This window comes from Hordeum vulgare, chromosome 5H (genome assembly GCF_904849725.1).
Source record: "Hordeum vulgare subsp. vulgare chromosome 5H, MorexV3_pseudomolecules_assembly, whole genome shotgun sequence".
Taxonomy (NCBI): domain Eukaryota; kingdom Viridiplantae; phylum Streptophyta; class Magnoliopsida; order Poales; family Poaceae; genus Hordeum; species Hordeum vulgare.
In genome coordinates, this window is record NC_058522.1 from 28,217,083 (window position 1) to 28,289,171 (window position 72,089).

The 72,089-nt window shown below is 44.4% G+C and overlaps 2 protein-coding genes and 1 pseudogene across 2 annotated transcripts; all 3 read right to left on the minus strand.

Annotated features, from left to right (window-relative positions):
- Nucleotides 1-14,730: 14,730 nt before the first annotated feature.
- Nucleotides 14,731-18,434, minus strand: LOC123396248 (annotated as a pseudogene).
- A 35,624-nt stretch (nucleotides 18,435-54,058) lies between these two features.
- Nucleotides 54,059-54,978, minus strand: LOC123452286. The gene has a single exon (XM_045128919.1). It carries the CDS (start codon nucleotides 54,929-54,931, stop codon nucleotides 54,308-54,310), a length of 624 nt encoding a protein of 207 aa, XP_044984854.1. The 5' UTR covers nucleotides 54,932-54,978; the 3' UTR covers nucleotides 54,059-54,307.
- A 3,013-nt stretch (nucleotides 54,979-57,991) lies between these two features.
- LOC123452779 (WD repeat-containing protein 75) lies at nucleotides 57,992-64,699 on the minus strand. The gene is made up of 16 exons (XM_045129493.1): nucleotides 64,465-64,699; nucleotides 64,148-64,342; nucleotides 63,855-64,055; nucleotides 63,356-63,752; nucleotides 63,115-63,233; nucleotides 62,128-62,205; nucleotides 61,821-61,955; nucleotides 61,699-61,743; nucleotides 61,137-61,303; nucleotides 60,982-61,060; nucleotides 60,822-60,904; nucleotides 60,501-60,630; nucleotides 60,288-60,420; nucleotides 59,622-59,770; nucleotides 58,953-59,145; nucleotides 57,992-58,611 (listed from the first exon to the last, which is right to left on the minus strand). Exons 1-16 carry the CDS (start codon nucleotides 64,582-64,584, stop codon nucleotides 58,409-58,411), a joined length of 2,427 nt encoding a protein of 808 aa, XP_044985428.1. The 5' UTR covers nucleotides 64,585-64,699; the 3' UTR covers nucleotides 57,992-58,408.
- Nucleotides 64,700-72,089: the final 7,390 nt, after the last annotated feature.

The window sequence follows — 72,089 nt, forward strand, 5'->3', positions numbered from 1 at the left end:
CAGCAGGAGTTAAGCTTGGGGATGCTTGATACGTCTCCAACGTATCTATAATTTTTTATGGATTCATGCTATTATCTTGTCAAACTTTGGATGGTTTGCATGCCTTTTATTTATTTTCTGGGACTAACTTATTAACTCACTGCCAAGTGCGAGTTCCTGTTTTTCCATGTTTTTGACCCTTTTCAGAGAAGATTTTGAAACGGGGTCCAAACGGAAGAAAATCCACGAAAAGATTTTTTTTGGAACGGAAGAAGATCGAAGGACTTGGGACCCAAGCCAGAAGAGCCCCAGGGGCCCCACAAGCCCCCACCCCGCGACCAGGGGCGCGCCATCCAGGCTTGTGGGCCCCCTGGAGGTCCCCTGACCTAGATCTTGCGCCTATAAATTCCCAAATATACCCAAAAAATCAAGAGACGATCGCAATTACTTTTCAGCCGCCGCAAGCTTCTGTATCCGCAAGATCCCATCTGGGGCACTTCCTGATGCCCTGCCGGAGAGGGAATTCGGACACGGAGGGCTTCTTCATCAACACCATGACCTCTCCGATGATGCATGAGTAGTTCACCATAGACCTACGGGTCCATAGCTACTAACTAGATGGCTTCTTCTCTCTATTGGATCTTCAATACAAAGTTCTCCATGATCTTCATGGAGATCTATCCGATGTAATCTTCTTTTGCGGTGTGTTTGTCAAGATCCCATGAATTGTGGATTTGTGATGAGATTATCTATGAATCTTATTTGAGTTTCTTCTGATCTCTCTTATGCATGATTTCATATCCTTGTAATTCTCTTCGAGTTGTGGGTTTTGTTTGGCCAACTAGATCTATGATTCTTGCAATGGGAGAAGTGCTTGGTTTTGGATTCATACCATGCGGTGACCTCACCCAGTGACAGAAGGGGTAGCGAGGCACATATCGTGTTGTTGCCATCAAGGGTAAAAAGATGGGGTTTCCATCGTTGGTTTGAGATTATCCCTCTACATCATGTCATCTTGCTTAAAGAGTTACTCTTTTCTTCATGAACTCAATACACTAGATGCATGCTGGATAGCGGTCGATGTGTGGAGTAATAGTAGTAGATGCAGAAAGTATCGGTCTACTTGTCTCGGACGTGATGCCTATATGCTAGATCATTGCCTTAGATATCGTCATGACTTTGCGCAGTTCTATCAATTGCTCGACAGTAATTTGTTCACCCACCTTGATATTTGCTATTATGAGAGAAGCCTCTAGTGAACACTATGGCCCCCAGGGTCTACTCCACACCATATTTTCAGCCTTACACTTTTTACTTCGTTGCACTTTCTGCCTTCAGATCTCACTTTGCAAACAATCTTGAAGGGATTGACAACCCCTTTGAAGTGTTGGGTGCAAGCTTGTTTGTGTTTGCACACGTACTTTAGACTTGACGAGGCCCTCCTTCTGGATCGATACCTTGGTTCTCAAACTGAAGAAATACTTATTGCTCCTGTGCTGCATCACCCTTTCCTCTTCAAGGTAAAAACCAACGCAAACCAGAGAAGTAACAAGAAGAATTCCTACGCTCCAGGGAAGGACTTTTGTTGCCGCAGCAAGAGCCCAAATAAATAAGTAAATGAGAGAAATGAGAGAAAAAGAGAGAAGGGACAATGCTACTATCTTTTTCCACACTTGTGCTTCCTGTTAGCACCATGTTCTTCATGATTGAGCGCTTCTTGCTTTGTCACTACCATATGCTAGTGGGAATCTTCATTTTATAACTTGGCTTGTATATTCCAATGATGGGCTTCCTCAAAATTGCCCTAGGTCTTCGTGAGCAAGCAAGTTGGATGCACACCCACTAGTTTTCCTCTTGAGCTTTCACATACTTATAGCTCTAGTGCATCTCTTGTATGGCAATCCCTACTCATTCACATTGATATCTATTAATGGGCATCTTCATAGCCTATCTTCACAGCCTATTGATGTGGCTTTGAATGGTGCATTTTGAACAAAGAAAAACTATGGAGTTCAAATAAGTTCAAAAAATGAAATCCCTTTGTAACAGACGAGTTTCCGTATGAAACTCTGATACTTCGAAAGAGATTGTCCGTTTTGTACACGAAGTGAATCTAGTTTTTGCCGTAACCCTCTCAACTTTCTCGCACATGCTATGTGGGTGAAATGATGATACCATGCCAACTTGAAACCTTTTGAGAGTTCATTTCAAATGCTTTTCAATTTCATGGTCTTGTAGCTCAAAATAATCAGCAAATGCATGAAAAATAACAAATGAATTCAAAAAGGGTTGTAAATTGTTGATGTGGCTTTGAATGGTGCATTTTGAACACAGAAAAACTATGGAGTTCAAAAAGTTCAAAAAATGAAATCCCTTTGTAACACACGAGTTTCCGTATGAAACCCTGATACTTCGAAAGAGATTGTCCGTTTTGTACACGAAGTGCATCCAGTTTTTGTCGTAACCCTCTCAACTTTCTCGCACATGCTATGTGGGTGAAATGATGATACCATGCCAACTTGGAACCTTTTGAGAGTTCATTTCAAATGCTTTTCAATTTCATGGTCTTATAGCTCAAAATAATCAGTAAATGCATGAAAAATAACAAATTATGTCAGAAAGGGTTGTAAATTGTTGATGTGGCTTTGAATGGTGCATTTTGAACACAGAAAAACTATGGAGCTCAAATAAGTTCAAAAAAATGAAATCCCTTTGTAACAGGCGAGTTTCCGTATGAAACCCTAATACTTCCAAAGAGATTGTCCATTTTGTACACGAAGTGCATCCAGTTTTTGCCGTAACCCTCTCAACTTTCTTGCATATGCTATGTGGATGAAAAGATGATACCATGCCAAAATAAAAGAGAGGCGCAATGCTCACCTGCACATTGCTTAGCTTCATGCCAACGTGCAGGTGAGCACTGCGCTTCTCCCTTCATCGTCTCTACACTCAGGGCTTATAAACCGCTGCGAGTGCCTCTCGCTTGGCGAGGTGGGACTAAAAAACAGCTGCAGAAAGAATCAACTAAAAAACTCTTTTACCGGTTCATGCCACGAACCGGTACCAAAAGGTGCTCGTGGGGCCCCAGCCTTAAAACTTGTACCAAATAAAATGCCTTTGTAACAGCCTTAGAACTCGTACTAAAGGAATCAACTAAAAAGCTTTTATAAACCTCTAGTATTATTGAAACTAAAATTATATAGAATTTTGTTACAAACTTTAATAGCAAAAATAATTATCATAAAAGAAAATAAATAAGTAATTAGAATTTTGTTCAAAACATTAAAAGCAAAAAAGAATTATCATAAAAGAAAATAAATAAGTAATTAGAATTTTGTTACAAACTTTAATAGAAAAAAGAATTATCGTAAAAGAAAATAAATAAGTAATTACAAACAAAAAAGAAAGCAAAAAACAGGGAATAAAAGAAAGAAAAAGTGCCACCTACAAGGCCACCACGACCTGCATACGACTAGAAACCCATTACTAGGGCCAGGATGCAGGCCCGCAGTAGGCCCAATAGGCCCACAAGCACGGAGAGTGATTTTAGGCCCGTAAGCCTGCAGTAGAGAGGAGCTCAAAGTGGTTGGTTCGGCAGGGCTTATAAACCACTCCGAGCCCCTCTCGGCTAGCGAGGTGGGACTAAACATGACACCGCACCGCGCAAGGCCTTTGGTCCCGGTTGGTGGCACCAACCGAGACTAAAGGGAGGCATTGGTGACGGTTGGTGCAACCAACCGGGACCAAAGGCCTCTGCTTCCCGCCCTTTGGGCTGCTGAAAAGAAACCTTTGGTCCCGGTTTGTGCCACCAACCGGTACCAATGCCTCTGCTTCTCGCCCGTCGGGCTGCTGAAAAGAGACATTTGGTCCCGGTTGGTGCCACCAACCGGGACGAAAGGTGGAGCTATATAAGCGACAGTTTAGAAGTTTTGATCTCTCTCCCTCTCTCCATTCGATCCCGACGCCAGCAGGCTGCCCGTCTCGCCGCCTCGCCGTCGCCGTCGCCGCCCCGCGCCGTCCCGCGCCGCCCGGACGCCGTCCCGCGCCGCCCCGACGCCGTCGCCGCCCCCCGCCCCGCGCCCCGTGCCCCGCGATGTCGCCCTGCCCCGGCCCACGCCGCACCTCACTGTCGACCGTCGCCGCACCGCTCCGCCCCGCGCCGCACCTCGCCATCGCCGTCGCCGTCGCCGTCCCTGACACCGTCGCCGTGAGCAAAGAGTTTTTTTTCTGCTAAAAGATTTTTTGGTGATATTATTGTTAAATATGCATGTTTGTATGTTCATACTAGATCTTTGATGACGCGCGTTGCTGCGCCCGTGCTTTTATTAATATAGTATGGTAGCTTTAGATATTTGTGTAAAAACATGAGGTTATTTTATTTAGCAAAGTTCTTATTTTCTTTTCAAATGTGAGTGCAGACTGGAAGTTTAGTCATTTCCGCTCAGCTGGTTATGGGTCTTATTTGAAGACACTTGAGAAAACATGTATGGTTATAAAACATAAACAATACGAAAGTGATATATATAGTGCATATTTCCCAATCCAACAAATGATGTATCCAAATTAGCATACTATTATTTTTTATTCAAGGTATAATAAAACAAAATCATAAAACATAAATCAAACTAACAACAAATTAGCATAGGTACTTCCCCAAATCATCATAGCACTAAAATGAAATAGTTTACATAGGCCACTATCATTTCTTGATTCAAGCTATAATAAAACAAAATCACAAAACACAAATCAAAATTACAACAAATTAGCATTGGTGCTTATCGAAGTCATAGCACTAAACATTAAGAAGCAGCGTGGTATCCTCATTCGGCTACACATACAACTACATGCATCATCACCACTTCAATTGTGCATTATGGCTAACTTAGTCAGACAAAACACTTCCATCTATGTTGTATGTTCAAAGGGTAGCTCGCAGACAAGTTTGCACTTGACAAATAATGAAATGACAAGTATTGTTTCTTTGTTATTAACAAATCACAAGCATTTAGATTAGAAGTCTACAAGGGAGAAGTTTTGGATGGAAACGTTGTTTTCTTTAAATTTGAAAGAAATATGATATATGTAGTAGCCCAAAATACATGAACATAAAATATCCAAGACCATGCTAAATAAAATATTAACACTGGTAATGAGAGCGAAATTCTCTAGTGGAAATGTTAACTATAACACAAGATGTGATACCTGATTTTGAATTTATCGGTCTAGAAAGTGAATTTTACTTTAACGACATCAACACCCCATTCTAGTATCCCTGAAACAAACAAATAAAGAATATATTCTTTCTCTGATTATTGCATGAAATGTACTCCCTCCGTCCCATATTATAAGATGCTATTACATCCAATATACTCACATAGTGGATTTAATAACATTTTATATTCTGAGACGGAGGGAGTATATCACAAATGCAGGAGGAGGAAACAATATAAGACTCAGTAACTCACTCCATAAGGAGTATTGAGTCGGCACGAGCATCTAGTAAGCACTTCATCGTACCAGGTAGGACATTGTTCGTTGCTTGCAGCCATCAATTAACACCTATATGATCAATTTTACACACATAAGCACCAACACGTAAATCAATTATAATTTTTTGAGTAAATGCTTGAAATGTCATCACAGAAAATGTACACACCAATAAATAAAGTTGCATCTATAGACTACGCTGAACGAAGCTCCGTAAATGAAGACATCAAGAAGTAATGTTACATAAAAATAGCAAGAACAATTAAAATAGTATACACACATATTAAATCAAACCAATTTTTTCAGCTATTTCTTCAAACTATGGAAATGAAATTGCTAGGTCTCGATCCTCCTTTATGATGGGCTTGTTTGTAATTACAATTTATTTATTTCAAGGAAAGATATCTACGTAAAGCTTAGAATGGACATCAACAGTTGTGAACTTGCCGGAATGGTCACTCTGTGATGTCTCATTCTAGGAGGTGAGGGGGTTTTAGTGGTGTTTCTCGGGTTAGTGGATAACTGGAAACAAGTTTACCTAGTATCCATACACACATCCGGTGGATACGACAATAACATATGCACTCTAAAGCAAATCTAGTAATAAGGTTAAGTGTTCATATTAAAAACATATGTTCATTTAATCATATTTTACCATTGCTTCTTGGAGAATATATATATGCCACCTGGACAGGTGTGTATGCTCCTAACACACACAAAAAAAAGAACTACTACATGATATCATTAATCTAAGATAGAATGAAAAAACTGAATCCAGAAGTTAGGCAACATAAGTTAGTTACTACAGTTCATATGACAAACATTTCGGAAACAACATTTTCCAAATACATTTTTTGTTGCAGACTTTCTCTGTTTAAGCAAGGAACCATAAGATAAAAGCACTTAAGGATTTCAAGGTTGAATTTCATTACCCATTGGTTGGAAAAAATAACAAAAACATTGTAGTATTTGATTTCAATAACTTTGTGGCTCTTAAATTTTGCTTCCTTTGGAGTACCTTATCTGAAAAACATGAGAGTAATTATTAGCAAAATTTACCAACTGCATATCAGTATAGTTTCTTAATTCAAAACTTTGTGGAAATCGAGCACCAATATAACCTTCACCATAGTAAAATACCTTCTAATGGATATATTTTTGTGGCATAGATCTAATAATGTTATGCTATCTTTGCCATTTTCGTATATGGATGCATACACCAAAAGGAAGCCTCTGCCAAGATTAAACACCATCACAATTAGTACTTTAGCGGTGGTAATCATCTACCTTAACTTTAGCATGGAGCTGAATTAGATTCATAATACAGCAGATCAAATCAACCTGTAACCCAGCAGGTAATAAGTCGAAAAGAAATTCTGGCAACAATGATGATTGTTCCTCATGTTGATGCTCGTGAGGAGAAGGCAACGAAGCTCGCCTAGAGATGGGCGCCATGGTATCTGGAAAAAAATCTCAATTAAAAACATGAAGAACGGCGAACTTGTATGGAGAAGTCAGCAAGTAATCATAAACAGGAGAACTACACTAAGTTACTTCTAAGCCAACCACTACTGTGATATACTAAGTCATAGAGAAACAGTTAGCGCATCACAAATTTTGTAGACATCATTCACTAAAAAGAAATAGAATTTAGTCAAATAGTTCAGATTTGCACATATATGATCCTATGATGAGATAGAGATGGAATAAAACGTGAATTAGACAGCCAAGAATGATTCAGAGCCAAAATCGAACTGTTGAAGTTCCAGATTGCGTGAGAGGGTTGGGAACTTGTATGTTGGTGTTGTGCCATGATGGTCGTTGTTGTCATCTGAGCATGAGGTCACACCTGCCGGATCGGATGTCCTTGCAGCTCCGTGCGTGTGGATTGTGTCCAAAGCCTATCGACACACATTGACATTCGCCTCTGCTTCTCCAAGTGGTGATTTGACTCTAGAGCATGAAACATCAAGTACTATGTGAACGAATACAGGGATCGAACATAAAAGGCATGTGTGAATTACAAATCATCAAAAATCAAAATCTGAGTACCAACATGTTCACAAGATAAAGAAAAATGTTCTTCACCAAAATTTTGCTACGGCATGTTCCTTTTCTTTTCTTTTCCTTCACAAACCTGCACAATTATCTGAAGAAAATGATCTTTGATATATATTGACTGCAGATTAACACTGAAACACTACTGAAAGTGTGTTCTAGGAGAGAGGTTGGGGAGAGGCGGGGAGAAAAAAATCATGAACCACTTAGCATGTACTTGTTCCCCTGGAGAGATAGTGGCAGCAAGGGACATCGGAGTGCAGACACGATGAGGAGCTCGACGGAGTCCATTGAAGCGCTCAAATCCATGGTCGAGAGCTTCCTCCTCCTCATTGCCAGTCACCGTGGCCGCTATAAGTGCGCCGGTGCGGGGTGGCATCATCGAGGTTTGTGAAATCGCTACACGAGGAGCTGGGCGAGGATGCGGTGGGGGAGTCCGGCGGATGGTGACGAGGTGCAGGTGGCGTGGGTCAACGGGGAGGAGGCATCGCTGGATGTGTTAAAGGAGGATCGGAGGAGGGATACAAAGGGGAGCAGCCAGCGGAAGGTGACGAGGTGTATGAGGCCGTGGTAAAGGTCTCGGGGCGGCGTGGCAGCTAGGGTTCGCCAGATCGAGAGGGCAGAGGTCGGGGAAGATGTGGACAGACGCTTGCTCTCTTGGTCACGGGTTGGTGGATGGGGAAATTGTTTAATGGGTTGGTAATTCCGCGAATGAGCGGGCCCGAATTAACCACAGGCCTCCGAAAATGCTACGGGAGTAGCAGCCCAATAGGACAGTCGGTCCAGTTCGCGATCCAAACTTAGATCGGACGGCCATGTATGTATCGAACACGAAATCTAACGGCTTGCGGGTAAGGATGCGTGGGAGGCCAGGGAAATGGTACAGTTTTACTGTCCTAAATATATGCAAAGATCGAATATGTCAAAAGGAAAAAATAAGAAGAGAAAGTGTTTAATATAATTAGTTAGAAAAATAATAGAACTATAGTTAAACTAGTTTTGACATATTAGAGACATCCAATCTAGGCAGCGGCATTTTTGAAAGAGTTGATTTGGTGTATGAACGGCGAGAAGCAAACTTTGAATCTTATGATCTAGAGAAAGCGGCAATGTCCCTAGCTGCCCCAGACATGTTTGGTTAAACACAACGCCTGATATCATTAATGTAACAAACACTACTGTACAGAGTTTTGAATAAAGGTGGTGAATTCTAAATATAAAAAAACTCTGGTGCATGAGCCACGCGTTGCTCATTTGCGAGTAACCCATAACATCGTGCGCCACGGTTAACAATATGCATCGCTCTTTGCAAGCAATACTGAGATCAACACCCGCTACAACGCTATATTGGGTCGGCCAGTCTTATACGTGCGCTTGTATACGTGTGGGACCTGTCTTAGGAAGCTTATGGAACATTCCGCTCTGTTTTTGATAGGTTTCTTTTCTATATAGGTTATAGGTTTTCCTTTGCTTTATTTAACTATGTATGATGATGATTAATTAGTAGGACTTGTTGTTATATATGATGATGCATGATGCAAGCATGAAGAGTTATTATATATAGATGTTCAATTCTTTCGATATATATAGTGTGTCACGATTATATTGTTGTTTACACACATTTACCACACTAAAACAGGAAATGTCTGACGATGGATATTGCGAGTGTGAATATTGCGGCGACTCTTAGGATATGTGCGACATGCCTCACCTGCGAGACGATAGGTTCTTCAGCATGAAGATTGACGAGAACGGCGACATGTACCTCCCTTGCCATGCAAGAAGATATGTGTTGGAGAGGCTCGGTTTCGAAGACCGCGAGAGAATTAAGACGAGGAGCGCTAAGCTGAGGACTATACATGGTCACACATTTGTTATTTAAGTATTTAATTCAGTTTTCAAACAGAGTTTGAATGCCCAAAGTGGGAAGATCTTTGCAAGACATATGGATTTCAGAAGGGAATGGAAATCACTTTCGATCTTCGTCCTGAAGATAATACGCAGACAACATCGACATTTGGGTGGTTGTCTATGATATGCTTCCTGTTTTACCTCCATGTGAGTTTCTCAACCATATTTGTCAAGTAATTTGCATTTATATTTATAAATAGTTGGTGTAGTCAACCTGTTTTCCTCTCATAATTTACATGTCATGTGGTGTTCATCGTCTATTAAAACGTTGGCCACACGTTGCAGGTTCCTAGTTATTGGGCCATAGTTATAATTATATCATGTTACATGTTGTACAAACAACAACAACAACTCAAATTGTCCTTTGAATGATCGTAGCACATGTGATCGTTTTGAATGGTTTATATAATACCCACATCCTGTGGACAATTACAAAATTTCTAAGTATTTTAGAAACATTAAATTATTACAAAATTTGGGTGGTTAGCGATGATATGCTTTCTGTTTTACCTCCATGTGAAGTAATTTGCATTTATATTTAGAAATAGTTGGTGTTCATCTATATACTAAATTTGTTAAATTATAATTTACAACTTATTTCGTTGCTTCGACTGAATTACGAAAATTAATTGACACGACATACTACACGTATGGATCACATCTAACTTGGGAGGAGAAGGATCATCTTCTCCACTTTCTTGTTGCTGGTGTTCTGGCTTCTAGGGATACCTTCCCGTATCATTTTGGAATTGGCCAAAATTATTCATTTTACATGCCACTAGTGCATAGGTTGAGTCGAGATGACATTCGCCGAAATGTCTTGGTAAGAGTTTCCTAATTAAGTACGCTCCACTATTGCATAAATGGTGTTGATTACATTGCTAACTAGGTTATTATTATGTTCTTCAACAGCAACTGCCACATGATGTAGTGCCTCCGTTAATGGACCCAGAAGGTCAAATGAGAATTAGAAACCCGCTGAGGGCTGAGTTCTATGCTCCATACTTGATTAACTTCAAATCAAGATCAAAAAGACTCCAAATTGAAGCATGGAGAGAAATAAAGAAGGTTCGCGAGCCACAAGCTGGAGACCGTTGGATCTCTGTGATTCATCATGGAGCCATAGGTGTTATTCTGTTTTATGACATTATATCTAAGAGCGAGGACTAGGTCTTATAAGAGACAAGTTATTCTAGTTTATATTATTTCTTGACATGATCCATTAATTAGGATGCATGATGCATATGATGACTATATATATATTATGATGTTTCTCTGTTTTATTTTATGTGTATCATATGATAACTTGGTATATTATTAAGTTGATGATGAGTTGTTAGATGATCGATTAGAATACTATTGCGATCCAACGAAAATGATATGAAATAAAATAGTGTAAAAAAGATGTAAAAAAGAAAGCACGACGGATGACCAAGCACGGAGATATATAAGAGAGGACACTTTTCTCTATTAGCTAGCTAATAACAACCTAAATTACCCCCTAAACCAGCCCCTTTAAAAAAAACATCAGCTCCAGCCAGGTGCTGACGCGTGGATGCCTTTTGGTCCCGGTTGGTGTCATCAACCGGGACTAAAGGCCCCCCTGCCTGGCCTGGCCGCAGCGGCCACATGGAGGCCCATCTGTCCCGGTTCGTGTAAGAACCGAGACTAAAGGCAAAGGGCATTAGTAACGAGCTTTTTGTCCCGGTTCCAAAACCGGGACAGAAGGTCCTTATGAACTGGGACAAAAGGCCCTTTTTCTACTAGTGATTCATGAAGAACCGTGTCCTTACTCCATGAACAATCTTCTCTCTAGCACCTTCATGAAAGTGTTATCCCCGAGCATAACCGTGCATTAACAAGCTGCACAGTCGTGCCTCCTGCTGATATATATATATATATATATATATATATATATATATATATATATATATATATATATATGTATATCCTCACCCCCTCTATTTTCACATCAACACACTGTAATTTTACGTTTCTGAAATTTTAATCTTATCTTATACAAGATCGTAATAAAATACATAGTCACCGTAAAAAATATTTTATATCACGTAAAATTACAAACATAAAAACATAGTGTAAATTATTCATAAATATGATTTTTCTGGTCTTATGACCTATATTTTTGGTTTTCTTATGTCAAATTTTTTGTAATGAATCAATATAAACGTATCTATTTGCATTTCAAATTTAATTTATTTATGAAATGGTCGTAAAATTAGCTCGGGTGAGGAATAATTTAATCTGCACCTTGGGTGATGAATAGAGTTTCTCTCTCTCTCTCTCTCTCTCTCTCTCTCTCTCTCTCTATATATATATATATATATATATATATATATATATATATATATAAAGTCTATTCATCACCCAGGGTGCAGAATAGGTTATTCTTCACCCGAGGTAATCTTACGAGCTTTTCATGAATAAATTATATTTAAAATACAAATAGTTACATTCATATTGATCCACTATGTAAAATTTGGCATAAAAAAATTAAAAATATAGGCTGTAAGACAAGAAAATATGCATTTTATGTATCTTTTATACTATGTTTTTACGTTTGTAATTTTACGTAGCAAAATATTTTTTACGATGATTATATATTTTCTTACGGTCTGTTTTTACGTATGGAATAAGAAAAAGTTTACAGAACGTAAAATTACGATGCATTGATGTTAAAATGAAGAGGGTGAAGAATAACTATTTCTCATCCAGGGTGACGAATAGCACGACCCTATATATATATATATATATATATATATGTGTGTGTGTGTGTGTGTGTGTGTGTGTGTGTGTGTGTGTGTGTGTGTGTGTGTTTGGGGCATCTAGGTGCCCATGCACCTAGGTGCCTGTTATGGCAAGTGATACTCATGGTGCATGATGTACTATTCATGAAATATGACTTTCCAAATTTTGTTTGCATGCGCTCTGACCTTTAATAGGCAATTATTGCTTTCCAAAAAAGTATACTACTTCTATGCAATGATTTCTTCCAAATAAAAAGGGTATGTATATACACTCTGATTTTGTAAGGTATCATATGACAAAATAATATGAAACATTGTTGCAAATGTTCGTATGTATAATTACAATGTGTATTATGCATTTTCTGATGTTTTGTTTTTCAAGGTATCTAGTATTAAAAAATTAAGGCCGGCTACACTTTATAACAACGACTATTTCTATAGAAAATAAGGTGACCGGATAATATAAGATGTGATCCTAATTACCTTTTACTTTTTGGAATATATGATGCATGTTGATACCTATACATGATTTTTTCCTACGTACATATACCCACACACATTTTTTGTGTTTTAGAAATGTTTGTTGCAGATCAATACCCACACACTTTTTTCATACGTACATGAACCTAAGATACCGTGCTCACATACTCTTTTTAAATACATGCATGGTTTAGAGATATACACAAATTGGTATACTTTGAATGGAACATAACCCAAACAAATGATACATAATTTTTAAATACACGTAAATTATTTTGAGACATACTTGTAAATGATATTAAACATATATCCAGAAATAGTATAATTTTCATATATGCAAGATTGATTAGCTATATAAAAATGTTTGTACGTGACCAGGTATACGATTTTTATAGGTATATGAATTAGTACGTGACTAGGTATGTATAAATACGTAAGATATTGTACGCACAAACTCATTTCTTAATACGTCTATATGTCTTGAAGACATACCCAGCAAAAACTAAATAAAAATATATAACACATGAATAAATAGCACGTACCATGCATGAAGCATTAATAATTGATTTTCTCTTTCTTGTTTAAAGAGGGCATTAAGTGTCCATATCATGCAATGGTTCTTTCTTAATGAAAGGGTCAACATTAATTCATTGGTTCTAATAATAATACAAAACGGTCATCCTATATATATATACTAGAACTAGTTGAGCGCCCGTGCGTTGTCACGGGACAACAAACTTATGTTGCTCACCGTTATTTCTAGCCGTTGAGTCCGACCCAACCTTATCAGTTGTCTCGCATCAGTTGTCTTGCTGCCATCGTGATAAATTCCTTGTTCCTCATCGTCGTCACCAATGGAACATGGGTTCTATCACCCTAGCAACCCCTCCATTACAATCCCTCCACTGCAAGCGTCTATCACATAAAATACGCCACATACTTTCGTGTCCTATAGAGTGTATCACTAAAACAAAATACATGCGACTCATACTTAAATTTCAGTTGAACATAAGCAAGTCAATAATAATTTATACCGGTACGTTCTTGATCAGAACTCATACAAGTTCAAGTATATTGGCCCCCAAATAAATGCTCAACATTGTTGTGTAACTATAAATTTTGGCAGAGATGCACGTGCAACTCTATGAAACATCACAAAAAGCGTGTGTCATCTTCTCTACTCTTTATTCCTATCGTATTCTTGTGTCTAGATAAGAAGACAAAAACACTATAGTCGGTAGCAAAATTAGGAAGGTCATGTCCCAGAGAACAAGATTCAACATGACCTGCATGTACGATACAAGACCGCAGCTGCTTGTCACTACAGGTTAAGGAAGCCTCTCGTAGATGTTCATACTGTTGCATAGATTTCATGAATGGATTTGAATAGCCAAGAGACCCTGTAGTTTGTGAGAGGCACTGTGTTGCTTCTTGTGCACCTTTTCTTGTAGAACAGAAAACAAGTGCAGACTTCCAAATGTAGGTTCCTGATGAAGAAACAGAGTTAGCAGAAGAATCAAAGCAAGATAAGATAGAATTGCTATCATGCAAGTTTTGATTGTTCCTGTCAGTATAAGGTCAACTATTTTTGCTACTCACAGCTACATGTTCTCACGCGGTTTGGGAATATGCAAGAACGAGCAAGTTTACATGACACCAAACCATTCTAAGAAAATTCTGGTGAATTGGATAAAAAGTGCAAAAGCTTAGCAAGAAGAGGTGATGAGAGGAGACACATGAGCATGAGCGGAGGAACCATGGTAGTAGTAGAGGACGACATAGAGGGGCAGGGGGCTTTTCTCCATACTATAATTCAATCAAACCATGGCACAACCATAATAGTTTTTCCGCATGGAAAGCATGACATATTCGCTTACTTGAATTACTCCTATATTTTTCTTGTGCACAAACATTTCCCTTACAAATAGTTTTCATTCGATAACAATGTATACAATGCAGCTTCGTGTCTATATATTTTTTGGGTATTCCGTGGCAATATAAGATGGTAACTAAAAGTTGACTTTGAATTCAGTAATTGAGCTTTCATGCATTAGAGTCGACAAGCTACACAAAACAAGTAAACTCAATAACAAGGCAAACAACTCACCAGGCAGTTTGTTTCCACTTTTTCTATCAACACTTCGTTGATTGTTGTGGTTGTTGGCAAATAGCCGTGTATGATGGCGCTTCTGGACCACCACAAATGTAACGGGTGGCTGATAATTGGGCTCCAAGGATGCGCAGGCCTACGTTTATTAAACCAAAATGTTCAGGCCCCATGCAGATCCCATGTGAGAATGTTTAGAGAAATGAAATCTCACATTTCTAATCGCATCAAGCTCATACAACAGAACCTGATAGAACTGTCCTTCACTAACACCATTCCTGAAATTGGACAATTGTGTGAGGTTTAGAAAATAATGCCAATTGGACATGCTTAATCTAAGATTAATACCTGTAGAATATGATCCTCTGGGGATCTTGCCACACTTTAAAAAGATCTTGTATCAACTCCTGGCGACGGGTTTGTGCACTCACCAATCCAGCATACTTGGTGACCTCGGGCCAATCTTGAGAAGCAACAACCTGCATGAGCATGAAATCATCACAATATCATTGGACGACCAACCTGATGAACATAGCAACAGTATAACTGAAAAGTGGATGTTCAGCATAGAAAGAGCAAACTTTCACCACAAAATAATACATAAATAATGATTTAAGATTGACATGTTATGCACCCACAGCTGCGATGGAAGGGCTAGAATCTTCTCTAGGATGAGGATGGGTAACATCAGCACCAAATATAATGGTTGGTCTGTCTCTAACAAGGGGAATTCTCCTTGACAAAGCATCGACGAGTACAGTATTTCTTCCTCCCACCTAAAGAGTATAGAAATGTGAAAAGGAAGTATAGAAGGAAAAGATCTACAAAAACCAGGTTGGCAGTGGGCAGAAGCCACAGAACAGGACGAACCTTAACATTGATTTTAAGGGCGACATTTGCAAGATACTGCGGGCTCATCTTAAAAATATGTTTTGTCAAACAGCATTGAGAGACCATCCAAGATCTGTCTCACATATTCTTTTGAGATTACCTAAGGAATGATTAGAAGTTAAAAACAATACAACATCAAAAACTGATAAGAATAATAGTTAGTATTTGAATTAGATAATACACTACTCCCCTTCGTTCCATAATTCTTGTCGTGGTTTTAGTTCAACTAAACCACGGCAAGAATTGTGGAACCGAGGGAGTAGGTATCTTTTGAATTAAAAAAGCATACCATAAAGAGAACCATTATTGTCAGGCAAAATTGCAACAAGCAGGTCAAGCTCCCTGCCCAATGGTTTCAGAACATTCATGGCATCTTGATAGCGTGCCTTGAGTGCTCTTTCTACATGTTCAGGTCTCGCAGATAAAGGAGGAAGCAGAGGATCCACTGAGAAGTCCTATGGTGAGAGGATACGGAGCATGTGAGAAAGTGGACACTGGGAACTAAATTAACAAACTAAAAAAGAAATCTCCGGAGCACTGTTTAGATGACACAGACCTACCATCCCAGATGTTTGGCACATGCCAGCCAGTTCATGACAGAAATTCCCCGCGGCACTATCTTGGACATTCTGAGAAAAGTTGATGCATATCCAGTCCTTGACTCTTCCACCATTGTCCATTTTCTGGAACAAGCATATTACCAAGAAAACCAATTAATCATACACACTACGGCGGCTAGTGCGCGGGGGCGGGGGCGAGGGCGGGTGACCATACTACGACCGAGCGGCGCCGGGAGCGGCGGCTAGCGCGCAGGGGCGGGGGCGGGGCGGCATCGGGAACGGCGGCTAGCGCGCGGGGGCGGGGGCGGCATCGGGAACGGCGGCGGTTCCAGCCTAGGGAGGGTTAGCGAGGGGAGCGGTTCAGCCTAGGGAGGGTTAGCGGCTAGCGCGCGGGGGCGGGGTGAGGCCTATGGATCTGGTTTTCTTTATTGAGCCGTTTGGTTTTCGGAGGGTTGGAAAAAAAATCTGTGAGAGGAGAATGTAGGTGGGAGCGCTTGGATTGAGAGGTTGAACCATCGCTGGTCGAACAATCACGACGGCACATCCCCTTTAATAGTAGAGATAGTTAGTCTACATGTTTGTTCATATTCATGATGAAATATGTTATAAATTTGAGCTATGCACAAAAAAATCATGAACTTTTAGGACATTTACTGTTCACTATAAAAATCTATTTTTTTAGCTCACATCTTAACGTATTTCATCATGAAAATTTACAAACATGTAGAATATATCCCTATGTAAATGTTAGTTTTTCAGTTTTGTTTTTGAAACTTTAAACCTCGATTTTTCAAATATCAGGCTCCATGGAGCCCAATTTCCAGAACGCTGCACTCCTGGAAGATGTTGTGTTCTTGCTACCTTGATGAATCTCTGCATGTTAGGCCTTCCTGCGATGGTATTATAGTTCTTTATGTTGACGAAGAATACCTGGAATCCATCAACAAATGGTGCATATGCGATGTCCACCTGCTTCCAGCAAACAATCTTATTAGATCTTTAAATGGACAAATTCTAGCAAACATAAGGGACTGAGGATGGTCTGTGCAAAATTACCAAACTGAACTGTCCGAGGAAGAAAGGCCCATCATCAAATTTTGAAAGGGAGACTTCTATTTTGTCGAGAGCAGCTTCTATGGACCAGCAATGAATCACAGGTTAGTAATCAGCATGAATATATATTTATAGTTGAATTCCAACAAGTGTTCTTAGCTCTTGCCGGCATCAGCGGTCACTGTCCCCTTGGCTTTCAATGCCGACATCATTGCTTGATTGAAGGTGTCTGAATAAGCCAGCAGTTCTTCTGCAAACCCTTGCTTTTCAGGATCCTAAGGTCATCAATATTTTTTAAGAGAAGAATCATGAGGTCACCAGTGACCAATGGGGAATGCATTCAACCTTTAAAGACAAACTGAACTCACATCATGACTCAATTTGGGCCTTCGAAGTTGTTGTCCATGTACTTGATCAAATCCAAACTCTCACCTATCATTTTGTTGTTGTGCTCTAGGCAGGGTACCTTGCCAGGAAAAAGGAGCATCTTAACACTAAATAAGAGAGAATGTTAGTTGACGAGACAATCTAAATAGGAGACGGTGTGTATTTTAGCCTAGCCGCACCTGATTCTCGGGATAAATCTTACTGAACCACGCTGGCCTGTCCGCCATATCGATGGGGACAAGCAAGATCTTGTGCTGCAAATCCTGGTGCCGGAAACACATCGGATTCCAAAAATCACAGCATGGAGTGAACCTAACCAAAGAAGGCAACTCATGTGGAGGGGAAAAGAGCATCGATCATCGGAGGATGAACTCGGTTGGTACCTTGAAATTCTTCGTGATCCATGCTCGATGCGCATACGGGCAAACATACGTCATGTACAACCTGTAATCCCAGCTTCTCACACGTGAGCAAAGGTGATACGGCCGGAGATATATCAAGACTGAACATTGACATGAGTAAAGAAAGTTTCAGAGAACACAACAAAGGAACTTGGGGCAGACCAAAATGTGCAAACTGGAGTGCGGCAGAAGGCCTCTCGGTGCGCGCGCTTGGACGGGAGGAGTTGACGCGGCCGAGGTCGAGGCCGGAGACGATCCCCGACGGCGCGGCCTCGAGGGCCTCCCGGTGCGCGCGGTTGTGCGGGGCACGTGTGTCACTTACGGCGGCTACGGCAACGGCGGCGGCGGACTCCATGGTCGCGACGGACACGCGCGCCAAGGGGCAGCACTGGCGGCGGCCTTGGAGCGGCCGGACGCGTGCGCATCCGAGCAGTAGGGACGGCGGCGGAGCAGGAGATGGGGGCAGGGGCGGCGGAGCAGGAGATGGGGGCGGGGGCAGATGGAACCCTAGCCTAGGGGTCGGGACTCGGAGGAAGAGATGGAGGGGAGGGGGCACAGGTGGGTGGGATGCGAGGGGATCGCTCCAGCCGGCCTCGACCTAGTCGTCCTCGTCCTGCTGCAGCGGGAGTGAGCGGGCACCATCGGATGCGCTGGGTGGTCGCAGGAGAAGGGGGGCGACGGGGCATGTAGGGAAGAGAGATCTGGATGCAAACAGGAAGGTGGGGGAGGAGGTGGAGATCGTGCGAGCTGTTTAGTTTTTTTTCTTTTCTAACGTGGGGCTGTACGAGGGGAGGGGAGGTCGAACCATCCAGCTGGTTGAACCATCACGACGTTCGATCCTGCTTTAATAGTAGATATATATATATATAGAAACTCTATTCATCACCCAGGGTACAGAATAAATTATTCTTCACCCGAGGTAATTTTACGACCATTTCATAAATAAATTAAATTTGAAATGCATATAGATACATTTATATTGATTAACTACGAAAAATTTCACACAAGAAAGCAAAAAATATAGGTCATAAAATCAGAAAAATCGCATTTTATGTATAATTTACACTATATTTTATGTTTTAATTTTACGTGACATCAAATATTTTTTACGGTGACTATGTATTTTTTTACGGTCTCTTTTACGTTTGACATAAGATTAAAATTTAGTAAACGTAAAATTACGGTGTATTGATGTGAAAATAGAGGGGGTGAAGAATAACTATTCCTCACCCGGGGTGACGAATAGCGCGACCATATATATATATATATATATATATATATATGAATAACAATCTTTTGTATACTGTATTATTTTGAAAATATCTGCATATAACTATACGCTACATAAATATTTTACTTCACACACTATAAATAGCATCACCGCGACAGAAGACTGAAAATAACAACAAACTCCTCATCACGCTCTTTAAAGCTTATGAGCATCAAATTGTTTATTTCAATAGAGGATGCTTCAAGAAAATTACTGAAGTCTTCCTTTTTGAACACCATTCTACAACCCAAGCCAATAAAGTAGGAACAAGCGATGCTCACATCTATATCATCAACTTGAAAATTCAAAGTAACTTCAAAAGTTAAAGAACCAGTCCTAGGAATTGAAAAAAAAATCATTCAAACTCCTCACAACCATGCTGTGAATAACCCGACCAAAACATCAAGTTATATGGTGTTATGTTTAAAATTTAAAAGACTATATTACAGAAAATAACAAATAAATAAACAATAGCCAAAAACAAAGCTCGCCATATGTTGACCATTCACATTCATGGAAGTAATCCTATGAACAAAAGGAGAACACAATATGTAGTTGTCATGAAAGAGTTGTCGTGACATGAAATACATTTGCTAATAATTCACATTGACACCACAACTGTGAAAACAACTATCAACAAGTTTCTTCTTAGATTCACTCTGATCCTCAGGCGCTACAAAAAATTAAATTTCACAAATTCAGCAGAACGGCAATACATATCAGGTGAAACAAAATTTAAAATTCCTTAAAAACAAACATTACCAACACAGGGTAAAGAAAACAACATATCGCCACCTCGATGAAAATCAACACCAATCATAGTTCCATATTACTCAAGTCTAATAGTCATCATGTCAAGATAACAGAGACCATGATCATTCACCAATCCCTCCCACGAAGTACCATGGAATTGACAGCTAACCCGACCTTGGCTAAACAGAACACCATATAAGTCACCCTCACTGGTGTGAAAAGCAAGCTCCATATCATTGTCACCCCTTTGAATAGCTAAAGCTCTGCACTACTCAATGTACCGAGCAAGATGTGATCTAACACTGCATGGAACATACAAAAAAAATTGAAGCAACCATCATAATCATATAAATAAAGCATTAGAATACTTTACATCCAAAACAATATCAACCATATGCCACAATGAGATAAACAAGACATATAATCTTACAACACACCTCGAACAACGCCGATCCAGCATCATAGTGAACATAGAGGCACAAGAATCAAAGGAGGAACAAGGGACAACTAGCTCTCAACAAAAGGGGCAAGCCATTACCTTCAAAGAAACCATGACCACTAAGAACTGATTTCACAACCGAGTTAAAAGTTGACATTTGATCGTGTTGGAAGCCCCCACCCGTAATTACCCTAGAATTCTCAATTATCCGAAAATATAATGAGAAAAAAGAAAACAGGAAACAGGGAACCAACGGAGAAAAATCGATCCAGAGGTCACAGAGAACCCCGACTATGAGATTACCCAGGGGTGATGAGAGCGGGGCAATGACAGCGGGGCGACGAAGCCGATACTAGTGAAAAAGGGAAACAAAGAAAAACACCAAGCGGCGGTGACGAGAACGACCACAGAGAAACATATCTAAAGAAATATATTGGAGCATTACTAGAAAACCAAATTGCATAAGGATTAAATTGTAAAAGGCAAAACCAGAAAAAGGAAGCAGGAAACCAGAAATCACGGGTCTAATCATCCGCGTGACAAATTTCACACGCGGAGCGTGATTGAAAAGTCTTCAACGCGCCCATAACGCGACACTTTTCCCGCACGGAGAACACATGCGCGACCTTCACGATGAGTACTCCCTAACTAGTGGTTTCGCACGGTCGTTCCTTGACCTAGCATCGCTCCCTTTGTTCGCTTGATCGATGGCTGAGCGGTCAGCCTATGATCGTTGAACCATTGACCATTTGATTGTTTCATTAATTTTATCTAAATTATTTTTATAAAAAAGGAACAAAACCTTGGATTTGAAAAATATTCATACATGTACAAAAAATCATAAATATGAATTAGCAGTTGAAAAAATAGAAAAAGAGTCCATGAAATTTGGGGGGAAAGTTCATAAGTATTGAGAAAATGTTCGTGGATTTTGCAAAAAGGTTCGTAGAAATTAAAAAGAGTTTGTGGATATGATTTTTTTTAACAAAATGAGATAATTTAAAAAAAATGAAAAAAATCATGAATTCAGAAGAAAAAAAGTTCATGAATTTGAAAAAACTGACACACATCAAAATAAGAAAGAGAGAAATAAAAATAAAAATAAAAAACCAAATGAAACTGTCGAAAATACCTATAGGAAAAAAGAAGGGGGAAAAAGAACCGGAAGCTACCAGCAATTTCCCGAAACTGGCACCAGCCTATCTTGCTACAACCTTTGATGGGCCGGCCCATTCTACACGTCTTCAAGCGCCATGTACCAAATAGGAGTACACGGTAAGTGGCATAGGAGGAGTCAAACAAGATTTGGGAAATACTCCCTCCGTTCCTAAATATAAGTCTTTCTAGATGTTTCATTAATGAACTACATACGGATGTATATAGACATATTTTAGAGTATAGATTCACTCATTTGGCTTCGTATGTATACACCTAGTGAAATATTTTAAAAGACTTATATTTAGATACAGAGAGAGTAGGTGTTGTTGATGGGGAGCTTGCACAGGAACTAGTGTCAACTACGAAGCCAAATGCCAAGTAGTTGACCTTCACGCTCATTCATTCATTATCGCATGATCACATCCTGCTACTTGTAGTCACCTTATGAGCGATATCCGATATGGATAGCTCGGTGTAAGGCCATCCATGAGGGTATCTTTCACACATCGCAAGCTACTCATTCCTTTGTCAAAAGGTTCATAGTTGAGCTTAATATGATAAATGAGAAGCAGGAAAACACCTCACACGGAGGTATGCCGCGCGTCCAACCCAAGCAACTAAAGGCTCCTTGATATATCCATTTCGCATCATGATTTCCTACTATTATTTATCTTATTTACAATTTATATTTCATACTATGATGTGATTCTAATGCATTTTCTCTCTTAAAATGCAAGACACATCAAAGGAGAGGGATTGCCGGCAACTGAAATTCTGCCCTGAAAAAGCTACTTCACAGATAACAATTCTTCAGAGCTCAAAATGAATTAAAATGTTTGGGAGATTTATTCTGAAATATATTAAAAAATATTGGAATAAAGAAGTACCGAATAAGAGCCTCAAAGGGGCCACAAGGGCAGGTGGTGCGGCCACCTCCTCCCTCCATGTCGTGTCACCTGGGTCTGTGGGGACCATAGCGGTCACCTCCTCACATTCTTCTCCTATATGAGGCCATTTAACGAACAAAAGAAGAGATAATAATTTCGGGACGTTCCACTGTCATCTCAAGGGAGAAACAGAGGTGAAAACTCTTACCCTTCGACGGAGCGATTCTGCGAGGAACCCCCCCCCCCCCCAGGAGGGGGGATCAAAGCCAGCATAATAACCAACGTTCCTTTCATCATCGAAGGCCTCATCTTCATCAACATTTTCAACAGTATCATCTCTTCTATAAACCCTAGTTCGTCTCCTGTGTTCAATCTTTGTATTAAACCTCAGATTGATACCTGGGAGTGCTAGTTATGTTGATTACATCTTGTAATTGTTGCTGGTTGGTTTATTTGATGAAATACCATTATTATTGATTGGGTATTTATACCTATTGAACATGTTCAATATGATGAGTTGTGAGTAATTCTATTTTCTCTTAAGTACATGGGAGAAGTCTTGTTATTATTAATCATGTCAAGTTGATCACCATTTTTTGTGATTTTCGTTTCCAATTTTTCTTTATTTTTTACCTTTTTCTCTTTCAGATATGGTTTTCCTTCTGTTTTCTATTTTACATATTTCCTTGTATATTTTTTGTACAATATAAGTTTTTCTAATATGAGGTGAACACTTTTCAAATACATGTGAACTTTGTAAGATATATGATGATTTTTTTTCTTCCAAATACATACAGAAATGTTAATTAATACACGGTAAACATTTTCTCAAATACACACTAAACATTTCCCTATTTTAGGGTGATCATTTTTTGTACACACTGAATTGTTTTAATTATACGTGAATTTTTTTGGAAAAAAATCGTAATTTCAAAATTTGTTTGAATGTTTCCGCGAGTTGCTTTTCTTTTATATTCATTAGCCGGGTTGCTGTAGAGCACCAGTTCAAATGCAGCTCAGCGATCCTCTACAGAAAAAATGGTTCCTTGGTCTTTTGTTTTTGTGTTTTAGATTTTTTTTAGACATTTTGTTTTTTATGTTTTTCTTTAGGGATATTTTCTTTATAGGTGAAACCGGTTCTTTAGACTTTTTTTTAGGGGTAACCGGTTCTTTAGTCGCTACAGTAGTTTTCCCGGTCGCTGCAGTAGTTGCAAATGGGCCAGCCCATCCTGGGAAGCCTGCAACGTCCCTGTGCCCGCGAGCTCTCCCGAGGCCCTTATATTTCAATCGATGTTCCTCCCCCCAAAAAAATACCTCCATCTTCCACCTCTTCCTCCTCCCGTCGCCTGAAGAATTTCAGGTCGCCCACCGCGATTGCCATGGAAGCGATCCTCCAGAGACTGCTGGGCACGGACTGGCTTCGCGGATGCTCGTCCCGGAGGTTTTGCTACCAGTGCGAGCGACCCGTTTGCTCGCACTGCTGCAGCGAGCACGGCCTGCATCACCGCCGTGGACCACCGCCGGCACTGGTTAGCGGTTTCTTCCCTACATCTGCAAAATTTCTACTCGCTCCGGGGAAGATTTGGTTCTCGTGTTCTTGGGAATAGCCGCCGTCCTAACTCTGGACAAAGAATCTCTCGTTTCTTGAGAAAAAACTCGAGTTCTTGGTTCTGAAAATACATTTTCTTGAGAATAGCAACGAGGATTCGGAAGGAAAATATAGTTATTCTTAGTTTCGATTCGCTCTATCTGGTTTTCGACTCATGTTCTGCCTTCTTAACATCGCTCCAGTGAACTAATGCGTAATCTTGCCGCTTATCTGAACAAAATTCAGAGTTTCTTTCTTTATGTTTTCGGTTCTTGATCAATGAAGATGAGGAACGAGAATGTGGTAGGGATATTTTGCCTGCGATCATACATTCTTTCTGGGCGATCATACAACTCCGTTATCTTCCCGCTTATCTGAACAAATTTCACAGTTTCTTGCTAATCTTTTCGGTTTTTGATCAATGCACATGGGGAACGGGGCTACGGGGGTGGTTTGTTGGGCGATCTTTCATTCTTTCCGACATTAATTTAGTTGGTCTTCCGTAGGTTGCAGATGTTCACGGCATGACTGCTCTGCGGGCTGAAGACACTGTGGGTTGCGGCTACTGTTTGAATGGAATTCAGAGGCTGCGCGCCCGCGGGACGAACTGGATTGCAGTGATCCCTCCGCCCAATGACATTCGGAGGGGAAACGACTGTGCGTGGTGCGGACGTACCACCAAGACTGGGAGCACCCATTGCTCCATGCAATGCCGGGTAAGTTGATAATGCGAAGTCTCAGTTTTCGTTCTTGAGCAATGTCGACACTAGATAGGACTGTTCAGATGATTTCAGATAGGACTGTTCAGATAGGACTGCACTTGAGCAATGCCGGTAAAACCCACTGTTCAGATGATTTCAGTTTAGCTGTCCAGCAACTTAAATCCAGAACCATTGCAGTAGATAATGTTAGTTTCCCGTACTATATACTGAATAATTCCCCATCAATTTGGTTCAAGCTCTAAAGTAACAGAGGAGAGGAAGAAGATGCACTGCAGGCAGTCATTTTAGATGAAGAACAGATTTCTAGCTCTGAAGTGCATGTATATGCTGATCTTAGCAGATAACACACTACTAGAACACTTAAGAGAATGATTTTAGCAAACCTTGCTGTCCAGATTAGAGAGGATTTGAGTCCCACTGTTAATATGACAAATACGTGTATGTATTTACATTTCAGCGAGTCCATGTCCCTAGCGGAACTGGTAGAAGGATGGTTCAGAGACTCATCGGCTCCCTACCTCAGCTTGGGCAGCCGATACACCTTCCCGACCGATTGTGTATGTTCTGTCGCCAGGTGTTTGGGTCCTCTTCCTGCCCTGACCATTTTGCGCACCACGGCGAGCATCGGGATGCCGCCGCCGCACTAGGCCTGATGGCAGTCCGGCATTTGGACGGATGGCCGCTTGTATCAGCTGCGCAGCTACCCCAGGGTTTTGGTGAGGGAGTACAGGTACATGTGTTTTACTACATTGTACTAGTATTTATTGACTGATATCATGGACGATGTACATTAGCTTTACTGATCCTAACACTGCAATTTTTCCAATTTACAGGTGCAGAACATAGACGGACAAGCCTACCATCCCATCCACCAACGCCCGCTTCACCTTGATGGAGTCGACAGAGATGCGGCAGCACACCCATGTGCCAGATTGGGCTGCTGGGAGGTTACTGGTGATGGAGACGCAGAATTCTGCTCGTTACGGTGTGGACGCCAGTGAGGTTAGAGTAGACTCGGCCGGTGTCGCTAGTGGCTTAGGTTTGGAAACGACATAGTCCTACCAGTACCAGTACCAGTTAACCAGTACATTGTGACGAGATATTGCAAGTCACCGCTGGTTTGCGAAGCACAAACAGAAGCTGTTGTATTTGAAAGGAGTTATGTCTGAAACTCTGAATGTGAGGTTACTGCAAGCTGACAGTTTTATAGGCTTATACTGTACTATGATATAGTGAATGCATGATTTGCTTTGGTACTTGGTACTCCAAAACATACAACAAACTGATCAAGTCATGGTTGACATGGCAGTTGGCACGGTGACTTGTCGCCGGTGCTCGGCAACCTCGCCATCTTTCAGGCCTCAGAATGAACAACACTGAAGATTGCGACACTTTTGCTGTTTCTCATAACTGAAGAAACAAGGCACTTCTCAGTGCGCCATCTCCAACCTCGCTCAGCTGTACGATAAGGAATCGACGATCCGACATCAACTTAGCGCTTTGTCCACAGAGTCATTAGTCATAAATAAAGCTCTCCCACTGTCCATCGCGCATCCAACGGCAAGCAAGGCTGGGTTCTCACTATTTGGATTCCGACAACAGATAGTGCAGCTCCATTTTACTTTGGGGGCTGCTAAATCTCGCGAAGTCTCTGTCGACTCCCCTGACCGTTGGATTTTTTGGTGCTTCAAGATGTGTGCAGGTCGTTTCTTTCGCGGGAAATCAGCTGTGGACAGCCCGTCTCTTATTTTTTCTGTTTGCTCGTGTTGAAAGGGGGTGGGCCGTATGCGTGGTGGGCTTGAGTGAGATAGGTACGGACGGCTCTCGTCAATCAACCACATGCCATGGACGACTCCCGTCAGCCAATGTGGGGCGGACGTACGGGCGATTTTTTTATAAAGAAAATATATTAATATTACGAAAATATATCAATTAACATCTTGTTTCTGCAGCATCGCAATGTCGTAAAGGCATTACGGATGCACACGATCAAAATTTAATAAAAAAAAAGAAAAAAGAAAGATCACATTATAATGATCAATTCTTTGTAGCTGCAGCACGAACCACCACCGCACAACACCCAAAGTATCGATTCTTCAAAAGTGACTCCTACAAGAAGGAAATAGTGCCGAAACACCGAAACGTATGTGCGGTGGGCTTGCGTGAGATAGTGTAGGGCTTTATCTCGAATGTACTGGGTCTTTTACGTTTTTTTGTTTGTCTGAAGTTTTACACGGTTTTAAATAGATCCAAGAAGATTTACCGATATCACTGATTGACGAGTGCACTTTTCAATGATCACCGTAGCAGCGGGATTCGGGATCGAAGTTGTTTTCCCCTGACGGCGACGTCTAGGGTTTAACGGGATTTCCGACCGATTAGAGTCCGTCTACAATTCTACCTCAGGTGGGGGTTACGGATCTTTATATATTCAGCGGGGGGGAGAGGGTTACCCTTGTGCTAGGGTTGAAAACCGTTGTCTCATGGAGACGTCTGGATCAAAATCTTCAGCGAACAACGCGACAATGGCGGACAAGTCGATGGGTGTGGATGATCTGATTGGAAAGCTAAATCTGCAAGAGAGAGAGGAAGATGATCTCAACTTCGATGAGGAATTTCCAGACGAGGTTGGGGAAGCGGAGTTCATGGCAATTGCTAAGGTCCATACTGATAAACCCTTCTCAAGGGGAGCCTTTTATGAAAACATGTGCATGGCTTGGAGTCTGGCACAGGGTGTTTCGTTCAGTGCTTTGGGTGAGAACCTCTTTTCGATCACCGTCAACTGACTGGGTGATTGGAAGCGAACCACAGAAGAAGGACCATGGCTCTTTCGGGATCATGGCGTCCTGATTGAAAGCTATGATGGTTTCACAAAGTTTGATGAGGTAGCCCTCGATAAACTGGCGGTATTGATTCAGGTGGTGGATCTCCCTCCAATGTATAGGAAGGAGCCGGTTGTTCGATCCTTGACCAGGAAAGTTGGTGTTGTGGTGAGTGTCATGCTAAATCCTAGATGGGGTAATGGCAGGATCGTTAGGGTTCGGGTCAAGCTCGATGTGAACGAACCCCTGATGAGATTTGTTTCCATAACCAAGAATAAAAAAAAAAGTATACTACTCAATTCTCTACGAGAAGGTGTCAGTGTTCTGCTATGTTTGTGGACATATGGGACATACGTTCTTGGAATTACATGGCAATGGGAAGCATGATAAGGCATCCATGGCATGGGGCGACTGGATTCTTGCACCCAGGTCGGGATCCCAGCCTCAAGTTCCTAGACAAAACACTCATGTGGTGCAGAAACCTAATCCTCAGGGCAGAGCAGAGGGCGGCAAGGTATCGGGAAAAGAGCTTCAGGATGACACCAGTAGCCCGGTCAAAGCTGGCGATGGAAATAAGCACGACGGGGATAAACCTCGTAAGAGGTTAACGTATGATGACCCTATTGCAGAGCCAAGCAATGCAAGGCTACCATTACTACTGGAATCAGTGGCCGTGGGAACATCACCAATGGGGCTTCTTGGCCCCAGTCGAAGTGGTGAAGAGGAGGAGGAGGACGATGTTTCGTCACAAGAGTCGAAGCGATCAAAAACGGGATGTAATACAGTCATGGATGCTAGTCATCAGATATCGGCGAGCTCTGACAAGGAGCTCGACCGGACGCAATGAAAATCTTATGGTGGAACCCCCGTGGGTTGAGGAAACCTGCGGCAGTGCGTGCGCTCGTGGGAATCCATGGGCGTGTAAGACCAGATGTGTTTTTCCTGTCTGAAGCACATTTGAACAAAGCTAAGACAGAAAAAAATGATGAAAAGGCTAGGGTTTGACCAAATGGTTGTTTCGGAAAGTGACGGTCGAAACGGAGGATTAGTGATGCTCTGGTATAACAACTTGGGTGTTACATCCACGGAGGTGCATACAAACTTCATTGATATTCGGATTAATGAACACAGCTCGGCAGGCTGGCGATTTACGGGGATGTATGGCGAGCCTAGTGGAGAGAGGAAGCACCTAACCTGGGATTACTTACGACAACTACATGCGATGATAGACCTGCCATGGCTCCTTGCTGGTGACTTCAATGAAATTCTGCACAATAATGAGAAGGAAGGAGGTGCCCCAAGACCGCTTCGATGCCTCCGTGGGTTTAGTGATGCATTGACCGATTGTGGGCTAGATGACCTGGGATTTGTGGGTGACATATTCACTTGGCGTCGTGGAAACATTCAGGAACGACTAGATCGGGCAGTGAGTAACGTGCAATGGGCGGATATGTTCCCTAAGTATGGTGTGTCAAATGAGGACTACAACAAGTCCGATCACCGTCCTATTCTTATTGATACAGAATATACCTCAGTTGTGCAACACAGGAGGGTGGCAGGCACTCGCAAGTTTGAAGCAAGATGGCTAGCTGAGGAAAACATGGAAACCATAATTCAAACGGCTTGGGAAAGAAGAAAGGAGGAAGGTTTGGGCCCCTTGGGAGATGTTGTTGCTCGGGTACACGCTGACCTCCACAAATGGGATAACGAAACACTGAAGCGGCCTAGGGTAAGATTATGGAAATTGCAAGTTGATCTTAATGTTGTGCTCTCGGGGCCACTATCCGACGAGGCTGCAATTAAACAACAAGAGCTTCATGTTGAGATTGAGGAAATTTTGGAGAAAGAGGAGTTGTATTGGATGCAACATGGCCGAGCTGATTGGTTAGCTAAAGGGGACCAAAACACTGAATTCTTCCATCGAGCAGCTAATGGCAGGAAGAGGCGGAGCCTAATTAAGAAAGTCTGAGGACCTAATGGAGACTGGTTGGAGGACCTTGGCGACATCCACAATCATGTCTCGTCCTATTTATCCACTCTTTTTACCTCAGAGGTGCAGGAGATCGATGACGGTATAATCCAGAAGGTAGTACCTAGAGTCGCGGTTGAGATGAATGGGGACTTAAACAAGCCTTATACCACGGAAGAAGTGAAGAAAGCGTTGTATAATATTGGTGATCTCAAGGCCCCAGGGCCGGACGGCCTTCATGTTGTGTTCTATAAGAGGTTTTGGCACATCATTGGTGAGGATCTGGTGGATGAGGTTTTAGAAGCCACCCCCAACAAGAAAATCCCGACAGGTTGGAACAATACCACAATTGTTCTTATACCCAAAGTGGAAAACCTCGAGCATGTAAGCAGTTCAGGCCAATTAGTCTTTGCAACATCCTCTACAAAGTTATCTCCAAAGTACTGGTCGGGAGACTAAAATATGTACTATCAGACATCATCTCCCCAAACCAGAGCGCTTTTGTTCCCGGAAGGCTAATTACAGACAACTTATTAGTGGCATTTGAATCTTATCATGCTATCAAGAGGAAAAGCTCGGGATATGGGACGTGTGCGGTAAAATTAGACATGCACAAGGCATATGACCGTGTCGAATGGTCTTTTCTGGAGAAGATGATGCTCAGACTCGGATTCTCTGAGGAGTGGGTGGCTCTCATTATGGAGTGTGTCTCCTCTGTGCAATACCAAGTCCGAATCAACACCAAGCTTTCGGACTCCTTTACTCCTACTAGGGGTCTCCGGCAAGGAGACCCCCTTTCACCCTATTTGTTCCTACTATGTGCAGAGGGTTTATCAAGCTTATTAGCATTCGAGGAGACGACGGGAAATATATCTGGGATCAAGGTGTGTCGGGACGCTTCTTCTGTATCACACCTCCTTTTTGCTGACGACTCGCTTATTTTGATGAGAGCTGACCAGGGGAATGCAGCAAGCCTTTGCCAAGCGCTTGACGACTACTGTATGGCCTCGGGCCAGCTAATCAGTGAGGCCAAATCAGCAATTTTCTTTAGCCCATGCACACATGTTCAGGTTCGAGTGGAGGTTTGTACCACTTTGAACATCATGGCCGAAGCAGTCTCTGAAAAATACCTAGGGCTACCACCAATTGTGGGTGTGGACAGAGTTGATTGCTTCCAACATCTGGTGGAAAGAGTGCTGAGCAAAATGAGAGGTTGGAAAGAGAAGTTACTATATGTGGGGGGAAGAGAAATTTTACTTAAAGCTGTTATCCAAGCCATTCCATCTTATGCAATGTCAGTTTTCAAATAACCAAAGGAAATCTGTAATAGCATCACTTCGGCTATGTCAAAGTACCGGTGGGGGATGATGATCACAAAAAAACGTATGCACTAGTTTGCATGGTGGAAGATGTGTGTGCCGAAGGATAAGGGAGGTATGGGTTTTAGGGACATTCACTGTTTTAACCTAGCCCTCCTTGCCAAACAGTCCCGGAGACTCATTAGTGACCTAGAATCGCTATGTGCTAGAGTGTTACGAGCTAAATATTTCCCTGATGGTGATCTCCTGAATTGCTCCTTGAAGAAAGGGAGCTCATACACATGGCGGAGTTTATGGAGTGGCCTGCAAACGTTTAAGAAAGGAATTATATGGCGCGTGGGAGACGGTTCTTCTATCAATATCTGGGAGGATCCATGGATACCGAGCAGCCCGAGTAAGAAAGTTCTGACACCGAGGAACAATATTGTCATCACAACGGTCTCAGAACTTATTGATGAAGAAAACAGATGTGACGCCCTCGGCTTAATCGTACGCTAATCATACACGCAAATGCGTACGATCAAACCCAAGGACTCACGGGGAGATATCACAACACAACTCTAGACACAAATAAAATAACATCAGCTTCATATTACAAGCCAGGGGCCTCGAGGGCTAGAATACGAAAGCTCGATAAACACACGAGTCAGCGGAAGCAACAAATATCTGAGTACAGACATAAAACATGGGGTGCCTTAGAGAAGGCTAGCACAAAAGATACAACGATCGAACGAGGCGAGGCCTCGTGCCTGGGAACCTCCTAACTACTCCTGATCATCAGCGGCCTCCACGTAGTAGTAGGCACCGTCGGGGTAGCAGTCGTCGGCGGCGGGGACCTCCATCTCCTGGGCTCCATCATCTGGTCGCAGCAAACGGATCAAGGGTACAAGGGGGGAGCAAAGCAGCGGTGAGTACTCATCCAAAGTACTCGCAAGTCTTACATCAGAACTATTCTAAATATGCATCAGTATCAAAGAAGGGGGTTTATATGTGGACTGACTGCAGCAATGCGAGAATAGAGAGAGAAAGCCTAGTCCTATCGAAGACTAGCATCTTCAGGGTCTTGCAGCAATAGACGAGAGTAGAACAGGGGGAACACATTAATAGTCATATTGTTGCAGCAATATTAAAGTGAGGTCACGCCTAAAGATCCTCCCTCGACTCCCTGCGAGGAAGCAATCCCGAGGCAAACTAATTCCAGTTAAGTAACAATTGTAGTTGTATAAGATCGGGGCACAACTCCAAGTCGTCCTGTAACCGTGGACACGGCTATCCGAATAGTTAATTTTCATCCCTGCAGGGGTGCACCACATGTCCCGTCACGCTTGATAACACTCTGGCCGGACATACTTTTCTGGGTCCTGCCCGGCCTCGGAATATCGACACGTCGCAGCCCCACCTAAGACTAATCAGAGAGGCCAGCCCGCCGGTCTAAATCCTAAGCACAAAGGGTTCATGGGCCCAGTTCCCCTTCACGCTCCTGCACGTGGCGTGGGCGGCCGACGTCAGTCCTAGCATCCCTTAATCACAAGCGCGATGCATCTCGGGACCACTCGGGCGCGCGCCGCTACATTGCTGGCATCTGAAAAGCTTCGGCTGATACCGCGACGTCGAGTACCCATAATTCTTCCCGCGTAGCCGGTTAGTGCGAAAAGGTCTCCGACCAACCCAGATCAAATACCCAAATCCATTAGCATTTTAATTAGGCCAACAACACAGTCTCAAGGGAAACCGCCCGTCTTACAACTAATCACCCATGATCCCAGTAACATGGTCGAGTAACTGTGTGGTCGTAACATCGGGGGGAATCCGAGGTATCACCCTCGTTGGATCCCGAACGATGTACCCGTCAAGGTGGGCTTAGAGGAATCACCCTCGGGGGTCCCACACTTGAGGGGTTGCACGACAGGGGCGTCATCGAGAATGGTGAAAGAGGAATCACCCTCGATAACCACGACCGACTAGCTATACTACAGAGATCTCATCAGGAGTACTTAGCGAGGTGTCACCCTCGGTACCCGATAGTACCTCTGTAGCGTCGTACAACGAAGGGGGGTGAATGTGCTGTGTCGGGTCTGGCTCGTCGATCAGAGATCGAGATTAGAAAACAAGCGGGGCAACTGAACTACGGGGTCAGAGGGGATGACTGCTCCACCTATACTAAGCATATCTAAAGTACAGGACTGAAAGTAGCAGTTCATCAAAAACAGGCTATGCATCAGATATAGGAGCTAACTACAACAGTAGCAAAATACTAATGCAAGCAGTAGGAAGAAAAGACATAGGCGATATAGGAATGATCAAGGGGAGTTTGCTTGCCTTGCTGCTCTGCGGCAAAGGACTGATCGGCAGGGTCGTAGATGTACCCGGCAGCAGCGTCAGTCTCGGGGTCTACCGGTAAGAAGAGGGGGAAGAAACAATAAATAATAGCACCGATGCAACACAAAGCATGACATGGAAAGATGCAGGCTAGACATGAGCTAACGCAGCAACATCCGTCATAGACGGGTCGGAAGAATATCTGACGATATTTTCCGGGTCTCGGGCTACTACCGGTTATACTGGAAACGATGGAAAAGTTCCATGTTTGCTATGCTAGGGACGCGTGACAGACGAACGGGTCGTGTATCCGGGTTCGTCTCGCTTTGCTGATCAACTTTCATGTTGAAATTATTTTGATCTGACTTACGGATTATTTAATATTAATTTTCAAAGTTTTATTAATTATTTAGGAATTAAAAACAGATTTAAATGATTTAATAAAATCCTATTATGACATCATCGCGGTGTCATGCTGACATCAACATTTGACCGGTCAACTGACCAGCGGGTCCCGAACGTCATAGGCACAAGTCTTATTTAAGATTAAATATTATTTAATCAGATTAATTTAGTGGGGGGCCCGCGTGTCATACTCTAATTATTCTAATTAATTAATTTAACTAAAATATCTATTTATTATTTATTAAAAACATTACTTTTTTTTTAGTTTAACTACCGCGTGGGGCCTCCCTGTCATAGACAGCGGGTGCGTTGGCCCCACCGGTAAGTGACCTAAGGCTATTTACTAATCTTTTTATTTACAGATACCTAACCGTGCAAATACCGTATTCCTCTAAATATCCATATACGCAAATACATACATCACATCTCATACATACATACATACGCATCTAATACATCATTTGTTTTTATTTCTTTTCTCTCAAAACTCTCATCTCTCTGTGTGCTAACACAGAGACACATAACTCTCTGTGCTCCAACTCAACCTAGAGGAACCAAATATTCAAACCTTCCTACCGGAGTCTACCGTCGACGGATCGAGGCCCCGTTTGCCGGAACGGAACCGGGGCGGTGAGGAGATCGACATGGTGGGAGGAGCCCGAGGAGGGGCTCACCGACGGTGACGAGACGGGCCGGTGAAGCCGGAGTTCGCGGGAAGGGGCGGAGGAGACGGCGTGGTTCCGGTGGTGAAGGGGACGGTGATGATGGTGGTGACGTGCCGGCGAGGGGGAGCCGGCCGGATCCGGCGAGGTGATGATGTCTCCCTGCCCGGTCCCTCCCGGACCGAGCGGGAGAAGGCCGACGGGGGCCGGGGCTCGCCGCGGGAAGAAGGAGGCCGAGGGGCTCGCCGGCGGGAGGAGGTGGCGCGCCGGCCAGGGAGGGGGCTCGCCGGACAGGGAGGCAGGGGAGGCCGTGAGGGGGGCTGCCGGCGGGAGGAGGACAGGCCGCCGGCCAGGGAGGGGAGCCGAGGTGGGAGGGGGCGAGCCGACGCTGGGGGCGGTCGCCGGTGGGAGGAGTAGCAGGGGAGGGCGAGGTGGAGGAGGGATCTGGGGGAGTGGGGCGGTCTGGCGTCGTGGGAGGGAGATGGGGGCTCGGCAGGGGAGGGGGGTCGTGGGGGAGGGAGAGTGTCACGGGAGGAGAGGAGGGTCCTCTCGTGGGGGGTTGTCGGTGGGGGTGGGGGGACCGAGACGAGGGAGTGGGGGGGGCGCTGGCGGCGCTGGGAAGGGGAGGGAGTAGCGAGGGGGGGGTGGCGGCGCCCAAGAGGGGCTCTAGGGTTTGGGTGGATGGGCCGGTGGGGCGAGGTGGGCTGGCCAGCTCGGCCCTTTGGCCCAGCTCGGCCAGGGGGTGGGGGTTGCTTTTTTTTTGTTGCTTTGTTTTGTTTTATTTTGTTTTCTTTTTCCCTTTTCTATTATTTCTTTCTGTCATTATTTATTTTACTAATTGATTTTTCTTTTTAAATACTTTCTTTTATTATACTTTCTTTTTCAATTTATTATACCTACTTTTAATTCTCTCTTTCATATACATATTCTTTTAATATTTGTAACGAACTTATAAAGTACTTTCGTTTGTTTTCAAAATTTGAATCCGGACAAAACTCGAATCAACGCGGGTCTGAGATGGGAAATTCGATGACGTGGCATCATTAGCGGTTAATCAATGTAGCTTAATTACAATAATTACTGTAGCAAAAGTCGAGGATGTCACAATTCTCCCCTACTAACAAGAATTCTCGTCCCGAGAATTAAGAGGTAGAGGGAAAGAGCCCGGGGTATTCATCACGAAGATGATCCTCGCGTTCCCAAGTGGCTTCATCTTCAGAGTGATTTGACCATTGCACCTTAAGGAACTTGGTGACCTTGCGACGAGTCTTATGTTCAGCTTGGTCGAGAATGCGGACCGGATGCTCTTTATAAGAGAGGTCTTGTTGTAGCTCAAGCATATCGTGATCCACTCCTCGAATAGGGTCCTTGAAGCAGCGACGGAGCTGAGACACATGGAAGACATCGTGAACCTGAGAAAGGTTCGCCGGCAGTTCCAATTGATAAGCCACTCTTCCACGTCTTTCGAGAACAGTGAAAGGACCAATATAACGAGGAGCTAACTTGCCCTTGATTCCGAAACGGTGTGCACCTCTCATTGGTGTGACACGAAGATAAGCCTTTTCGCCAGGTTGATAGACCATATCTTGATGATGACGGTCATACTGACTCTTCTGACGAGACTGAGCAGCCTTCAGATTCTCATGAATAATGCGGACTTGATCTTCGGCATGTTGAATAATATTCGGACCGAAGAGTGATCGTTCCCCAGTTTCTGACCAATTCAGAGGAGTTCGACACCTTCGCCCATACAATACTTCGAAAGGGGCCATCTTCAGACTAGCTTGATAGCTATTGTTGTAAGAGAACTCGGCATACGGGAGAGATTCCTCCCATTTCTTACCGAAAGAAATGACACAAGCTCGAAGCATGTCCTCGAGAATTTGGTTGACTCGTTCAACTTGTCCCTGGGATTGAGGATGGAATGCAGTGCTGAAGGACAGATGAGTCCCCATAGCCTTCTGAAAACTTTCCCAGAATTTTGAAGTGAACAAGCTGCCACGGTCCGAACTGATTACCAACGGAATACCGTGAAGTGAAACAACTCTTGTCATATAAAGATCTGCCAGCTGACTAGCATTAATCGTTTCTTTGACGGCCAGGAAATGTGCAACTTTGGACAGTCGATCAATGACGACAAGAATAGCATCATTACCTTTCTGAGATCTGGGAAAACCAGTGATGAAGTCCATTTCAACATGGTCCCATTGCCACTCGGGAATAGAGATAGGTTGCAGAGTTCCAGCAGTCTTTTGGTGTTCTGCTTTGATACGCCGGCATATATCACATTCTGCCACATAGCGTGCAATGTCTTGTTTCATATTGGGCCACCAGAATCTTTGTCGGATGTCTTGGTACATCTTGGTACTACCCGGGTGAATAGACAATGGTGTGTCATGAGCTTCTTCCATCACCTTCCCAGTCATCCTGAGATTTTCCTTCTTATTTGGGACGAATAGGCGACCCTTGAAATACAAGGCGCCACCTTCATCAACAGTGAAAAAGGAGAGTTTACCCTTCGCAATATAGCTCTTAATCCTGTCGACATCATCGTCAAAGTCTTGCAGATTCTTTATGGAGCTCACAAGATCTGGTTCAACCACTAGGTTACGGAGGGAACCCTGATTAACAACACGAAGGTTCATCTTTTGATACTCTTCAGGAGGAGGAACAAGGTAACCCTGAGGAACAATGTGGAGGTTCAGCTTACGGAATTCCTCTTGCAGACGATCGTGAACCTGATGAACCTGGAGGTGGTTGCAGTATGACTTGCGACTTAAGGCATCAGCCATTACGTTAGCCTTGCCAGGGGTATATGATATACTACAGTCAAAATCTGCTATACGCTCCATCCATCTTTGTTGACGTAGGTTCAGCTCCGGTTGAGTGAACAAGTACTTCAGACTTTGATGGTCGGTGTAGATTTCACAGCGATTACCGACAAGGTATTGTCGCCATTCCTTCAATGCATGAATGACTGCGGCAAGCTCGAGATCATGAACTGGGTAGTTCTCTTCATGAGCACGCAGTTGACGTGAAGCATAAGCGATCACCTTGCGATCCTGCATTAGGACACAACCTATTCCTTGACGAGAAGCATCACAGTATATGACGAAATCCCTTTTCGTATCTGGAGGAGCAAGTACTGGAGCGGACGTCAGTTTGTCCTTGAGTGCCTGGAAACTTTCCTGGCATTTATCAGTCCATTCATACTTAACACCTTTGTGAAGCAGGTTGGTTAAGGGCTTCGCAATCTTGGAGAAGTTCTCGACGAATCAACGGCAATAGCTGGCGAGTCCGAGAAAACTTCTGACTTGCTTGACATTCTTCGGGGGAGTTCAGTCAAGAATAGCTTGAATTCGTTCGGGGTTGACCGCAATACCATCCTTGGAAATCACATGACCAAGGTAAGTCACTTCGTCTAGCCAAAACTCACATTTGGAATACTTCGCATAGAGTCTATGCTCCCGAAGCTTATCCAGTACAAGACGAAGATGTTCAGCATGCTCTTCTTTGTTCTTTGAAAACACCAGAATATCATCCAGATATACCACGACAAATTTGTCGAGGTAGTCCATGAACATATAATTCATCAGTCGAGAGAAGGTTGCCGGTGCATTGGTTAAGCCGAAGGACATGACGGTGTACTCGTATGATCCATATCGAGTAACAAAGGCGGTCTTTGGAATATCCTCCTTGCGAACACGGATCTGGTGGTATCCCAATCTCAAGTCGAGCTTAGAGAAAACGGTGGAACCAGCAAGTTGATCATACAAATCATTTATCCGAGGGAGAGGATATTTGTTTTGAATAGTGGCCTGGTTGATAGGACGATAGTCTTGAACCAATCGATTTGTCCCATCCTTCTTCTTAACAAAGAGAGAAGGTGCTCCCCAAGCAGAGGAACTCGGACGGATGAAACCCAGACGGAGCGAGTTGTCAATTTCTTGCTTAAGTTCAAGGATTTCATGTGGTGGCATTTTATAAGGACGCTTGGCAATAGGAGTGGTACCGGGTACCAAGTCAATGACAAACTCGACAGCTCGAGCAGGGGGAATCCCCGGAAGTTCTTCTGGAAAGACATCTTGGAATTCTCGGACCACTGGAATGTTTTCAATCCCTTCAAGAGGCGACGCATTTAATGCATTCAAAGCATACAGCCGTGCCTCAGCATTACGGACGAGATGAGCATGGTAGCTTACTAATTCATCTGAAGGGTGTAAGAGGTGGACGGTCTTGGTGGCACAAACGATCGATGCCGTATGAGCTTTCAACCAGTCCATCCCCAATATGAGATCAATGTTGGATGACTTTAGTAGGATGGGATTGGCAAGGAATTCTAATCCTTCAATTTCAACTGGAACATGGGGGCAAACCACAGAGGTTCGGCATTCGCCCCCAGGGGTGTTTACCACTATCGGGATGTTCATCTCTTCGCTCCTAATGTCATGCATGTATGCAAAATTTTCTGACATAAAGGAATGCGATGCTCCTGTATCAAACAATACAGAAGCAGGTACTGAGTTAACGAGAAGTGTACCCATCACGGTAGCAGGCTGGTCTTGAGCTTGACCCATATCAATGTTGTTGGCCTGACCACGAACATAAGCAGGCTTAGCGTTGAAGTTGCGGTTCTGGTTGTTGCCACGGCCAGTTGCGGGAAGTGCCAGCTGATTCGGATTCTGCCTACAGTCTCTAGCACGGTGACCTGGACGGCCACACTTGAAGCACAGCCCGTCCTCAGGACGGGAAGGAGGAACTCGAGGTGGTGGAGCTGGAAGCCTCGGCTGCCTAGGTGGTGGAGGAGGCAGGCGAGGTGCAGCATAGGACGGCCTCGGAGTAGGAGCAGGTGCATGGTACATGTTGTTGGGGATCCAGATCTTCCGCTTCTGTGCAGATGAGCCCGAAGATGAGCCCATGTCACGGTTGCGCTTGCTGCTATCTTTGTATTCCTGCAGACCAGTCTCAACCTGAATAGCCTTGTTCACGAGGGTGGCGAAATCAGCATAGTCCTGAACGAGGAGTGTCAGCTTGATATCAGGGTGGAGGCCTTCACGGAACTTCTCCTGCCTGCGTGCATCAGTCGCAATGTCTTCTTCAGCATAGCGAGATAATTCCAGAAATTCCCGCTGATAAGCATCCACAGTCTTGTTGCCCTGGACCAAGTTGCGGAACTCACGCTTCTTCCGATCCATGATTCCCTGGGGAATGTATCGAGCACGGAAAGCAGCCTTGAACTCTGCCCAAGTGATGATAGTCCCATCGGGCTGAGAGCGCCTGTGACTGTCCCACCATTGAGCAGCGGGACCCTTCAGAAAGTAGGTGGCAAAGTTGACATAGCTCGCCAGGGGCACATTGGCAGACTCTAGCTCATAGGAAATGTCACGGAGCCAGTCATCAGCATCTAGAGGCTGAGTTGAGCTGCGGTAGATCACAGGGTTGAGACGGCAGAAGTCTTGCAGTGTCACGCCTTGTGGTTGGTTCATGTTCGGCCTTTGGAACTGATCCATGAGCCCTTGCATAAACTGGCGGTTCAGCTCAAACTGTTGGATCATCCCCGCCATATACTCAGGAGGCGGGGGTGGTGCATCGTTGGCAGGGCCACGCGGGCGGCCAATTGGTCTAACCATCCTGTTAAATATTTAGCAGGGGTAGTTTAGCTTAAAGTAATTGAAAGGCATCGCACGCATTCATGAAGTAACCAAGCATAATGAAAGGGAAATGCGATAGATACTCCATAGTAGTTGAGTTCGACATACAGACCCATACATAAGTTCGATTACAGACTAACGATTACAAATTCAAAATTTGGCGATAGCCCGGACGCATTTGACGATACCCTGGACTCACTAGGCGGCGCGCAGGCACGCGGTGGAAGAGTACCACAACGAGATGTAGCGATAAGGCTACATCAACGTCGGAGAGGACGATCGAATCCTGGTAGCTGGCGGTGATAGAAGGTAGGGACAGGACCCTGTGTCCCGTTGTGACTCTGGTGAGGGTACCGCATCCAGTCGAGCAGCTGAGGCCCAAGTGCAGGGGTTCTACCCCCAACATCAGTCCACTCGAGAGCTGATGGTAGCTCTGTCCTGGTCGGCTCGCGGATGCGCATAGGTGGAACCCTCGGACAGTGTGATGGCTGCAGCTCTGTCAACGCGTCGTAAAGACGAGCGCGGGTAGCATACAGCTCCACAGTCAGAGCTCGGAAAGCACGATCCATTGCCTCAGTGTACTGCACCAGAATCCGCGCGTCGTAGCGACGCGTCACGTAGGGGGCGCAGACAGCGACGTAGGAACGGTCGCTGCGCTCCCGAACGTCAGAAGCGTAGGCAGTGAGATCAGACCCAGTCTCATCCCCAGCAGGAGCATGCGGGATGTATCTGAAAGGGCTCTCCTCCAGGTGAGGGTACGCTCCACGGAGACGGGTGATGGCGATGTAGGCCGCATCATGGACGGCCATCTCGACCGACACTCCAATACCACAGAACACGTGGCGCTCGAGGGTCTCGCCGCCCCTCTGGTCGAAGATGCGAACCTCAGCCTGGTACTGGTACTGGTTGTACTCGCGGAAATTCTCGAACACAGTGTACTCGGGGTACCAGCGATATCCCAGCCTGGTCAGAAGATCGACCAAAATGGCCGGGAACCCAGTCGTCTCAGTGGCCTGTGTCAGGCGCACGTGCTGTCTTGCGGGACGCATCTGAAAGTAAGATTGACGGGTGTCAGTGACAGTGTGTGTAATACATATTCAGGAGAAAAAGAGTAGATAGTCCACCGCTCCGGATCGATGTGATTCGAGAACCTAATGTTAGAGTTAGTAAAATCTTTGACCCGAAAGAGAAGAGAAAGTAGAGCCCAGAGTATAGGAAAGGAGTAAAAGATACTAATACCACCCAATTGAGATGTGGGCCCGTAAGCCACAACATCAGTGTTAGTAAAGTTTTTCAAACACTAGACTCAACTTCGGCCAAGGAGTTGGAAAGGGGGCTACCTACAGGCAGTTGGCTCTGATACCAACTTGTGACGCCCTCGGCTTAATCGTACGCTAATCATACACGCAAATGCGTACGATCAAACCCAAGGACTCACGGGGAGATATCACAACACAACTCTAGACACAAATAAAATAACATCAGCTTCATATTACAAGCCAGGGGCCTCGAGGGCTAGAATACGAAAGCTCGATAAACACACGAGTCAGCGGAAGCAACAAATATCTGAGTACAGACATAAAACATGGGGTGCCTTAGAGAAGGCTAGCACAAAAGATACAACGATCGAACGAGGCGAGGCCTCGTGCCTGGGAACCTCCTAACTACTCCTGATCATCAGCGGCCTCCACGTAGTAGTAGGCACCGTCGGGGTAGCAGTCGTCGGCGGCGGGGACCTCCATCTCCTGGGCTCCATCATCTGGTCGCAGCAAACGGATCAAGGGTACAAGGGGGGAGCAAAGCAGCGGTGAGTACTCATCCAAAGTACTCGCAAGTCTTACATCAGAACTATTCTAAATATGCATCAGTATCAAAGAAGGGGGTTTATATGTGGACTGACTGCAGCAATGCGAGAATAGAGAGAGAAAGCCTAGTCCTATCGAAGACTAGCATCTTCAGGGTCTTGCAGCAATAGACGAGAGTAGAACAGGGGGAACACATTAATAGTCATATTGTTGCAGCAATATTAAAGTGAGGTCACGCCTAAAGATCCTCCCTCGACTCCCTGCGAGGAAGCAATCCCGAGGCAAACTAATTCCAGTTAAGTAACAATTGTAGTTGTATAAGATCGGGGCACAACTCCAAGTCGTCCTGTAACCGTGGACACGGCTATCCGAATAGTTAATTTTCATCCCTGCAGGGGTGCACCACATGTCCCGTCACGCTCGATAACACTCTGGCCGGACATACTTTTCTGGGTCCTGCCCGGCCTCGGAATATCGACACGTCGCAGCCCCACCTAAGACTAATCAGAGAGGCCAGCCCGCCGGTCTAAATCCTAAGCACAAAGGGTTCATGGGCCCAGTTCCCCTTCACGCTCCTGCACGTGGCGTGGGCGGCCGACATCAGTCCTAGCATCCCTTAATCACAAGCGCGATGCATCTCGGGACCACTCGGGCGCGCGCCGCTACATTGCTGGCATCTGAAAAGCTTCGGCTGATACCGCGACGTCGAGTACCCATAATTCTTCCCGCGTAGCCGGTTAGTGCGAAAAGGTCTCCGACCAACCCAGATCAAATACCCAAATCCATTAGCATTTTAATTAGGCCAACAACACAGTCTCAAGGGAAACCGCCCGTCTTACAACTAATCACCCATGATCCCAGTAACATGGTCGAGTAACTGTGTGGTCGTAACATCGGGGGGAATCCGAGGTATCACCCTCGTTGGATCCCGAACGATGTACCCGTCAAGGTGGGCTTAGAGGAATCACCCTCGGGGGTCCCACACTTGAGGGGTTGCACGACAGGGGCGTCATCGAGAATGGTGAAAGAGGAATCACCCTCGATAACCACGACCGACTAGCTATACTACAGAGATCTCATCAGGAGTACTTAGCGAGGTGTCACCCTCGGTACCCGATAGTACCTCTGTAGCGTCGTACAACGAAGGGGGGTGAATGTGCTGTGTCGGGTCTGGCTCGTCGATCAGAGATCGAGATTAGAAAACAAGCGGGGCAACTGAACTACGGGGTCAGAGGGGATGACTGCTCCACCTATACTAAGCATATCTAAAGTACAGGACTGAAAGTAGCAGTTCATCAAAAACAGGCTATGCATCAGATATAGGAGCTAACTACAACAGTAGCAAAATACTAATGCAAGCAGTAGGAAGAAAAGACATAGGCGATATAGGAATGATCAAGGGGAGTTTGCTTGCCTTGCTGCTCTGCGGCAAAGGACTGATCGGCAGGGTCGTAGATGTACCCGGCAGCAGCGTCAGTCTCGGGGTCTACCGGTAAGAAGAGGGGGAAGAAACAATAAATAATAGCACCGATGCAACACAAAGCATGACATGGAAAGATGCAGGCTAGACATGAGCTAACGCAGCAACATCCGTCATAGACGGGTCGGAAGAATATCTGACGATATTTTCCGGGTCTCGGGCTACTACCGGTTATACTGGAAACGATGGAAAAGTTCCATGTTTGCTATGCTAGGGACGCGTGACAGACGAACGGGTCGTGTATCCGGGTTCGTCTCGCTTTGCTGATCAACTTTCATGTTGAAATTATTTTGATCTGACTTACGGATTATTTAATATTAATTTTCAAAGTTTTATTAATTATTTAGGAATTAAAAACAGATTTAAATGATTTAATAAAATCCTATTATGACATCATCGCGGTGTCATGCTGACATCAACATTTGACCGGTCAACTGACCAGCGGGTCCCGAACGTCATAGGCACAAGTCTTATTTAAGATTAAATATTATTTAATCAGATTAATTTAGTGGGGGGCCCGCGTGTCATACTCTAATTATTCTAATTAATTAATTTAACTAATATATCTATTTATTTATTTATTAAAAACATTATTTTTTATTTTTAGTTTAACTACCGCGTGGGGCCTCCCTGTCATAGACAGCGGGTGCGTTGGCCCCACCGGTAAGTGACCTAAGGCTATTTACTAATCTTTTTATTTATAGATACCTAACCGTGCAAATACCGTATTCCTCTAAATATCCATATACGCAAATACATACATCACATCTCATACATACATACATACATACGCATTTAATACATCATTTGTTTTTATTTCTTTTCTCTCAAAACTCTCATCTCTCTCTCTCTGCTAACAAAGAGACACAGAACTCTCTGTGCTCCAACTCAACCTAGAGGAACCAAATATTCAAACCTTCCTACCGGAGTCTACCGTCGACGGATCGAGGCCCCGTTTGCCGGAACAGAACCGGGGCGGCGAGGAGATCGACATGGTGGGAGGAGCCCGAGTAGGGGCTCACCGACGGTGACGAGACGGGCCGGTGAAGCCGGAGTTCGCGGGAAGGGGCGGAGGAGACGGCGTGGTTCCGGTGGTGAAGGGGATGGTGATGATGGTGGTGACGTGCCGGCGAGGGGGAGCCGGCCGGATCCGGCGAGGTGATGACGTCTCCCTGCCCGGTCCCTCCCGGACCGAGCGGGAGAAGGCCGACGGGGGCCGGGGCTCGCCGCGGGAAGAAGGAGGCCGAGGGGCTCGCCGGCGGGAGGAGGTGGCGCGCCGGCCAGGGAGGGGGCTCGCCGGACAGGGAGGCAGGGGAGGCCATGAGGGGGGCTGCCGGCGGGAGGAGGACAGGCCGCCGGCCAGGGAGGGGAGCCGAGGTGGGAGGGGGCGAGCCGGCGCTGGGGGCGGTCGCCGGTGGGAGGAGTAGCAGGGGAGGGCGAGGTGGAGGAGGGATCTGGGGGAGTGGGGCGGTCTGGCGTCGTGGGAGGGAGATGGGGGCTCGGCAGGTGAGGGGGTCGTGGGGGAGGGAGAGTGTCACGGGAGGAGAGGAGGGTCCTCTCGTGGGGGGTTGTCGGTGGGGGTGGGGGGACCGAGACGAGGGAGTGGGGGGGCGCTGGCGGCGCTGGGAAGGGGAGGGAGTAGCGAGGGGGGGTGGCGGCGCCCAGGAGGGGCTCTAGGGTTTGGGTGGATGGGCCGGTGGGGCGAGGTGGGCTGGCCAGCTGGGCCCTTTGGCCCAGCTCGGCCACGGGGTGGGGGTTGCTTTTTTTTGTTGCTTTGTTTTGTTTTATTTTGTTTTCTTTTTCCCTTTTCTATTATTTCTTTCTTTCATTATTTATTTTACTAATTGATTTTTCTTTTTAAATACTTTCTTTTATTATACTTTCTTTTTCAATTTATTATACCTACTTTTAATTCTCTCTTTCATATACATATTCTTTTAATATTTGTAACGAACTTATAAAGTACTTTTTGTTTGTTTTCCAATTTTGAATCCGGACAAAACTCGAATCAACGCGGGTCTGAGATGGGAAATTCGATGACGTGGCATCATTAGCGGTTAATCAATGTAGCTTAATTACAATAATTACTGTAGCAAAAGTCGAGGATGTCACAACAGAGCGTGGGATGAGGAGCTTATCAATGACCTATTCTGGCATGTTGACGCACAATGTATTCTTAACATTCCAGTGGCGCTGGGGATGATGACCGACTTTGCATCGTGGGACCCAGATAAACACGACATCTTTTCTGTTCGATCGGCTTATCATGAAGAATGAGATTTCCAACATGGGCGAAAGTTGAGGAGGACAAACACAAACCAATCCTCAGGTACTAGCCCAATCTGGAGAAACATTAGGAAATTACGGGTCCCGGCAAAGATCAAGATCCATCTATGGAAATCTCTTATGGGAGCAATACCCTGCTATGGCGTCCTGGCTAATCAACATATTATGTCTAGCTCTCAATGCCCATTGTGCACAACGGACTGTGAAAGCATCAAACATGTTTTGTTTCAATGTCCGAGAGTGCAAGAAATATGGAGAATCCTGGGACTATCAAGCCTTGTGCAAGATATATGTACACTAGAGCGTAATGGGAGTGCCATCCTCTAGGAGCTCCTCTTATCTAAGAGAAAAACAAGGTCACACATAACTAATGTTGGTCGATGCGATCTGATCGCAACCACAGTCTAGTATGTCTGGTGGGAGAGAAGGAGCCTCACTCATGGCGAGAAAATCTTCGAACCACCAAGATCTGCATAGGCCATTTCATCTCTTGCAAAGAACTTTTTTAGGGCCAGGAGTAAGAAGTCAGGAGTCCTTCGTCATGGATGGAAGCTACCGACCGAGGGCCACTACAAGCTTAACGTGGATGTCGGCTTCTGCTGCGACTCTGGAACTGGCAGCACAGGTGCGGTACTGCGTGATGACAGAGGTACATTTATCGCAGGCTCATGCAGTGGCATCCCTTTTGCTGAAGATGCTAGCTCTGCCGAAGCAAGAGCGCTCAGAGATGGGTTAATTTTGGCAAGTGAGGTGGGACTGCAGAAGCTCGTGGTCGAGTCTGATTGCATGGAGGTGATCGATTGATACTATGTTAAACGATGGCAACTCTCTCGGACCTACTGCTGCAATCTACGAAGAGTGCTCATTCCTTGTCAAGAACTTTAGTTCTATTCAGTTTAATTTCTATCCTAGGAAGGCAAATAGGGTAGGAGATACTTTAGCTAGCAATGCCAATTTCACTAGAACTATAAAGTGGATGGAGGAGCCTCCTGGTTTCCTCATTGATATACTAGCAAATGATGTAACACTCATATCACATGAAATATAAGGGCCAATTTGGCCTTCCCCGTTCAGAAAAGATCACCGTAGCAGCGACGGGTGGCATTCGCTGTACCAGCGAGCTCTGGAGCCCTACTACCTAAAGCGCTCCCTCGTGGACACGCAAAGATCCATGTTGATGCGGCAGTTCAACCAGGCAGGAGGGGCGCGGCGTCAGTTGTCTACAGAGACACTACGAGGAACTACATTGACAGCTCCTCTATTGTAATTGAAGACGTGGGTGACCCTTTGTCTCTAGAAGCAATTGCTTGCCGCGAAGCTCTCCCACTAGCCCAAGACCTACAACTTCAGAATATGAGCATAGCTTCAGATTCAAAGTAAATGGTTGAAGATACTAAGCATAGCAATCTTAAAAGAACAGGAGCAATCATCACAAGATAAAGACTAGAGCTTATATTTTTTGTTTAATTTTATTTTTGAAGGTCGTGCGGCCATTGACGACGCACATAGTTTAGCTAGATTTTCCAATTAGCTCCATGTCGTCATGTTTAGTTTGGCCAACCACATGATTCAAATTGTTCCCACAAACTGTGGTCTTTAATTAATAAAGTTCGGCCTTACCACCCAAAAAAACATTTCAAAGATCACTCTAATCTTCCTAGGTTTGTGACAAGTGGCGCACTACATGCATGCCATCTGTCGCAACCTTGGAGTTTTTTTTTCATAGATCCGTATTTTCAAAACATTTTATCTTTTAAACCATGCGTTCAAATCACGAACCATTTTCATCATTGGATTACTCGCGTCGAGATCTTCAATGCTAGATCCCATGTTGATAGGTTTTGACAAACTATTTTTTAGAAAAAAATGAACCAAAAACCGTGCCTCTCGCAATAGGGAAAACAGAAAACACATTTTTCGTGTTTTTTCATTTCCGGGAGACACGGCTGTGCCTCTCACGAAGGCAATATTATGCCTCTCGTGGAATCAAAACCGTGCCTCTCGCGCAAAAAAATGCATTTTTCCCTTTCCAAGAGACACGGACGTGCCTCTCACAAAGACAAAACCATGCCTCTCGCGAAAGTAAAACCGTGCCTCTCGCGAAGACGAAACCGTGTCTCTCACGGAAGAAAAACCATGCCTCTCGCAAAAAAACATGCTTTTTCGTTTCTGAGAGGCACGTCCGTGACTCTCGCAAAGGAAAAACCGTGACTCTCGCGGAAGCAAAATCGTGCCTCTCACAAAAAAACATGTTTTTTTATAATAAAAAAATTGGAAAAAAAATCGTCAAAAAACTGAGAAAGACCGATGAAAACCGAAACACCAAAACATAAAAAATAAACAACCTAAAAACCCAAAAAAGTGTGCAGAAAAATTAAAAAATAAAATTCGAAGGAAAACATTCAGAGCGCGACACGTGGTGGCGGCTGAGAACGCGCCAAGAGACTCTCGAAGAAGCGCTCGCTAACTAGTTGCTCCCGAGATGTAGTGCTCCTTTTTTTATTAAAAAAGGTGTACGGACGAGAGAAGAGAGGAGGCAAGCGAAAAATCTATTTCTCGCTCGTTACGTCAAGCTGTCGGCGCTTCGCACAACGAGTGACCGAGGAGAGACGGAACGGGCCGACCCATTTAAGCATTCCAACGCCCCTGGTTTTAGGAACATTCTAGTGGTTTCCAACCGGTTTTTCCTGGTTTCCAGAACTTCTAGAAGATTCCCTGAATCAGTTTTCCAGTTTCCATTTGGTTTTTCCTTTTTTTGTTTTTCTACTTATTTTTATTCTTTCTTTTGTATTTTCTCTCCAATTTTGTAATATTTTTTCTTTCTTTTTACCTTTTTATTTTTATATATTTAATATTTATCAATTTTATTTTTTAACAAATGATCACTGTTTCGAATTTTGTTTATTAAAAAAACTAAATTTGTTCACAATTCGAAAAAATCACAGCTTCAAAATTTATTCATAATTCAAAAAAGTTTACGGTTTCAAAATTTGTTCAGAATCTCATAATTTTATTCACGAATTTGAAATTAGTTCATGTTTCAAAATTTGTTCAGAATTAGAAAAATGTTCATACTTTCCAAATTAGTTTACAATTTGAAAAATGTTCATAATTTTATATTTTTGTTCACGAATTTGAAATTTGGTTATGTTTAAAAAAAATTCACAACTTGAGAAATGTTTATGGTTTCAAAATTTGTTCACAAATCCAAAAAAAAATCATCTTTACAGTAATTGTTCATCATTTCAAAATTTGTTCAGCATTTCAAAATCATCAGCATTTCAAAAAAAATCATCAGCATTTCAAAATTTGTTCGGAAGATTTAGGAAAATGCTCATGCTTGCAAAAAATGTTCATGTTTTTGTAAAATTTGCTCACAAATTCAAACATTGTTCCGGAATTTTAAAAAATGTTCTTAAATTTAAAAATGTTCTCAAAACAAAGTGAAATGTTGATATTTTTTCAAATGTTTGCATATTTGAAAAAATGGTCACTTTAGAAAAATGGTCACTTTTAGAAAAACGTTCAAATTTTTGAAAACATTTCATGTCTAAAGATGTTCTTTTAAAAAATAATTTTAAATTGAAAACAAATCATTCAAAAAATGTAGTGGCTACAGTACTCCTATAATATATTTTTAGTCACCTATAGCATGTTCGTACCGGTAGCTACGTCTTAAATATGTGCGCTAGTTATGTGTCAACAACGTTCGTTTGCTATGTTGGTTAGCATAGTGCGCTCTTCCATTGAAGGTCACGGGTTCGTTACCTCGAAAGTGTGCTCACCTTTTTGGATTTTTGATCACGTGTTCGATAACTGGCCAGAACAGGGTGTACTCCCCTGTGCGTTTGCTCGATAATACGTCGCAGAACGCGATGGATAAGAGGTCCCGGAGGCGAGTGCTCTTTTCTGCAATTGTTTTTCTTTACTTGTTTTGTTTTTTCCTGTTTTTCTGTTATTATTATTTTACTTTGTGTTTCACCTTTTATTTTCTTTTTCACCTTTTCACTTGAAGAAAATCTAAACACCTTTTAACTATTTTTTAGCGGGATAAGATTTTGGTTAAATTTCATGGCATGCAAAAGAATAGTTTTTTATCCATCTTTTTTTTTGTTTTCTCTCATTTGTGTTTTTATATTATTATTATTATCATCATCATCAAGCATCATTATTTGCATGAGGACAAACTCGCACAAGTGTGTTGCATGTGCACCCCTCCATTGTAACTACATGTGTCTCGCATGCAGCTTCAAGTGGCACAACACACATGTAACTAATGGATGCATTGAAAAGGGGTAGATGCATGTTTGTCACTAGGCTCACAACGACAGGTAGATGAATGTTTTCAATTTGATTGCAACTTCGCGGTGTTTTGTGGGGAGAGGGGGTCAGTTACTTGTGTGCCCCTAGGCACACAACTATAGCTTTTCAATCCGACTGCAATTACATATCTCCAATGCGGTCGCAACTTACAGGTGTTTTCTCGGGGTGAGGGTAGTTGCATGCCTCCAACTACAAGTGTCGCCCACTCTCGTGTTTTGTCGGGGGAAGACGAGCAGTTGCATGTCAGCCACCAGGCATGAAACTGCAGGTGTCGCATCTAACTGTAACTATGTGGTGTTTTGTCACGGAGAGGGGGCAGTTGCATGTGTGTCAATAGGCATGCAACTACAAGTATCGCTCTCAACTATAACTACATATCGTCAACGTGACTACAACTCAATAGTCTTTTCTCGTGATGGATTGATAGTTGCATGTCTATCGCAAGGCACACAATTGCAATTGTCGCCTCTAGGTGCAACCGCATGTTTTTCAACATGATTGCAACTCTATGTTATTTTGCCGGGAGGCGTAGTTGCACGCTTGTCATTAGGAATGGAATTGCAAGTGTCTTCCTCAACCCAACCTCTTGGTGTTTTGTCAGAGAGGAGTGGTTCTATGTCTACCACTAGGCATGCAAATGCAAGTGTCACCCCGACTGCAACTCTGTTTGCGAGGGAGGGGAGTTGCATGTCTGCCACTAGGCATGCAACTGCAAGTGTTGTTGTCGACTACAATTATGTGGTGTTTTCTCAGGGGAAGCGACAATTGCATGTCCGCCAGTAAGCATGCAACATCAAGTGTAACTACCAACCGTAACTACACGTCTTCAATGTGACTGCAACTCAATGGTGCTTTCTTGGCATGGAGGGAAGTTGCATGTTTGTCGCTAGACACGCAATTATAAGTGTCGCCTCCGGATGCAAGCCCGCAACTGCATGTTTTCAACATAATTGCAACTTTGTGGTATTTTGTTAGGAAGGGAAAGGTGAATGTCTTTCACTAGGCATGCAACTTCATGTGTCACTCGTGACTGCAACTCTATGGTGTTTTGTCGAGAGGGGCAATTGCATATTCGTCATTAGGCATCCAACTACAAGTGTCACCCAGACTACAACTGTGCGTTGTTTTGTCGAGGGAGGGAGCAGTCACAGTTATGTCACTAAGCATGCAACTACAAGTGTCACCGCCAATTATAATAGTGTAGTGTTTTATCACGGAAGGAGCAGTTGCATGTCTCTCACTAGGCATGAAACTACATGTGTCACCCCTCGACTACAATAGTGCGGTGTTTTGTCGAGAGAAGGAGTGGTTGCATGTTTGTCACTAGGCATGCAACGTGCTACAAGTGTCACCCCGGTTGTAACTTCGTGGTGTTCTGTGGGGGGGAGTTGCATGTGTGCCAATAGACATGCAATTGTAAGTGTAGGCCCTGACTGTAGCTCTAACTTAGTAGTATTTTTCTCGAGGTGGATGGATAATTACATGTTTGTCACTAGGCACACAACTCCAAGTGTTGCCTCGTGTTGCAAATGCATGTCTTCAACACGGCTGTAACTTTGCACCCTTTTGTGAGGGAGGGGAAGTTGCATGTCTACCACTAGGCATGCAACTGCAAGAGTCGATCTTAATTGCAAATGCATGTCTACCCACCCTACTAGAACTGGCATTGGTTTTGTTGGAGGGTAATGAGAGAGTTGGGCGGTTGCGTGTCTGATACTAGGTATGCAATTGCATGTCTACCCACCCGACTGCAACTTCATGATCCCCCTTCTGGCTGCAACTAACACTTTGTTATGTTGGAGGACGGAAGAGGGGGCAGTTAACACTAGGCACGCAACTGGAAGCGTCATCCCGACTACAATTGCATGACTAATCATCCGACTGCAATTGTCCTTTGCTTTTTCGAAGGGAGGCGGCAAGAGAGGGGGGAGTTGCATGTCTTGACACTAAGCACTCAACTGCAAGTGTCTCCCCCCTGACTACAACCACATGTTTTCAACGCGACTGCAACTATGTTGTGTTTTGTCGCGCCGGGTGGGGGGGGGGGGGGGGTAGTTGCATGTATATCACTTGGCACGCAACTAGAAGTGTTGTTAACCACTGTAACTACATCTGGTGAGAACGAGTGCAACTTAGTGGTGTTTTGGTAGTGGAGTGGGGTATTTGCATGTCCGATGATGGCACCCCGACTGCAACCTAATGGTGTTTTTGTTGGGGGAGTGAGGCAGTTACATGTCTCTGACTCGGTACACAACTGCAACTGTCGCCTCTCTAACACCCAAGTCAGTTGCCGATGGCATGTTTGCCCCTCAATGCGACATACCTCGCGTAGTTTTCCATGTGAACATCTTTTTTAAGTACATAATGACTTTTTGTTCTAGATGCAAGTTGAACTTTTAAAAAATACCTGACTAACATTTCTTGAATGCAAACATTATTTTCTTTTCTCAAAAACATTGTGCACAATTTTCTAAAATACAATTTGACCCCCTTTTGAGTACAGGGCGGACATTTATAACCTTAAATGTACTCTGAATGCACTATGGACATTTTTAAAATACACATATTTATTTCTAAATGTGATAGCACGCTTTTTTTTGTAAAATCATGAAAAGATGTAAACCTTTGTTTACATGTTTTAAGGAACAACCGAAAAAAGAAAAGAAAGACAAGGAAAAGTGACGTGAAAGGGATGCACGTGCAAGTTCCTCCTTGTGTGTGTCTCTGTGTTTCTAGCTTGACGCAGCCCAAACAAAAGTAACAGAAAAAAAACAAGGAAAAGAAAGTTGGGGTACAAGGACAGCCCAAACCAACGAAATACTCCCTGCGTTCAAAATAAGTGCCTCAACTTTGTGCTAGCTCTAATATAAAATTATACTAAGCTTGAGACACGTATTTTGAAACGGAGGAAGGAGTAACCATGTCACGTTCGTAGACTAAATGAGTCGGGTCACACATTGCTGACGTCAACTAACTCAGACTTAACCACTTAAGGTTTAGACAAACCCTTTTACTTTTCAATGTGTTTTCATGCATCTACTTCCTGTGTTCTTAAGTGCTATAGGTCTTTTTAAAGATTACACTGTGAACTACATATGGAGCAATGGAGTAAATTTACACTCTAAAATATGTTTATATACATCTGTATGTGATTCATAATGAAACATTTAAAAAGACTTATATTTAGAAACGGAGGAAGTACTGCTCACCTAATGTAAAGGTATATGAGCAATGGATCTAGGAGGAGAGAGTCCATCGTCTTGTGCTCGGGTATAAACCCTAGCCTTCATGTTCTGGCTGGCATAAAGTCGTACCTCATATTCACCTGAACTACGTCACGATCTTCTCTCTAACTTAGCTACCTTTTGGTGTTTGTTCTCAATTTGCTCAGTTAGTTTTTAAGGGCTTGTTCAGTTAATCCCCACCACAAGAGGAATGGAGAGGTTTGGAAGGGACTAAGGTGAATTTTGACTTGTTGGGGATTTAGGGGCTGTTTGGATTGTGACTATCTTTGCCATATATTGCCACATTATTTTTGCCACACTTGTCACACTTGTTTTACTTGAGTTGTTTAAATTATTAGCCACACTTTGTCTTGTTTAAGGGAATCTTGACATACTTTTTAATTATGCTATGACATGTGGTGTTTACTACTCATAAAAAAGCTTGCCTTAATTAGATATGGCTAGAACCAAACATACACCTAACTTGATCAAAGTTACCGAAGGTGAGGTGTGGTAAAGTGTGGTAAAGTGTGGCTCGAAACCAAATAGCACGTTAATCTCTTCCAATCTCCTACAAGCCCCCTGATATCTTATGAAACTGAACAAGACCTAAGAGGTAGCAGATCATGTCACCAACCTCCAATGCCTCGACCTTGCCATCCGCAACCTCGACGGCATGATTGAGGGTAAGATCCTGCCGGAGTTCAGCAACGCCTTGTAGTTGGTCTTCCTCGACCTCTCCGACAATCTGGCGCAGGCGCGCAGGTGGGCAACCTCTACATACATCATGACAATCATCAATACGTGTTGGAAATTATGATGGTTGTCTCCAACTCTACATATATCATACATTGAGGCCAATTTACAAAGAATAATCAACATTGCTTTATAGATAACACACTAACTTTTTTTTTCAATCGTGCCATGATTGATTGTTGGTTCAAAATGAACATTACAAACAGCAAATCTCTTTTGCTCTATCTAGAAACAGTTCACTGGGGTGCAAAAGTGCATACATCTATCTATACTACAATAATTATCTCCAAAAAGAAAGTTCCTTCATATTCTTATGTTTTTTAACTTAATTATAGTTTTACTTAGTAGAACTGCATGCGGCATTGGTGCCTTGAGAATGGAGTAGCTAAGCTAGCCGTGGATGTTTGGAGTAGCGGATCCCAAGAAGACGCCCCACTTGGGCTCGCCGATCTGCGCGCCGGCGGCCGGCTGGTCCACCGTCGTTGTCCTGTCGAGCCCTGCGCTGGCGACGGCGGGGACCCTGGGCTCCGCCGGCACCGACGACGGCTGGGCCGGCACCCTCGGCCTGACGCGGAACGGGTTGAACAGCGAGGCCCACACGCTGAGCTGCTCCTGTCGGGTCACGCCGACGTAGGGCGGCACGAGCGCCGGCATCCCCGGCCCGGCGAGCGCGGGCGGCGCGCCGGCCATCCACGGCATGGACGCGCCCACGGTCGCCGAAGGGAGCTGGAACACCCCCGGGAACCGCAGGCCGCCTGACAGCGCGGTGGCCAGCGGCAGGGGCAGCCACTTCCCGGCGCCGAGGGCCTCGTCCCCGCGCTCCCACGTGGCAGACCCCTCCGGCGACGCCGCGGACACGTCCATCACCATATCCGCAGCCGCCGCCGGTGCCACGCCGGCAACAAAGCGGTGCTCCTCCAGCAGCCGCGCCGCGGCCACGCCGTTCGCGAAGACGAGGCAGAGCGTCGCTGCGGCGACGAAGGCGCGGCAGCGGTCGACCATGCTGGAGGTCATTGGTACGTCACGTCGAACTCTTCGCCGGTGGTATACGTCTCGGCCGTGGTGCTGCATTGCCGGGCTCTTCCAGGCCGTATATGTAGGAGCTCATGGGGGTGTTTAGGTACGGGTTTGTAGTTGTACGCTGCACACGCATGCATACTCTACGTGCAATGTTTGTTGGGGAGCTGACTGCTGACCGGTGCTTGAAGGTGTTAGCAATGGCGATGGAGGGAGGCAGAGAGGTAGAGGTTAGCTGATGGTTCGGTTGGGCCATGCTATGTTCGTGCTTGCGACTTGCGAGTATTTATTTTCTTTCTCTTTTTGAAACACCAGAATTGAAGTTTAATCATGCATATCCTGGTACATGGTGTAAACCTCATAGGTGCAGAGCCTGAGTGTAGGGCAACTCGAGCGCCGTGCATCAAATTAAACGCTCGTAAACGCTCGGACGCTTTAATTTCATCCAGCGTCATGCACCAAACGTCCGCGGACCGATTTGGATGTCCGAATTCCCACAAAGCCGAAAGCAAAGCGGGGGATGTTTACGAGCGTTTTGATGGCAAAAGCGTGTGAAATGGTGAGCGAGGTATTTGATGGCCAAAACATGTGAAACGGAGGGTGCCGGTCGTGCAATCGCCGCTGCCCCGCAGCTAGATTCTGCAGAAGCAGTCATGTTCAAAGTCAACGCCAGCCATCAAGTGTGGTTCAGCGTTGACCTAAACGGGGACTATATCTTCGTCGAGGCTTAGAGCATCTCCAACAGCTGCACAAAAAATTCGCGCCCAATAAATTTTTTAGCGCGCCGCTGCAGCACTTTTAATGCGTGGGAACCAGAGCATCTCCAACAGACGCGCGTGCGCGGCGCCCAATCCAGCAACCTCACCTGCAACGGTTCAGAAATTGCTGCGCGCACGAGCCGGCGCCTCAAATATAATGCGTGCGATAGCGTTTTTCAGCGCGTGCCCAAAACTTTTTAGCGCTTGCACAATTTTACAGCTTCTGTTGGAGTTGTCCGGCGTCCAAAAAACAAATAATTTACCGTGTGGAGTACTTTTTGAGCGGCTGTTGGAGATGCTCTTAGTCGCAGTCACGGTAGCCGACACCTGACCGTTTGCGGATGTTGGCTCCCTCGTCCTTCGGTGCTTGTTCTCTGTTTGTCGGAATTTCTTAACCAGGCATGACGGTGGATGAGGAGGAGGGACTGATGAACATGATCCACGACAGCGACGACGCAAACCCAAGTGAGGACTCCCAACTGGAGTCGGAGACCCAACAGACGCACACCCAGATGTCGAACATCCAGTGGGCACAAACCCAACCGACGCACGCCCAACAGCCGGACGACATTTCGATGCCAGGTGCGGGCGCAAAGAAGAAGAGGGGAGAAATTTTAGTATGAATCATTGACTGATTTGTTGGCCACAAACATTAACCGGATTCATAGCACGGAGAGCAAAGGGGAGGAACCTTTTGGACAAATGTGTATGCTAGGTTCTATGAGCAAAAGCACTATGATCCCTATCGCAGGGAAGTGGTCCATGAGCGTATTTTGAAGTCCCTCACTAATTGATGGTATACCATTCAAGAGGTCACAAGCAAGTACAAACAATTGCAAATCTGATGGCCAAGTGACGCGATACTCCAAGAGCTCGTAAGTTTTTTGTTGCTCTATGTGTGTCATTATGCTGAATATGCTCTATGAGTTGGTCATTTGACCGAATATGATCTATGTTTTGGTAATTTGGTTGGATGTCCAACTTGTTGATCATGTCTTTTTTTCTAGGCCGATCATTCATGCACATTGTTCTTTAGGACGGAGCAGAAGCACTCCCTCTTCATGCATTGTTGATTGAGATTGAATACACACCTCAAGTGGCGCAATGTCGTTGCCAATTCCTTCAAGACCGCTGCCATGGCCAATGCAGATGAAGATGATGATCCAACAAAAGAAGGCCTTGCTCCAACCAAAAGGATGGGTAAAAACTGAGGGAGGGAGTGAGAGGAGAGGGAGAAGCGAGAAGGGGCGCCGGCCATGATATGGAGAGGTTCGAGGCCATCATGGCGAAGGAGTCATGCGTCAAGGGCAGTGATGTGAAGGAGGAAAAGAAGACGGAAAGGTTTGACAAATTCAAGGAGGTCCAAGAAGATGAAGCTCTAAGAGAATAAGGTTGATGCAAAGATGTTGATCATGAAGATTTTAAAAGTGTATTGAGCGGTACACGGACACTTTGAGGGTGCGAGACAAAAAATGAAGAATTTGGCACAGACGGCCGGACTAAGAGGCAAGATTGACATCTTTTGCGCGGACAGCTGTCATCCTTTAAGATCGGTTGGGCATAAAAACTTGTTGAACACTCGATTTTTTTTCTGTGCGTGATTACTAGTTATACATATGCTAAATTGCTATTTATCTATTCCCTCTGTAAACTAATATAAGAGCATTTGTATCACTATTTTAATGATCTAAACGCTCTTATATTAGTTTATGGAGGGAGTACATAGTATATGCATGTCAATCGGAATCACTAGTTATACATATGCTAAATTGTTACTCCCTCCATCTCAAAGTAAGTGTCTCAACTTTGTACTAGCTCTAATATAAAGTTATACTAAGGTTAACACATTTATTTTGAGGCGAATGGAGTATTTATCTACATAGTATATGTATATGTCAAACGGAGGAGACCAGGGCTGGATTGCCCGTTCCACTGCCCCACTACCTCTGTTCGCAGAGACATACAGACATCTTCACATCTTCGCGAACGGTTGGTGTGTCCAATTTGATGCAGAGCCAAATCCAATTATCATGTTATATTCATTGTCTAATTTATTTATTTTCTGTTACGAGAGCTCAAGTTTACCCTGTTCCTTTTTCCTCACATAATTTTTCGTTTCTCATTGAGCAGTGAAGGACTTGGACCTGAATTTCCTGTACTAATTCGTGAAGTTCTTTGAGAAATATAAGCCTAAAATGGTTTACATAGCCGGCTGCCTGCGCATGTTTGTCAGCCATTTGGAATGGATGAAGAGAAATATACTCCAAATCACATAGTCCACCATGCGTGCAAGGACAGATTAATAATAGAAACGACAGATTTTCAGTCTCCAAATCACCAGGTCAATATCGCGTGATGTACAGGTTATGACTGTATCGTCATGCCACAAACTCTTCACTGGCTGAAAACACTCAATTATCACAAAAGAGTTCAGATTACAGATTAAACTGTGACGGGCAAAATTGCTAGGATGGGTACACTGATTCACTGACACTACTAAATATCACTACAGAAGGAGCTCTGATCCAATCACCAAATTCCATTGCCATCGCCCACCGGGTTGCATGACAAGCATCAATGTCCATGATACTGTGGTCTTCTGGGCACAGACCGTTTGCCTTGGCGGCACGAGTCAGCATTCTTTTGCTTCTACACTGACAACTGCAACTAGCAAGTATACCATTATATAATGCGACAAAACTTCGGCGGAAGCTTCTCACTCCCCTGTAACTGGTCTCTTCTCCAGCAATGATGACAAGAAAACAGAACACAGTTTCGTGAGGGGCGGGAGAGCATGAGAAGATCCAGTGAATATAGTTTCCCAGGGTCTCTCTGATGGGATAAATGGAATATCCGAAACCTCTTTGTTCAGTTCCAGTTTTGGAAGTTCTCCATAAATAGAAGCATAACCGATTGGTGCTGAAACAACAGAGATGACCATGAGTACATTTTCTATCAGTTCCAGCGCAGCAAGGAATAGGCCAAAATTGCTTTTACCAGGCACAATGTAAATGATATTCACAAAGTCTCTTCGAGGTATGATGACATTTAACAATAAATACTCCCTCCATCCCATAATGTAAGACGTTTTTTGACACTACACTAGTATCAAAAAGCGTCTTGCATTATGGGACCGAGGGAGTACATGACAACTTGTCATGTGATAGTCAAGTGCCATATAAACCTTTCCACTAGCAAATACTGATTATTAATAAGAAAAGGCAGGTTAAGAAAGCAAAAAAGTCATACAACAAACTCACCAGGTTCATCGGCTTGAATGTTTTTCCGTGTGCTCTTGCTGATTTGCAGCTCCTCATTGTTTCGGGGATCAAAGATAACATATTCATGTGAACCATTTACATAAACCAGCAATGAAGCATCTCCACTTGTGTCGTCAGTGTTTGAATCCAAAGAGGGATCGGCCTTCACAAAAGCAATGCTACCTCCTTTTGCCTGAAAGAAATGAGAAGGTAATAGAAGGTACACATTAATACACTCCCTGCTGAATTCCCCTTTTTAAAAAGCAGATACATTCAGAGGAGAAGAAACCAAACAACAAAACCAACAGAACATAGACAACACACAGTGTGTGATTAGAACCTTAGAGGAACAAGTCGTCGAATGGACCATTTAATGTTAAACTCTAAACATAACCCATTTGCTTGGTTTCACAAATAGAATGGGTTGGCCAAGTACCACCTCTCATAAGCCTAGTCAAAAAATGCTGCTGAGGGCACATCTACCAAATCACGGGATGGTCCCAACCTATCCTAGGACAAGGTGGTCCCTCACACCGAACGCCTCTAACGGACTACATTACTAAACTGCAAATTCTTAAAGTGGGCAATAACAGAAAGCTCACTTTCACAAAGTCTATATTGCACTTCAAAGCTAGTGGTCATGAAATATAGCAAGTTTTCAGAGCATACCTTCTTTACAGACCAGGAGGAAACCGGTTTTGAATTTTCTGCATCAAAAATCAGTATTACCCCATCTTGCTCTGCCGGTGCTCCTCCTTCAGGACAGCTTAGAAGAGAAAGAACCGCAAATTCACTCTTACTTGACGAACAACATGCAGCTGTCAAAGCATAAACACTAACATGAGAACTAGATCAAATGTGCTTGCCTGAAAACATTTAGTTGTGTTGGTACGAGGAACCAAGCTAGAACAAGGGCTACTAAAGTAATTATAGTGTGGTGCTTTACTCCATATGATGCAAGTGTGTGACACAACTGGATCATGAACCACATCTGTTAACAGTATTACACTGGACCTGGGCTACTTCAGTGTGATCATTTGGTAGCCCTCGAAGATGGCCAAATTTATCCAAATAGTCATACTGGCCTGAATTATTAAAGAGCAATGGTCATGCAACCAGTAAAAACTGATGCAACAAGGTTGTGCCAGATCATTTTAGTGCGCCTCTAATTGGCATGACCAAGCAGCTTGATACTTCTACCAATATTACAGATTCAGAACTCGACAACTGGGTTAGCCAATACTAGAACAGAATGCGTAGTGAAAAATTTAAAGCATTCATCATGTGCTAGATGCTATTCCGCCTTCATGCAAGTTTGCCATCATAGTTTTATACCTTCTGCAAAAAGGGTGTAAGACCATTGCATGGAAAGATTTGACACATTCCACACAGCAACTTGTGGTTTTGAACTCTGAGATAGAGACATCAAATAAGCTGAATCCCCAGCGAAAGAAAGTTTTGTAATGGGCTGCAAATTTAGAGGGGGAAAAATCAAATCACTTATGTCAATATAGTGGCAAAAGTACAACATAAAGAACAATAAAATACCGATAATGCTTCTGCAATCACGCCAACAAGTGCATTATTATCAGGGTCCCACAGTGTAATGACGCTCTCAGCTGCAACCGCAAGAACAGACCCATCGCCTGAGAAGGCTGCGGCTGTCATAGGTTTCTTCCTACAAAATTAAGTTATTCAAAATATCATCTGCATCATTTAACAAATCAATAGGCAATAAATGAAATAATCGCTCTTTATATGTGTGATTAGACAGGTCATTAAACAGTTACACTAAATATGCTTATAACTAGTCTTTATACAACTAAATGTAAACATATATTGCTTAAAGGAAAATCATGGTCAACTCACTTGTATGAGCCAACTGATTGGCATCTCCAACCAGATTGACTTTTTCCGTCACTTGATTGTAAAGACAAACTTTGGACCCACACCTACAGGTCAAAATATACTCAGGATACGGAGAGAATCAAACAAGGCATCGTCCACAAAGCTGATATAACATGCACACCTTGAAGTTGCAACCAAATGAAGAACTCACGGCCATGTTTTTTCCTGGATGGAAAGCAACGGCAGAAATCCCAGCATCACTGTTATGGAACATGTGAGTCAGAAAACATAGTATTACTATATATTATCAGTGACGTGATAAGCATGTACACCAACCTGTGAGGCTCATAAATGACAGTGGACAGATGAAATTGTCCAGTACGAGACCCTTGGTTCCAAAATTTCAGTGTAACAAGGCCACCTAATTCTTCTTCAGGAAGCTTGACCTCCACAGTGCACATTAAATTGCCACCAATGGACAATGAAACTAAAGAAATGTACATCTATATTAAGGGGACAAAGGAAAGGTGTCAAATTGTGAATACCAAACAGAGAGTGACAAATTATGAATATCACATAATAGTTTATTCCGGAGATCCCAAAGAAATAGATCTATGATACTCACTATGTAAAAAAATATAAGACGTTTTAGATAACTAGTTTAGTGACCTAAAACGTCTGATATTTGTTTACAGAGGGAGTAGTAAATACGACACAGCAAGTATGTCAACCATGTTCAGGACATTACAGCAGACTATTTGGTGCTTTGAAATATTTTCACATAATCAAGATACAACATAACCATTCAGAAGAAAAATCATTAAAAAGAAACATATATACTATAAAGAAGAGAACTTAAGTAGTTAAACAGAGGCAGGATAGGACAAAGGTATCACACCGTAATATCATCAACAGGCTGAAAGTTCCTCTCACACACTTGCACCTGAGCAGGTTAACAATATTGGAATCAATCTTATTAAAATGTTGCACACAATAAATCTCTTAAGTTGATTGTCTTACCTCTGAAACCTCAATGTTCTCAAACAAATTGTAGAATTGTATGCAGTAATCTTGTGTTGGTATAGCAACAAGGCCATTAGTGGAATCAAATCCATACACATCTCGTCGACTCAAATCCGCGGAAGCAACCGGTAGCTGAGGAGACACAGACGGTAAAACCATAAGGGGAGATAAACACAGACAATATATACAGCCATAGGTCTCAAGCATATTGAATAATTGTCCGAACGATGGTAACCAAAATCTGACAACGTCATTTGCTGGCATAAACAATTAAAGGGAGAACTGCAGATTTTGATGCACAAACCTTAATTCCAGCAACAGTTTTCAGGACCTCCATGTTAGGCATTTTTAGAAGATGAACTTGGTTATCTTTACATGACACCTGCAAATAACAAAAATTATAGCATGAAAAGCTTGGCGTCTTGGCGACACAATTCAAAGTGGAATAAGATGTCGATATCACTCTATCAATCAACATCCTCATCCCAGCCCTGTTTACAAGTAAATACAATTCACGTATATATAACAAAGCGAAAGCTCAACAGATATACTTTATTCATTCAGTTCCAATCACATTGCTTGATCAGCTCCTGAAGCTGTACGAGCCCAAATTCATGAATCGGCATCATCCCTAAGTAAATATTACTGTGCAAAGAGGCATCGGTGAACCAACCTTCTAACAGTACTACTTCGAAATGTTCTACTGCCGTGACAGCAACTACACCTGATACTATCACAACATTTTCTCTTTGGGCTTTGACCACAAGATAGATCCATAATAAATATTGTACCATGAAGAACTTCTTTCAAGTGCGAACTCTACAGTATAATCTTTGGCATCTATAACCCACATTTAATTGGTCTAATTTTAGGTCAAAGTTCAATTTTGAAATGTGTGCACGCCTTATTCATTTGAATGGAGGGAGTACAAATTTAGCAGCAACATGATAAAAGGCGGGAAAGCAGATTTATGCATCCAAACTACTCCCTCCGTCCCAAAATAAGTGTCTCAAGCTTAATACTACTTTGTACTAAAGTTCAAAGTTGAGACACTTATTTTGGGACGGAGGGAGTATAAAGCAGATGAGAAGTAGCAACCAAATGATACAATGAAATCATGCAAAATGACTACATGATAAGCATGTCCACACATTTCACGCCAGGTGTGCCTACTAGGAATCTCACATAACTTCTTAAATCACCAAATAACTTCTCTGAGGAGAAATAGATCTCAGGTTCTTGTAAAAATACACTGAAATATCATACAGGAGGTAAAAGAAGTGATACTTACACAGGAAATGGAAGAGTCTGGAGAATCTACAAAGAAGAGAAGAGGAGATCCCAGACGTGGCTTATACCTTCTCTTTCCAGTATCTAGTTGCCATACAACAATAACCCCCTCCATACCACCTATAAGATAAGAAGATGCTTGTCACTGAAGTTACAAGGCTAGACAAGAGGGTCAACATACAAGACTAAAATGCAGTATAAAAATGGCATCGATAAAAGGTAAAAGCATCAGTAATCAAAACCTGAGAGCAAGTAAGCTCCATCAGAAGAGAATTTGACAAAGTTCACTCCGCTAGAATGCCAGTGCCATGTAGTGCAAGTACCCGCATCATCTTTACCCCTTACACCATCCCTTTCTTCATCAACTTGAGACTTTGCACCATGTGTTCCAGAAAACTTGGCCTTTCCAAAACCTCTCCAGATTAAGATCCTCCCTGTTACATCACCACCAGCAACGATTCTCTCACTTGGATGGAAGGCCAGGGTGCTCAACTCTTTTGTGTGACCAAGCTTTATTTTCCTTATATTGTCATGATTGAAATCTTTCGTAGGTATGCTCCATATATAGAGATGTCTCTTATTTGCAATGCCCAAAAATTGTCCACAACAACTCGCGACAATCTTTTCTGGCTTCTGTGTCTGTTTGGATAAAAGAAAATAATGAGATGGTGAAGCTCTATGGATAGAAAATGCCATAAATTCTCATCTGGGCAATGGAATGCGTAAATCTGAAAACCTCACCTGAGCCAGTTCACTACCCACTTGGCGCCCATTGGTCAAGTCATAAATCCTCATCTGCCCCCACAATTCCTTCTTCTTATTAACTGGCTTACCCTTTGCCTTCTCTTGAATAGCCGCCTTGCTCAAAGCTTCGACAGAGACGAATGCGAAAGGAGCGTACACGTCGGTCACTTTCAATGTTTTGCTTATGTTGGGAATCACCTGCACTCAGATAAGGAACAGCATTAGCCCCACCTACGGTATCTCGACTTCAAATCAACTGGCGCGGCATAAGACATGGGCGAGCGGCTCACCATGGAGTGGACCGGGGCATCGACCTTGACCTTCCGCACCAGCTCGGCGGTGGCGAAGTCCCAGTAGATGAGGAAACCGTCGAGCCCAGCCGTCCAGCAGTGGCTCGCGAGCTTGGCGGTCGCCGCGGCGTTGCCCTGCGGCGGCACCACGACGACGGCGGTGACGTCCCCCTCGTGCCCCTCCAGCTCCGAAACCTGCGGCACAGCGGACCCCAAAGGGGCAGGTCACATCGGCTTCAATCGCGAGGCCGCGCGCGGGGCGGATGGGACAAGGCTCCCGCAGATGGTGAAGGGCCGCGGTCGGGGACTGCGCTTACCAGCATGCCGGTGGAGGTGCTGAAGACGGAGACGGAGCGGCCGGAGCAGACGAGGAGGAAGCGGCCGTCCGCGGAGAAGGCCGGCGGCGCCGAGACGTAGCTCTGGCCGCCGGTGATCATGGCGGCGACGGCGGCCGGTTTAGCTAGGGTTCTGGGGTGGGCGGGGAAATGGGGGCGGCGGGACGAGGGAGGAGGGGGGGAGGCGAGACGGCGGGGAGAGGAGGTAGGGTTTTGGGGTTTGGAGACAAGCCGCAGGCCGCAGGGCAAAGAGGGAGGTCTTTTGCGGGTTGACGGGTTTTGCACGCTTTGTTGGGTCGGAAACCCGCTTCGAGGTTTGAGCTTTTGGGTTTGTGCCAGCGGGCTCGGCCGCATTTACGCAACCGTGGCGGCAGCCTTGTGGGCTGAACCATCGTGTTGTCATGTGGGCCGGGCCGTATTCACACCAGCACTCCGAAATAGTCCATGTTGCAGACTGATGTATATATAATATATACACAGATCCCACGAAAAAAAAACAGATGGGTGAGTACACCATAAATGCTCTCATGGTACCACTTTAAAGAAAGAGGAAAAACATGATAGGGCACCTTAAATCCAGTGATACCGCATCTTAAATGCTCTCATGTTTCGAACAGTTATGAAAAAAAAAGACATGAATGTGCAGAAGGAATGTGTCTACACCCCTAAAAAATTCAGCTTCGAATTCGAAATGTGCATTGAGAAATAAAAAACACAAACCCAGATGTGAATAGTGTTAGTTTTGCTTTTGTTTTTATGACACTATTCATGCTAGCACTAGATTTGTCATTTTTGTTTCTCAATGTTTATTTCGAATTTGGATCTTATTTGTTAGGGGTTGTGGTCACCTACATTGTGAACATTCACAAAATAAATCAGAATTTTTTGAAACGTTTATTTTTTTCCAAAGTTGGTATCATGGGAGCATCCAAGGCATGGTATGTAACGCCCAAGATGCGATCCTATCCTTAGTTTGGCACGAGGGCCTCGTCAGGGATAGAAGCGCATCTCGCCGTTTCGCAAGAGTGGATATCTTTACAAGTACATGTACTGAAAAGATGAGATATATGGTATTTGGCTTACACTCGCCACAAGCTACATCAGAGTCACATCAATACAATACATAAACATCACGAAGAAGAGCAGGGTCCGACTACGGACAAAAGCAAACAAGAAAAGAAGAACGACGTCCATCCTTGCTATCCCATGCTGCCGGCCAGGAACCCATCCTAGATCCATGAAGAAGAAGAAGAAGAAGAAACAATTCCAAATGAACAATCAACGCGCTCGCGTCAAGTAACCTTTACCTGTACCTGCAACTGGTGTTGTAGTAATTTGTGAGCCACAGGGGACTCAGCAATCTCATTTCCAAAGGTATCAAGACTAGCAAAGCTTAATAGGTGAGGTATGGTTAAGTGGTGAGGTTGCAGCAACGGCTAAGCATATATGAGGTGGCTAACTTACGAGTACAAGAATAAGAGGGGGATGATCTACGCATAACGGACGTGAACTACTGTTGATCAAATGAATGATCCTGGACACCTACTTACGTCAAACATAACCCCACCGTGTCCTCGATCGGAGAAGGAGCTCACGAAAGAGACAGTCACGGTTACGCACTCAGTTGGCATATTTTAATTAAGTTAACTTCAAGTTGTCTAGAACCAGTGTTAAACAAAGTTTCCACGTTGCCACATAACCGCGGGCACGGCTTTTCGAAAAGACTTAACCCTGCACGGGTGCTCCAACTAATCCATCACAAATTACCACAAGCCGCATAGAAATCCTCGATCACAAAGCTCGCGATCTTGTCGGACTCCTTAGTGGAAAACCTCAACTCTGAGATACCCAAAGCATCACCGGAATCCCGATGCACAAGACATTCGTCAAAGGTAAAAATAATCCAGCAAGGCCGTCTGACGTGTCGACGAACCCGATAGGAGTCGCGTATCTCGTTCTCAGGACACGACCAGATGGAACTAGCTACGAGTGCCAAACCTCGAGTTTCCTTGCGGTGGCCCCGCAGGCAGACCGTTTGGGACCAACACCATCAGCACTAGCCCCCCTGTTTATGTAAAATTACTCCTCGGGTTCATGACGCCCTATGCATTTCAGCGTTAACAAAATCATTATGTTGGGCAAATGTAGAACCAATGTTGGGCCTTGCCAGACCAGTTTTAATCTAAAACGAATTATCAAGGGGGTCCCCATAACAACCCCGATCGTGTTAGGAGCGATCAATTATGGAACATAACACCGGTAGCCGAAACTAAGGGGGCAAAGGTGGAACAAAACACCAGGCTAGACAGGCCAAGCCTTCCACCTTTTACCAAGTATATAGGTGCATTAAATTAAATAGCATTTAATAGGGTGACATAACAATGAACCCATGTAATCACATGGAAGCAACTGCACCTGCAACTAGCAACGCTAACACATGGTAAAGCAAGCGGTAACATAGCCAATTAGTGGTTTGCTAGGTTGTGAACAGGTTTAAGGTTTTCATGGCAATGTTGGGAGGCTGATATTTAACAGGTGGTAGGCAACGAGGCAATAACGATAGAAGCGATAAAACTAGCATGGCAATGATAGTAATGGTATCTGAGGAAATGGTCATCTTGCCTGAGATCTCGCTTGGAAGAAGAATGACTCCGTGAAGCAGACGAACCGATGTAGCCGAACGGGTCATCACAATCCGACACGCTTGCGGAACTCTATCGAGACGAAGGAAACCGGAAACAAGAATCTACCACGATATTCACCACACAATGCACAACACATATGATGCATGAACAACTGAATATATGCAAGACATGGCATGACAATTCACAACAATCAAACACTACACTTTAAGTGAAGTTCAATATGCAACGAGGTGCATATTGACAAAACTCCACATACGGATTATTTAGTTCTGTCCCGATTATTTACTCGATAATATTAAATGTGATTAAACATGGCAAGAGGTGAAGCTAACTTATGATGCCTATCTAGGCATCTTAAATGAGGTCGGAAATGACATATAGCAACTCTGAGATGACCTCATGCGTTAATTTAAAATTCTGTCCAGATCTGAACTAACACGTTTAAATAGTTGTTAAACAGCAAAAAAAAAAGGTTCACGTGATTCTATGCGTCATTTCAAGCAATTTACACAGAGAGAACATCTCCAACGGAGCTACGGATCAAAAGATACAAACACCGCAAGATATGATGGCATGAATGCAATATGTGTGCAATGACGGTCACAAGCATTTCAAAACACACAACCAGCAAGATAATATGAAACTACACGAGAGTCTAAGCAAGTTTCATATAGGGCACGATCAAAACGGAGCAACGGTTCAACAACTACGAGCTAAACAAGAAATCACTACAAACTGCCAAAATCAGCCACATAACATTTTCTACGCCCCCACAACTAGGAGCTACACAAATCCAATAAGCTCAACCAAGGCATGAGGCGGTAGAGGGCAAGAAGCACTACAACATACTACTAACAACGTCTAGCATGGAAGCATGGATCACTAGGGAAAGAAGTCACAAAATGGCATCTCACACACTCTTTCAGACTTAGAGAAAATAGCAGTTTATGACAGTGCAGTTTTTGATCTGAAGGCATATTGACAACAGTAAAACCATAAGCTACAGGACTCCACATGGCATGAAAATTGGCAGCATGCTAAAGAATCCTAAAGTCTACAACTAACTCTATTGCATCAACCTCAAAAGATCTACACATCACCAGATAAAATCATGCAAAGACACCAACAAAATATAACAGATTCCAGACTTAGAAATATTTTAGCATCTCTAAAACAACACTATTTCCTAGCAAGTAGAGAACAAGCAAACCACACCTAAACATGGATTTCTATTGCACCCAAAATTACAAGAGGCTAGTCTACACATGCAAGGGCATATCTCTAGTTAACAACTCCTTCATGTCATGCACGGAATAAATCTCACAAATTAAACAAAAGGGCATCATGGCAAATATCACACGCACTAACTTGATCAAAAGCTAAAACTAAATGCACAGTTAAATTCTATGGATTTTTCTACCCCGAAAACATATATAACATGTGGGGTTGCAAAATAAAAACAACGTCATACGTATATGCGGAAATATGTCCTAAGCACGTTATAATAAACTAGCGACATAATCTTACATGCTAAAATACAAACAGCTACTCCAAAATATTTGCAAAGGGTCCCTAAAAACATGAACATTTTGTCCACGGAGTTCGAGCAATTCGGACACGCATGAAAAATAAATACGGAACAATTCCCTACTGGGATAGCACGCAAAATTAGGCATTTGGCGGGTCAAACTACTTCGAACATTTATGCAAGTTGCAAATTCGTAATCTACGCGAAATTCTACACGAGTTACATGTACAATACGTCACGATCCGACATACGGATAAATATCTACGTGCTTTTGAAATATAGCATTTTTCTGGAAAATAATTCACGGTTAAATAAAATCTGCGCGGGCTGAATCTAACCACTAATAGGCCAACATGCATGGGCGAAGGATAACTATTTTGCGCACATGCGGGGCTTAGCGAGGGCGGCTCACCTTGGGCCACGGGCCGGCGTGCGGCGCTGCTAATGGGCCTTCGCGCACACGGCCCACGACGGCGGGTCAACGCACGTGCGCCCACCAGATCGGATCAGGGCATGCTGGGCTTGGAGGAGGCGTTGGGCCGAGGCGCCTCGTGGAGAAGGGAGCTGGGCCACGCAGCTTATCGGCCCACCTGCGGGAGGAGGCGAGGGCTCTCGTCGGGCAGGCGCTCATCGTGCTCCTCCCGATCGGGAGCTGCTCGCGGCGCGGTGCTTGAGCTCCGGCGAGGTCCTCTACACGGGGAATCGCGATGGGAGGAGGCGGATTTACCGCGGGGCACCCGGATCTGGTGGGGAAGGCCGAGGGGCGAGGCGAGGCATGGCGCGGGAGCAGCGCAGCCTCGGGAGCAGGGAGGCCGGCCGGTTCGGGTGACGGGCCAGGGTGGCGAAGGAGGCAGCCGGGGAAGCGCGCACGGGATCCGGCGGCGGAGAATCGGGCTCCTCCCGTTCCGGGGCACGGGGACAGCTTGGGCGCCCTCGGACACGGGAGGCAGGCTGTCATGGGAGGGAGCTCGGGCAGGAGGAGGGAGGCGCCCTGGGCAATTGGATGAGAGATCCGACGATCCAGATCGGGTGAGCTAGGGGTGGATCAGATATGGGGGCTCAGGAGGTGGGTGGAGGTTGGCTAGGGCGCGGATTACGAGGCGGATCTAGGGTTTGCACGAAAAACGAGGGAGAGAGAGAGGTTGTCCAAAAATGGCATGGGGTCCTATTTATAATAATGGGGGGGCTAGGTTTAGCAGTTTTTCGCCACGGTTTCAACCGTGCGATCAGAATCGAACGATCTCGAACGCGGGACGGGCTAAGTGGCCGTGTAGAGTAGGTTAGCCAGGGAAGAGAGGGAAATGGTGCGGCGTGGCAACGCGATTTTAAAACACCGAGAAACGTCCGACGATAGACCGGATACGGTGCCACTACGGTCGACCGTTCGGGTACGAGATGATGGGGTTATAGTCCTAGGGTAGGGTCATAGGCCTGCCCTATGAGTCCTACCCAAGGACTACCCTTCATAAGGGATAAGGCCCTTAGTCAGTTCTGAATGAATTAAGGACTTCCCATCATCCAGTCGGTGACGATCCCTCCATCATCCAGTCGGAGATGAGCATTCGGAGCGTATCAAACTTACCGACTGGATTCCACTCTGTAAATCGTAACCCCCCTGGAGGGCAACGGTCATACGTTTCCATGTACCTTTATTAGCATTTAAGACATACGTTACCTGTAACGTATACATTTATTCGCCACTACTCCACCCCTGTGCACCGAACCGTTGTGAAGGGCATCGCACTCTATATAAGCCGCCCTTCCCCACTGGTGCAGGGGTTAGCAATTCACTGTAATCCATATTCCACTCGACAACAAGCTCCCAAGAGCACTGAGACGTAGGGCTTTTACCTCCACCGTAGAGGGGCCTGAACTCATACAACCTCGCCGTAGCTAAGGCTCTGCCCATCCTTTCGTACCCTACACATCTATTGTCAGACTTATACCCATGACAGTTGAGGCGCTCCCCAGTCGCAGGGCTACGCACTTCCGTGCCGGCGCCCGCGGTATCCTTCTTCTCCAGCAGTCGGCTCCGGTGTCGACCTACGCCGCTGTCGCGCGCAGCAACAAGCGGTCCCGCCGTCCGCGGCTCCAGCGTTGGGTGCAACACGCCCAGGCGCGCCAGCACGCGTCCTCACAAGTGGCGGTCCTAGAGTCAGTTGTAGTGGCACCGCCGTCCCAGCGCTCGGACTCAGTTCCGACTGAGTTTCCTTCCGAGTACTTGGGTTGCGGGCCTGCAGCCGAAGTGCACATGGCCAACTCCCATGAAAGTCCCGGCCAGACCAGCCGGAACGAGCACGAGGTCGGCGAAACATCCGACGCTCGCCGTCAGCCCCGCCGTTCGGCCAGTCGGCACACTCGGCGGAGCAACGTGGAGGTGTCCCGCACACCCGTCTTCAACCTGGCTGCCGCCGCCAAGATAGCCGATTCCCTCCAGCCGACTGATTCAGAGGCTGGCAAGGGGATCGAGCAAATCCGTGCCCTGCTGCACACGGTGCAGCAGCAAAATTCGGTGGTCTCCCAGTCGCACAATAGGATCCACAATAGTTCTGTTCACGCGAACACGCATCGGTCAGTTCACAGTCCCGGTTCTCATCAGCGACACAGGGGAGGCAGCCGTTCCATGAATCCCGAAGATCGTCGCCGTTCACGCACCCCTCCGCGGGGTGGGCCCTACGGGCCCCGACATCATGATGATCGGCGTTCAGTCGGTGACACTTATGATCCAAGGCCCGACGCGAGGGGGCATATCGCCCAGAGGAGGGTCAACAGGGGCCGGGCCCACCGCGATGGTCACGATATGGACCGTCCGAGTGGAAGCAGGACCATCATCTCTGGTCCCGAGTGTTTCAGTCGAGCCATCCGTTCGGCTGACATCCCTCCCAACTTCCGATTGGCGACGGGGATCGACAAGTTTACAGGAGAATCCAAGCCAGAAACGTGGCTGGATGACTACCGAGTGGCAGTCCAGATCGGAGGAGGGGAAGACCACGTTGTTGGAATTATGCCCTAGAGGCAATAATAAATATAATTATTATTATAATTCCTGTATCAAGATAATCGTTTATTATCCATGCTATAATTGTATTGAATGAAGACTCATTTACATGTGTGGATACATAGACAAAACACTGTCCCTAGCAAGCCTCTAGTTGGCTAGCCAGTTGATCAAAGATAGTCAGTGTCTTCTGATTATGAACAAGGTGTTGTTGCTTGATAACTGGATCACGTCATTAGGAGAATCACGTGATGGACTAGACCCAAACTAATAGACGTAGCATGTTGATCGTGTCATTTTGTTGCTACTGTTTTCTGCGTGTCAAGTATTTGTTCCTATGACCATGAGATCATATAACTCACTGACACCGGAGGAATACTTTGTGTGTATCAAACGTCGCAACGTAACTGGGTGACTATAAAGATGCTCTACAGGT

Coding starts and splice junctions, on each gene's coding strand:
- LOC123452286 (XM_045128919.1), bottom strand. CDS start 54,931: ATGACCTCCAGCATGGTCGACCGCTGCCGCGCCTTCGTCGCCGCAGCG.
- LOC123452779 (XM_045129493.1), bottom strand. CDS start 64,584: ATGATCACCGGCGGCCAGAGCTACGTCTCGGCGCCGCCGGCCTTCTCC. Junction 62,206..63,114: donor CAGACTCTTCCATTTCCTGT/GTAAGTATCACT, acceptor TGTTATTTGCAG/GTGTCATGTAAAGATAACCA. Junction 59,771..60,287: donor TTACACCCTTTTTGCAGAAG/GTATAAAACTAT, acceptor ATGCTTTGACAG/CTGCATGTTGTTCGTCAAGT.